Source organism: Lolium perenne, chromosome 5 (assembly GCF_019359855.2).
Source record: "Lolium perenne isolate Kyuss_39 chromosome 5, Kyuss_2.0, whole genome shotgun sequence".
NCBI lineage: Eukaryota > Viridiplantae > Streptophyta > Magnoliopsida > Poales > Poaceae > Lolium > Lolium perenne.
The window spans coordinates 247,474,076-247,546,164 of record NC_067248.2 but is presented as its reverse complement, the minus strand read 5'-3'; the positions used below and the strand labels follow the sequence as shown (position 1 = coordinate 247,546,164).

The window sequence follows — 72,089 nt, the reverse complement described above, 5'->3', positions numbered from 1 at the left end:
GGCAGGGGCAACAATGCCATGAGGCAAGGCGTGTCACCGTGGTTTGCAACGCCCCAACTACAAGCGCGACACAAAAGGGTTATTTCGTGAAATAGTTCCGGCAAGAGTTCATTTCTTGATTTTCTTTCGTGTAAGGGTTATTTTTGTCAAATTTGCCTCTATTTTAAACCCTGATGCCGCATAGATCGTTGACGTTGGGCGAAATTAATCATAAATATTAAGATCCCAGTTCGTTTGTACTTTGAACTTGAAAAAACTCAAAAAAGAAATTTCAAAATGATGGGAATGAAGTTGATTTTTTTATATTTTAGACAACGAACTCATAGAGATCGTTCAACGAGATGTCCAGGCCCCTCCATCGGATCTAGGTGCGGTACCGTCGTTCCTCACGGCGCATGAGCCAACAAGCGGGAAACTCATGTTACATTTAAAAATTATTCTTGAATTATAGTGTTTATTTTATGATATTCATTGCTAAATGCATGATATATAATGTTTTTAACATTATTTACATTGATTTCAATGATTTTCAACAAAATCCTCATTCATATGGCATTTAACAATGCATGATAAAAAAAGACCGTTTTCTATATTTTGGGACATAAAGGACTATGCTCGAAGGTTAGAAGAAACTTGCGAGGGGAAGGCCTAGAACTCCTCCATGGTGCGGCCTAGATGCCCAGATCTAAAGCCTCAGACCTTGTTTTGCGTCAAACTTCATGGCATCACCATTTTTTCACCTATAACCAACTATAAATAGTCAATGGTAGTTTCGCAGCCGGCCGTGGGGAAGATGATGCCAGGCCATCATCCAAAGCTCCTTCGGTTGTTTCCTCCGACGTCGAGGGTCGGTGTTGTGTAACTATTGTGTACAATTCCATAGGATATCTAACAAGAGGTTAGATCTCTCTGAAAATTTCCTATGTGTTAGTGACAACTAGCACATACACTCAATCTCTACCGAAATTTCCCGCGTTTTTTCGTGTGGTGCAAACAAACGATTCCTGCAACCGACTTATGCATATTTTTTTTCATTCCTGTATGATTTCACGTGGCATATCATATCATACGTTTTTCCTATTTCTATAGTACTTTCAAAATTGTTTGAATCAAATTGGTCTTTAGGGTTTACAGAAGACTTTTTTGCCATTGATTATTGCATTGACTAGAGCGAAGACATGCATGGGAGGGATGGGGGGCAGCTGGATTCCGGAGCACGCGAGTGATACGGCGCGCGGCGCGAACAGGCAGGCAAACATTTACTTGTAGTACATTCCATCGATTCCGGCCATGCAACACCGGGGCCGGCCGGCCGGCTGTGTTCTGTGCTGCGCCATGCTTATTCTATTGCGCCACTGTACCTCCCTGCCCTTTTCCCTCGCAACATCAGCCGCCCCGCCGCGTTGCCGTGTTGGTGCCTTGCCTACTTCCTCACTCACTACTCGCGAGATCGAGAGTGTGTGTGTGAAGGTGGAGCAGGCAGCGCAATAAATGGCAGTTTAGGTGCGTGCAGGCACCATGGCGGCGTAGCAGGCCCTCTCTGTCGCCTCACCCTCTTAACTCTCACGCGAAACCCCACCTCGCCCAGCCCCGCCACGCGCTCCCCGACCTGCTTTACTCCTCTCTCCTCATCTTCTTCTCCACCTCAACCTCAACCTCAACCTCAACCTACTGCTTCTCCCGACCTCCATCGCCAGATACTACATAGATGGCCAGGGCGCCGAGTAGCTAGGCGTCTGTACAGATCGATCCAGCGATATCATAGGGATCGGCACCGTGGCCTATGGATTTGGGCGCATGGCGGGGTTCCCTCTAGGCGGTGGCGGTGGAAGCGGCCGCGACAGCCCGCCATCCCCTCCCGGCGTGCACCCCTCCGACTTCCTCTACGCCACCCGCGCCGGCGGCTTCCAGCTATGGGGCCAGCCGCAGGACCAGCACCAGCACCAGCACCAGCAGCTCACCCACCCCTTCTACGCCTCCAACCTCATCCGCTTCGCCCCCGATGACCTCCCCACCGCGGCCGCCGCGCACTCGCTCGCCGGCGGCGCCTCCTCCTCCTCCTCCCGCGGCGCGCGCGCCGCCGCCGCTGCCGGCCTCATCGCCGGCGGCGCCAGCTGCCAGGACTGCGGCAACCAGGCCAAGAAGGACTGCACGCACCAGCGCTGCCGCACCTGCTGCAAGTCCCGGGGCTTCGCCTGCGCGACGCATGTTAAGTCCACCTGGGTGCCCGCCTCCAAGCGCCGCGAGCGCCAGCAGCAGCTCTCCGCGCTCGCCTCCGCCGTCGCCACTGCCGGCGGTGCTGGCCCCTCGCGCGATCTCACCAAGCGACCTCGCGCGCGCATCGCCAACACCACCACCTCCTCCGGTACGTACCAGTTGCCACTATATACAGCCGGCCTACGTGCTGCACCTTCTCCATACAGACTCCATGCTCTAGGATCTGCTGCTAAAAAACTGTTCTTTTTTTTTTACTTTGCGCAGGGGATCAGCAGATGGTGACGGTGGCGGAGAGGTTCCCGCGGGAGGTGAGCTCGGAGGCAGTCTTCCGGTGCGTGCGCCTGGGCCCGATGGACCAGGCCGAGGCGGAGCTCGCGTACCAGACCACCGTCAGCATCGGCGGCCACGTCTTCAAGGGCATCCTCCACGACGTCGGCCCCAGCAACGCCCAGCTTCAAGCAGCCGCCGCCGCTGCCGCCGCTGGAGGAGGCAGCAGCGGCGACTACCAGTTCAGGCTCACTGGCGACGCGTCGCCCCCGAGCACCGGCGGCGATGCAGGCGGCGGCAGCGGCGGAGGCAACAACGTCGTCGTGTCATCGGCTGTGGTCATGGACCCGTACCCGACGCCCGGGATGTACGGATCCTTCGTCCCCGCCACCACGCCCTTCTTCCACGGACACCCCTACACCAGACAGTGACGACGGACGGCAACGACCTCGATCTAGCTCCTGCAACACCGTGCGTCCATTCACCCCTCGCACTCTACGATCTGTCAATTGATGCATAAATTGATGCTTCTTCCTCCCTTCCTTCCTCCTTTCTTCCTTCTCTAGAGCCTAGTTAGCTTAGCTTAATTAGGCGGCTTAATTTAGACCTGTCTAGCTCTTCTCGGGAGCAAGCATCTGAGGTGATCAGTCTGTGACATACCCGGCCTGTCAGACCAAATGATTAGAAATCTGACAGTTAGGATCAATCTTGGGAACTAAGCATCATTTCTTGCATTCCTCTACCTTGTTTTTTCTTCCCGGATCTTCAGTTGACACTTGACAGTGTTCTTAACGACCTTTGATTTTCTTGGTACTGCTTAGTATTTTTTTTGTCAAGACGATGGTAGTGATAATATATAATGCCAATGTTTTCTTTCCTTACTTTTACCACGTAGCTTCTACTACTGTGCCTTTGCGCAAGGGGCGACCACTTGGCTTTACTACTGGTTTTACTCCACCTTTGTTGCTCTTCAAAAGCTGCGCCCTAGAAACCTAGTTACCTTTACCTGCCTTGGATCCCAGATATACATTCTCGCGTCGTTGCCGTATGTAATTGGTGCCTTGATGTTTGTTTATGCCTAACATCGACGATATTAGGCGTGATTCATCGTATGCTAATGGGAGAGAGGAATACAAAAACTTTGGGACCAAATGATCAGGTGATTGGGAGCTGCGACCGATCGAGCCATGCGCCGATCCCTTGCTTGATTTGGGAGTTTGTTTTATGTTTCCGAGTAAGGAGGTGATGATGGATTGGTCACACATTATCGTGTTTCTTAGTCTCTGTCTTGCCGATCCCAGCCTAGAATCTGTTTGCGATATGTTTAATTTTATGCATCTAACAACTTTTTTTTTATTGTTCTAACACTAATCACCCTGCCCAGCCATAATTTATGTGTCTATTTTTAAGTAGAACTGAACTAGCTATAAGTTTTTAATCAGAAGAAGTCAACTAGCTATTTTTTTACGAATACCCCACATGAAATAATTGTCATTTTTCTTAAAGTTTCAACATGCATAGTGTGGTAGCTGGTGTGTTGGACTACTAGTAAGTTTATTTCCATTTAGATTTTAATGTATTAGGGTTTAGGGTTTAGGAATGACAAAATGCATGAAGTCAATTAACTTCAGGACTCAATTACTCTTTATTTCTGAGGATTCCTAGTTTTTTATTCGGAGTAGTGTTATCATGATAACTGAAGTTAATTCATATTTTCTTTTTAACTTGGTCCATCTTAGTGGGTGAAGCATGTATAATCTCCTTCAGGTGCATTCCTTTGTCAGAAAACTACTAATATTAGTACTTACACATATGTGTGTTCCCAATGAGGTTTATATCTGCAAATGACTTGACCTGCCATGTATGATACAAGTTCAATAATGCAAATGCTAACATAGTAATGCCATTGTGACCACAATAATTAACCACTTACTAGTTAGTATTGTCGATGTGTGCTTGAGTGATGTCTTTGTGATTATGGTTTGTCGTAATTTCATCAAATTTTGGGGACATTGACTAGAACTTTCAAACTCTTCTTGCCAAGCGTGATATGCTGATATAACTTGGTTATTAAATGATGAACCTGTAAGCTACTCCATATTTGTGCTTAATAAATATACACGTCAAATCATGTATCTGTAAAAATCTTTTTGCAGAGACATCAGCTTCCAATATAATCGTTAACTCAGCAAATATGTCATTGCACTGTGGTTACATTTCAGACATATGTTCACTCCTTTTCTGGTTATCGTTTTTTAACCTCTACTAACTGATTTCTAACCTTGATAGTTATTTTCTACATCTAATTAATCAGTACCCAAGTATTCTGGACCCCACAGAAATGAGGTTTATATGTTTCTTATTTATCTTCCCTGTTGGTTATAAATAAATGTCATTCTACAAAGGTGTGACCAATTTTTGCCATCATAATCTTAGACACCTTAGGTAAGCAGACTAGATATTGGTGTCATTTTCTTTGGCTGTTAAGGTATTTTTACATCTCATCCCTTGGACTGAACATCAAATTTCTGTGCATTATTTTAGGTAAAATTGCATGTTATGTTTGTCTTTTTTTTATTTGATTGCTGCTCTTATTCTAGTCAATGGAATGTGGCTCGTTAATTTTTGACTAGACCAGCTTGTCAATCTGTAACTGTTAATGTTTTTCCTATTCAACCCTAAACAAAAGATGGTTATATATAGTCATCCGTAACAAGAAATGTCACAACCGGATAATTTTAATTATTTCCTTATTTGAGCACTGCATGGGAATGTGGATGGGACAATCAAGCAATTTCTTAGATGCTTGCCTATCGAATCACTAGTATTTCTTTACTACCTACTTCAGTGATCTCATGATCCTTGTGGAACGTGTAAGCTATGTAGTAGTGGCATTGAGCGTCCCATATATACTCCGTGCGTAATCCATATCTCGCTTTAAGCAAATCTCCCAGTTAATTAACTAACTGCAGGATCTCCCTTCCTCCTATGGGCATCCTCCTCGTCATTCCTCTGTCTCTTTCGAACATTTGTTTTGGGAATCCGGCTTTGTTTGTTATTCGAATTGCCCGGTGAGGATTTACATCAGGAGGAGTAGATAGCCGGACTTCCTCTAGATCATGACCATGGACCACTAGTGTTAGCCAACACAATAGCTTGTGAGGAGATGTCTTGCTGAAGGGTGCCCATTTGTTGAGTGTTTGCACTAGCACTGGACTTTTTTTTTCTTGATAAAGGGCGCATAGACTTAGTATGGTTTATTATTAGGGAACCCTTATTACTAACCATTACTTTCAATTTTTAAGCTGGTCTTTCCAGTCATTTGTTGGCTTTTACGGTACAAATTACTTGTCCCGTGGGGGAGTAGTATTTGGCCCAGGGGTAGTTTAGGTTTAAAAAAATTATGAAAGGGCGGTATTTATGGGGCACGGCCGATTCCTCGCACGAGCCTCCCAAAAGAAAGGAGCCGCCACCCTGCTTGCCCCTCGCACGAGCCAGGGAGAGAACCGCCGCAAGCCCCTGACGCCCCAGCTCCCTACGCCGCCACCGCTGCTCCGCCCTCAACCACGGAGCCCTGTTCTCCTCCCCATCTTCCTCCCCTTGTCTGCTTGAACGCAACCCCGTTCCCCTCCCTCATCTCCATCCTCTCTGGCCCTGAGGTTGAACGGATAACGTGTCGTCTCCGTAGATTCCCAGGTGGTACGTGCCTGCGCTGGGTTACTGTGGTTGAAGTTGAATGCAATCAGTTTACTACTAGTTTCAGAGTTTGAATGATGAGATTGCTGTTTTTTTAGGCAGGAGGTGTGTCCGGCTGCTTCTCCTCGCTAGAGCGGCTCTCGTGGACTCGCGGCGGCAAATGCATTGCCATGCGGCCCTCGGAGTCGCAAAGTTGGGGTTGTCGCCGGCTCTAACCCTCTGTTCCCCAAGCGACCCCGGTGCCGTGTCCACCTTCCCCTGCTTCTGCAGGTCTGGTTGCCGCGGCCGCCGCACTAATACAAGGGCGTCGCCAAGACCCAAGAGTGGAGTGGGTGCCAACGCAGACGCAGTGGCGTGGGATTGCGGTCGGGTTGGATTGTGGTAGAATGGGATCGGGGATTGGGGCTGAACCATAGCCGGTTCCACAAATTTTGGCATCCTGAAAATACCCTTTATTGGGCAGGAATATAACTATTTTGCACTTCGTTGGAAAAATACTTATCCTCTGCCCAACAAGTATTGGCCAATCAGAGCGGTTGGATCTGGGCTATTGAACGGTTGGTAGTCATTTGTCCCTACCGTAAAAGACCCCTTTTATGGATGTGTGTGCTTCTCGAGTTTGCATAGTCTTGGAGGAATGTAGCTTTCCAATGAAAAAAATATTCTTAGCCTCTACAATTTAAATTAAAATGTTTAACCCCATGTATACGTGTTGTATGCTAGAGTGATTCAGTATACACCGACACTCAACCTAGAAGATAAGGCTTTTGCTTCAATGTCCTCTCCCTCTCTAAACTTTGGCCTTTGTGGATGGCCAGGATTTTCTGATACTCCTTCATGGGCTAACTTATCTCTTCAACTTTCATGGTAAAACTGAATGTCTTATGTTTAGGAATTTTGGACTGAAATAGTATTTCATCCATAATTAGTCTTCAAACGAGGCAAAAAAAAAATTTTGATGATGATTGCTGGCAATGGCCGCAGGCACTTCTTAGGGGCCTGAAAGTGAGCTCTGGGACAAAGTGAGCAGTGTGAGTGAGAAGACAAAAGGGCAGGGTTCTACCTGTCTGCTGGCATGCACTTTTTATTTGGTCTAGTCTCTCAAGGAAAAGTATGAAATTCTTGCAAATGATTACACCCATTGTTTGATACTGCAGGGCCATATGGAAAACATGAGAGACACGACAGATTCTAAAGCAGCCTTGTACTGCCTCTCGCACCTTCTTCAATTCCCTTGGCCATAGCAGGAGTACTATGGTAGCAACTAGTAATGGTTTCTCGTTTTGTTTCTTTCTCCACAACCATTACATGGTGGTGAAGAACAGCTAGCTACTTCAGTTTGGTAACACCAGAGAGCTACCACATTCCTCCAAGATGGAAACTCATTGTCAACACATGGAAGGATAGCACATGAAAAAGCAGTGTACCATGTCCCCTTTTCTGCCCTAAGCCATAGTGTTCACCACTGTTCTCTCTCTCTCCCTCACTCTCTTGATGTTCTTGCTCTCATGATAGGTGAGGAAAAAGGAAAACCAAAAGGAGAGAGGAAAAACTTGTCATGGATGGTGGGTGCACTCTAAGGACGAGTAGGGCTCTTCATGGGGAATCCTTAGGGCGCTGTTTAGAGTGGGGGAGACGAGAGGGGGAGGGGTATATGGTCCCATGGAGTACGTGCATTGAGGGTTGTTGCTGAGAGGCCGGCCGGGGCTCACGTGCCCCTCGCACAGACACGCCCTGCAAAGCGCCAATTTATACAGAAACCGTTAGGCTCCAGTTAAACACATGCAATTTGCAGAGGTGTGATCAGCTCTGTGCCTAGAGCCTCAGAGACCCTGGGTGTGCAGTGTGGTGCAGTACCTCAATTTATGTATCCTAGTTAAACTATGCACTTTTTTTGCTTAGATGTTTATTAACAGCAACAAAGGTCAGAGATCGGCTCGAGACATTCAGCAGAAAAACCCTGAGATTAGTTGCAAGAGAATGCCCGTAATCTTTTGTGGAAGGTTGATAAATCATATGGATTTGTATACACATAGGTTCTAGATCATCTGTTAAAACCAGATAATAACATTTGATTCATGAATCTCAACTCACACCCCTTCATAAATTGATGATTTTATGCCATTTCAGGAAATTTGGGAGATAATTTGAAATATTTGTCAAGATTCAGAATTTTACTTCTAGAAATTTGTTTAGAAAATAACAACCATTGTTATGAGGTACGTGGTTCGAACTCCAGAGTGAACCTAGATAACTAACTAGGTCATGCCAACAAAAAAACCGCTCAGAGCATCGTTCTTTATATAAGATTCATTAATTTCACGAATTTGGCACTGATTATCAACAAAGTTTTCCCCATGTATAGTTTTTTTTTATTAATGTTAATCTTTCGTTGATCCTATCTTCAGGAGCTGCAACTTCTTTGAGTTGCACCCGAGAATGATGGAGCACTCGTTTTTTGAGAAATCAGCACATGCTCCGCTTTTTCATTAACGATTAGCGAGAAATATGGCTGCTAAGATAGTTAGAGAAAATTGGACGAAAACGAGTAGGGATCGATCTATCTTAGTACTGTTATTCACAAAAATCTGTAATTAAACCTTTATTCTACATGATAGTAATCCTGTCAGGTTTAGGGCTTGTTTGATTCAAATGATTCTCAAAGGAATTATGTAGGATTGTTACACATATGATTTTCTTTTCTATAGAGGCCATTTGATTCAAAGAATTGAACCCTCCAAATTTCCTATGAATTGCTTGTCTATACTACAATCTCATAGGATTTCAAGCAAGATGTTAGATCTCTTGGGAAAATCTCTATGTGTGTATGACAACTATGGCATGTACTCAAGTCAGTACAAAAGTATTTCCCATGTACTAAATCTCTATAGAAATTTCTGCATTTTTCCTGATCCAAATGATTTATGCAACGAATTCATGTGTTTTTTATTCATGTAAGATCTCACATGTTATGGCATATACTATTCCTACGTTTTCCTATTCATGTGCTTCTGAATTCCCTTGAATCAAATAGTCACTTATATTGCCTTTTGCAAACAGTAAAATGTTTGTTCTTTATCGGAAAAAGTAAAATGTTTGGTGAGTTCGCAATTCCACATGGCTAACACCATCTAGCTTGCCCTAGCCAGCTAACTAAGCATAGCATAGGAGGGGCATGCATGCATGCATGAAAATAAATAAATTCGGACACCATGGTCCAGGCGCATGCAGGAAGTTGCATAGATGCATCTACAATTATTGGCACTTGTCTCTGCATGCCATACCCCAGACGTCACATTTAAACAACTCAACCCAGCTTGGCTCCACTACAGATCTAGTGAGTAATCAGTCCCTTTGCCTTGAAGGAAAAAAAGAACAAGGAATGATCAGATGAACTCATGATCGTCTTGGCAGATCAGAATGGCATGCAGGGCCCATGCATCCCGGCAGCAGGTAGAATGTCGGATCATGTCAATATCTAGTTAATTCTACATTGCACACATTAGTGCCCCGCTTCTCTCATGATGGACAGAGGAATGGGTCTGGATAGTGTCTCTTTCATTAACTTACAAATCATCAAAACATTCTTCTCATGCATATACTTCCTCCATATCGGTATCCTAGGTTCTCAATTTGACAAACGTAATATGAGATATATATTACAAAACAATATATCACGGACAAGGCATTTCTGAACCCAGGTGTAGATGCTCTTGATTTAATAAAAAATTCGAAATAAATAGCAAAAAAAATTTAAAAACTCTGAATTTTTTGGAAAATGAACATGAACACTTGTTCTAACTTTACACCAAAAATCTCCAGAAAAAGACTTACGTAGTGATCTGTGCAAAAAAGACAAATTGAAGTGATGTAAGAAACAAATCTAGACGTTCTAAACAGCACCGTATTTTAGCTTTTTTGCACAAACAACGATAGATGTCTTTTCTCGGAAATTTTTGGTGTGAAGTTAGAACACTTGTTCATGTTCATTGTCCAAAAATATTAGATTTTTTAAAATTATTTTACTATTTGTTTTGATTTTTTTATTAAACCAGGAGCATCTACACCCCAGTTCAGATTTGGTTTTTCGATATATCACTACAAACTTAAGATGCTATATTTTCTAATGATTTGTTTTTTGTGTTATAGTTTGTATTATATAAGATAAATTGGTGACCTAGATACCCACGCAAGACCTTGACATTAAACTGATATGGAGGGAGTATATGTTTATATTGTTGTAAGACCAATGATAAAACTCAACGCATCGGGCACAAAGACTCAAGAGGACATGTTGGTACCACTGGGTGCAATGGCTTGTACCTCTGGGATTCCCGCCCGGTTCTTCAAATTATGTGCTTAGTTTCTAATTGCTACGGTTGGAGGCTAAGGCGAGGGATACTTTTTTCCTACATGGATGGCAGCATAGTCTACGGATTGTAGCACCACCCTCATCTTAGGCGTTATATGATTCATCGCTTCGATATGTATTTCGCCTAGTTTTATATACTTTGAATTCAGACACTTGAACGGCTGTGTGCATCCTGGTTATGCAGAGACTGGATGTAATTGCTTTCCAAAAGTAATAAAGCATCCTTTATCGAAAAAAAAGTTTCTAATTGCTGTTGTAAATCTCTGGAGCTTTCGGGCGGGATATTCTTTTTCCGTAGCATACGAATTTCTTCCTTGATTATAAATACCCCCAGCCATTCCATGACGAAGTGAGGGTAAAAGAGAGAGAGAGAGAGAGAGAGAGAGAGAGAGAGAGAGAGAGAGAGAGAGAGAGAGAGAGAGAGATCCTTGATAGAGGTGAGAGCCTTACTTCCAATGTTTGCATATACTCTCCATACTCCACTCAAGGCCTTGTAAGTTATTTGGCGCTTTGAGAAGTTACTTTGGGAGCTCAAGATCAAAGTGCTAGCCATGTTGTTTTGTTTGGAGAATGCACACATCCTTGCTTGATCGGTGTCACTTGGCAGCCTTTGTGGTTGGTCTGAATGAACCAAGAAATTTGTGAAGGTCAGAGATCGCCCAGTTCGTGTGAAGATTAAACCCTAGTGATTGATCATGGACTTGGTGTCCTTTCTCAAACATGCACAAGTGGTTCTTGGTGAACGGAGCTTTGTACCTTTAGAACTTTGTGTCTGATCCTCCTCCAACAAGGACGTACGGTGTCACTAACTATCTAAACCTCTACTATTTGTGTTTGTGGCCCCTCCTCTTTAGGTTCATGCAATCTACTATTTCGTGAATTTGTCTACATAATATGAATTCTTAAGGTGATGTATCCATCACTTAGAAAATAATTTGCTAAAAGCAACCAACTTTAAGTTTAATTTTGCAATACCCTATCACCTCCTCTGGTTGACTTTAATGATCTTTGAAGTTGTATCATATCAAGTTCTCCTTGTTTGGGCTTTACCTCATAAGGTGAAAACATGTATATTACTTAGTGTATCGTCTAAAAGATTCCAACTTCGGTGGTTCTAATTATGCTAGTTGGAAACATAGGATGGGAATGGAGTTGCTAGATTTTAATCGCCGTATTTAGAATGTTCTTGCAAGGGGATACCAAGTAAATGATGAGGTAGTACCTGCCGCCGAGCTCAAGGACATACACCTTATGTGCCAAATAATTCAACCTAATTAATCAACAAACTAGAGAACACTGCCATTGTCATTTTTGATATGTTTAAAGAAGTTCACGAGGGAAGCTCTTCCATCAAGGAGTCAAAGCTTGATATCCCTTTTTTTATCAAACTTGACAAGTTTAAGAAGTCAGATGGAGAGGAAGTCACCGAGAAATTCTCAAACTTTCTCAATAGTGGGGCCATTGACTTTTAAGCACAAAAGTGAATGCCCATTTAATGGATATATGTTACTTAAGATTCTCACTCGTAAGTATGGTAGTGTGTGCATGCTCCTTCAAATTATGTCAAATTCCATCGAGGTCAAGCCAAAAGAGGTTGTGGGAAGTATAGTTGCTCATGAGTTCATGGCCATTCCTCTCACTAAAATAGGGAATGTCCTATTGAAGGGGCGTTCAAGCACCCTTGGAGTATCTAGGTGAAGAATACGGTCTTGTTGAAGGCTAGAGTGTTGCAAGGTTGGAACTACTCAATGTGTTTGATAGGGCGGTTTAGTCCATTCAAGAATCTGGCCCTGTTTTACTCCCCAGAGCCATCCATATTGGTTCTAATCATCGTGTATCCACCTCCTTGTACGACTCTTCCATGCTCTGGGTTTCTTTAGGGATGGCACCCATTGGTAAAAATGGGTACCCACTGGTAAAAGTTCCCGTGTTTACAACACATCAAATTGACCAAAAATAATCATAAATAACGACAAGTAACCATAATTTATAAACAAAAACACATTATAAACATCAATACTTCATTATAAACAAGAGAATATAATAAACAACAATACATTCTCATTAAAAAGTACTTGCCCATAAACAACAATACATCGGGACGTGATCACATAAAGATGGTGATGTGGGCATTACCCTTCAGGTACCCAACATTAGTCTACCTTCTCCAGCCCAATAGGGGCCCATGAAGATTGCCCAATAGCCAAGGTGGGCCTATACGTCGGTTCCAGCAAAGGAGACCTACTCGAAGATGGATTCCTGACGAACAAGGCAAGGAGACGCCGTACAAGGAAAGACTAGAATAGATCTTATTGTAACCTAGTCGAGTCCATACAAGACTCTCGAGACCTGGCCTGCTATATAAAGGCCAGGAGAGGGCTTGTCGAAAGGGCAACTTCAATACTTAGAACCACCGCAAGTTAGAGCTAGAAACCTAGAATCCTTGCCTCTCGGCAAGACAACCTACATAGCCTATCGGCTACCCCATTGTAACCCGACATATTCGATAATCAAGATAAGACAAGCAGAAAGTAAGGATTTTACCTCATCGAGGGCCCCGAACCTGGGTAAATCTCTCTCCCCGTTTGTTTGGTATCCGATGTCTCGTGGTAGCCTGCAGGATTCCGTCAACCCTAAGCCCCTCATGGTGGGCATTGCGGGGGAGCACCCTCGATAATTGGCGCCATCTGTGGGAAACCTGCTGGTCCAAGGAACTTCATCGGCTGCTCCGATCGTATCGACCACGACTCCACCAGCATCGGCGACACCATCGTCGACTCCTTCATCGCCAAGCTTGGGGAACTCGATTCGTTTCGGGTGCTTCAAGTTTACTCCGCACACCGGCTCATCGCGTTCTGTTTTCTCAGGCTTACATGGCGGGTTAGATATGATGTTCTTGAGCGTTCACTACTGCGTCGACGCTGAGGACATCCTTCGGATGCCTGACCCATTCGCCCCTAGCACGTCGAGAACCGTGGCTTCATCGACTGCTGCATCGACTGCTTCATCCCCAATCACAGTCGATCTATCGGCTATGTTGCCAGCATCGATCCAACATCTTCGCCAGCGACATATTCACACCATTCCACGTCATCTACGTTCGTTGGATCTGACGATTCTACATCATCAGATCTGAGTCGTACTATTATCTCAACTGCGACACTAGGCACGGGCTAGGCTCGGATGACACGCCTTTCGTCTGCAGCGCCAAGTACTCCTCCGATGAAGAAAGTATCGACAACATCACCAGAGCAGCCACCTGGAGAGTGGCGCATCACCAAATTTATGCTATCCTCAACTCTATTAACGGAAGCGAACCCTTCGAAGGTGAATGTACCCCACGCATCAATCATGGTGGATGCCGCAACGTCGAAACCAACGCCAGCAATGATGATAGCGCTTATACCATCAGTGAGGAAGAGTGGGAGATTGCTCGCAATGCTGTAGCAAATGGCACTCGAGATCCCTCTGGAGTTTCGGCAGGAACCCTCAACGCGTATCACAATATTTTGGGGAGGAATCGGGTTCGATTAGCAAATGAACAAGCCGACCTCTATCGACACCGGCATGCAGCCGATCAATCAAGCGAACAACGAAGGGTGTTGCCCTCGCATGGAAGAGCATCTCGCAGCAACCAAGGCCCAGGGAGGTTTTGGCCATGAATTCCTCGTCTTTCAGAAGCCGACACAAGGGAGATCACTTCGAATCTCTCCAACTCTTTTATGACTATGGACACCGCGAACATGGTTAGGCCAAAAACAGTCGAAGGAGCAACAACTAATCTCACAGGGTATTTCATCAACCACCAGCCAACACCCAACGATCCAATGGCGCAAGCTCATCCGGGCGCTTTGGAAAGCCTCGCGATCCTTGGAGATAAACTCACCCCTAGGAAGGAGAAAACTACGCATCAAGGCAGTGGATCTAAGCATCGCTCGAAAGATGTCCGCGATGATATTACACCAAGTAAGATCGACAAAGCTCGCCATCGGCGTGCTACAAGGGAAGGCTATGATAGCAACAATTCCAAAGAAACTTGGGAGTACGATGGTGAACTTCGAGGTGCTGATTGTCTAAGCCATAGGATTCGGGAGGCGATGCCACCGAAAAGATTCAAGCCTACTCCCACTGATGCTGCCAAGTACGATGGTTAGCAGGAGCCGAGGTCCTGGATAGACGATTATCTGCAAACCGTGATCTTACACAAGGGAAACCAAGTAGCGGCAATGCAATGCCTGCAACTCTACCTAAAAGATTCGGCACGAGCATGGTTGAGAGGTCTGCCGAAGGGATCCATTAGGTCCTGGGAAGATCTGGTCGATGCTCTCATCAAGAATTTCTAGGCCACATACAAGAGGCCCGTTGGAATCGAAGAATTGCGCCATTGCCAGCAGAAGCCGAAGGAATCAATGCGCTCATACATTGGACATTTTACTAAGCTTTTAAATGTTGCCAAAGATGTTTCCATCGATAGGGCGATCGATGCATTCAGTGATGGCATCCCACGAGAATCCTACATTGAAGAACTTGGCCAGAAGAAGCCGAAGACTATTACCAAGATTATGGAGATTGCCAATACTTGGGTTGATGGAGAAGACCACGTGCGGAAGCCACGCCCGCGCAATGACGATGAAGATGATGACCATAAACATGACTCAGGTCATCGGCGTGATCTCCGCAAAAAGAGAAGAGACTGTGGGTACGAAACCTTCAGCGAAACCAACATTGTAGCTGCCGGATACTCTGATCGACGTGATGATCGGTATGATGATCAGTGCGGTGACAGACGCGGCGATCGTTGGGATGGCAACCGCAGCGGTTCTAGAGGAAATCGAGGAAACTACAGGGAACGACCGCCACGGTTCCCAGAGTTACCGTTCGTCGAGCAGTTAAGCGCTCCCTATTACATACACGCGTACATCGATCCAAAGGATAACACCAAAAATTCAAGTCATCTGCTCAGGAATTGTCGATAGTTTCTTGATCTTCAGAAGTTTTATGAGTCGAATAAAGGGCAGACGCAGCTCCCAAACCCACCACCGCCACCTCAGCATCAAGTTCAAACTCGTGCCTCCAATGAAGCTTTTCCTCCACCTCGAGGGTAGATGAGCATGATTCATAAAACTGGCGTCTCTAGAAGAGAGATGAAAAATCTTACACAAGAAATTAATCTTGCGGAGGGCACCATGGCTAACGTCCCAGAATTCATCGAATGGTCCACGCAGAGCATCTTGTTCAGCAGAGCCGACCACCCGATGTCTATTCCAAGGCCAGGTCATGCGGCTTTGGTAGTCGAAATAGAGATTGGAGGATTCAGTATGAACAAAGTATTCATGGACGGTCGAAGCTGATTGAATATGATATTCGCAAGAACAGTCAAGATTTATGGGCATTTCAGCTGGTATGTTGCAGGAGTCTGATATATGTTTCCATGGCATTGTTCCAACCTTGCCAGCATACCCTCTCGGCAGGATTTCCTTGAATGTAGTCTTCGGGAAACCCGACAATTTCAGGAAAGAAAGGATCGAGTTCGAGGTAGTGAATTGGGAATCACAGTACCATGCTATCCTTGGAAGGCCAGCTTATGCCAAGTTCATGGTCGTACGCACTACGCGTACCTAAAGCTTAAGATGCCAGGCAACAACAGGACCAATATTACGGTTCAAGAAAGCCTTTCTCGTTTTGACAATTGTGATCGAGAATTCGAGAAGATTGCCACAAATTTGGGATAAAGCAAGAAGTTAAAACCATAAACTTCCCTCCCAAGAAGTTAGCTCTTCAAGGAAAATATTCTAATCTTAAGGAGGTAGACGGCGGCAAGAAGACGAAGAAGCAACCGGACGATTCTGCAACGACAGTACCAACTGTTAAAGCTTCGATAGCAGATGTTAGAGCCTCAGAAGAAGGCACTAACTCTTTGGCAGTAATTGCCAATGCCTCTACTGAAACTATCAGCACTACCCCAGAAGCCATCGGCACTTCAGCATACGTCGACCAAGAGAAGAAGGACACTCCTCTTACTTAAGAAGACGAGTGGTGGCATAGATCTTGATTTTTCGTACAAATTTATTTTCCATAAGGCTTTCTTAAGCCATAGCAATTTAGCTTATCTTATCGTCATAGACTTATTAATAAAAGTTCAAGTTTCGTTTATACGAGCATTCGATTGATTCGGGACACCCGACAATTTTTTTCAAGATTCTTCGCATAATACCGCGAGCGTTGACTTCAGAATATATGAATACAGTAAGCGAACTCGATAAAAAAGATCGAGAGTCGCCTATGCTGGTTAGGCTCAAAGTTTATCATCTAAGCCCTCAGGGAACATGTGAGTGTTGTAATGGATGATAATCAAAGGGTCCTCGAAAAATACGCTGTGCTCCGGAAAAGCCTTAGGGAACATGCGAGCACTGCAAGTGGAAATGATAATATAAGTCAAGAAAGGCCAATGCCGGTACATCGAAAAAAGAGTACTAAGAGCAACGGAGTCGATAGCGAGCATAGTTTCCTTGATTTACTCGGGGGCTGCTGGCAAACAAAATATACACTTTCGGTTATAGCAAAGTTGCGATTACTACGGGTTCCCTGAACCCGCAACATGAGCTGATCACTCAAAGATTTTGCTGCCAATACTTTTTTCAGAGCATCACAATACCGATGCCAGAAAGAATAGCGCATCAAAACTTGCAGCTTAGTCGATGAATACATCAAAATATCGCCACCGATGTTTGAAGCTAATCTTGTGAAGTAACGATACTTTGCCAAAAGTGGCAAATGTGTCGTATTTAGCAATTTACTCATCTTTACAAAAGTTTTTAAAGATTGATACAAAGTAAAAGACCTAGGATTGGGTAGGTAAGTTATATCGTACATGCGAATAAACTTACACCCAAAGTATCAAAATATTCGCGTATAAAGAGTTATCGGAAAGATTTGCAGTGATTATATCGATTACAACATAATTATAATAGCATCAAAGCTACTCATGGGGAATTCCGGTTACATCATCTGCTTCTGAGCTAGCCTCCAATCTAGCAACTACAATGGAGGCAGGGTTCCTAACAGCAGGAAAATACTGGCTTATGTTGCCGTCAGCCTTCCCAATTGCTTCCAAATCTAATGAGGGATGTTGAGATAGCACAAAAGCAAAGGCTGATTCGACTCCGGCAAGAAGTTGGTTGCGAACCAACGTGCGGACACTTTCGGCATTTCTGAAATTCGACATTAGAGCCAGTAGTGTTGGAGGAGCTCGATTGAGAGGGAACATGGCGTTCCATATCATCCTCAAGCCTGCATGGCATTTATCGAATAATCGGTGTACATGTTGCATCCGATCCTGGAATTTTGCAACGGTAGCAGCTTTTGACTTATCTGACCAGAAGACTTCACTGAATTGTGAAATATTTGTCAAAGCATCGACCCGTTCATGCACCCGCTTGTTTTCTTCGGACAAGTTCAGAGCTATGACTGACAAAGACAATGATGCAAAAAATCATAAACTAAGGAGAATTACCCTAACAATCAAGGGAAATAAAGGAGCATTGAGTACTCACAGTTCAAACTTTCTGTGGCTTTCTACAGTTCGTTTAGCGCATACTGCTCTGCTTCAACGGCCAGTTCGCCTTTCTTCTTTATCACAGCTGCCATGGCGTGGATGCCCCGCAGATCTTTCTCCATCTGAAAGATTCGAGTTCTCATCCGTTGAAGAAGACCGGTTTCGGACCCAGCAGCCAAAGAATCTTCGACAAAAAGAGGCACAGGGTCACCTGCAAAATACACCATCGAGTGTACGTTAAAAAACATGCGCGGTGTCAATGGATTTTACTCCCATCGGGAGCGCGAGTCAAAAATAAAAGACATCACAGTTTCAAAGGATGAACTGGCAACATTACCAGCTCTGAATTCATTACAAATAAGGCTTTAGAAAAGTAATTGTTCAAAGCAAAGTGTCAAAGTTACAATTCAGCAAGAAAAACTTAAGGAGCTTGGGTTTGCATTGACAAGCTTGGGGCAGCTCCTCTCGGCAATTGACTTGTTAACCTCCACCAAATCAAGAAGCTATCGCGCGCATTTGCGCGCCGGCACGCTAAAAGGGCTAAGATCGATAGCTAGCCCATCTTGATCCTTGGGCAGCTCCATCGTCGACAACTCCATATCAGCTTTGAAGCCGTACCTCATCAGAAGTTGGAAGGCAAGGATAGCACCGTAGGTACCCGAGGTACGTTTGAATACCTCGATGATGCCCTCGGTGTTGATGGAGAAAGCATCCAACAGCTCCCTAGAGTCTTCTTCCAATCTGCCTTCGGGAAGATCATAGCGTGGAATCTCGACAAGAATGCCTTGTTCTTCTGGAGAAGAGCTCAGACAAGATCGCCAAATTCGATCGCCATAGAAATGGCGTCAATAGTAGAATCGGCTGGGAGCTTGCCTACAAAATCAAGAGGAATATCGGCAGCTCCTGCAAAAGGTAGGAGCAGAAGTAAGGAACCAATGACGTTAAACAAAAAAGAATTCAAAGACGGGACAAGTAAAATTACCCAGCAGGACCGTGGTGGACTTGTGCAAAAGATCCTCCCTCTCCTTCTTCTAGGCTTGGGCCACTGCCTTCTCCTTCTGCGCCTCCTTTAGCTTCTTCTTCAGCTGACCAACTCTTTCCTCAAAGAGTCCGCCTCTTGACGGGCAGTGGAAGCTATTTTCACTGCTTGGTCAAGCTGCGAGGATTTCGACAGAGCATCCTCTTGGAGCCGAGCATTATCATCTTGGAGCAAAGAGAATTGGGAGGCGAAGCACTTTATAATTGTTACGACAGTTTGGATACCCTATGAGAAAACACAAGCCAAACATCATTATGCTTACATTAAAAAACGTTTCGAGTCCATACTCGATTGCAATCAGTCGAACGTAGACTCCGGGGCTGGAAGAGAGAGAACCATTACCAAGGAAAAGAAAACTTGAAATACTCACGAGCTCCCCGCGAGGTGATGGAGAAGCGACAGCTGCCGAAGGAACTTCTTTTCCCTTTGAGAGAGAAGAAGGAGCTGGAGCAACCTTTGGTGGAGCAGGAGTTTCGGATGCTGCAGGAGTTGGCTTGTTGGGGCTAGCCTTCGCCTTCTTCGAAGGAGGCTCAATAAAACCCTCCTCGCTGCAAGCAAACATATCACTATGTCAAAATGGAATACAAATCAACTTCAAGAGAAGCAGAAAGAACTTACAAATCAAGAAGCAAATCATCCTCATCGGCGAAGCCGCCGGAGGGTCTCTTTGGCGGTTGGGCGCTGGGCTTCTCCGGTGCTGCATGAACAAAGGGAGCACGATCAACATCATTGTCATGATTCGACTCCGCTGTATCGGTTAATTCATCGTCAAGGTTTAAATGATCGACATAAGAAGCTTCAAGGATGCTAGGGTTATTGTCTTCTTCCTTGGAAGCTTCACTTTCCTCAGCTACTTCTGCACATGATCCTACATTGGCGGTAGAATCCCCTTCTTCGGGATTTTCTTCACCTTTGAATACAATTGGAAAGTATTCGGCAGTTGGAGGAATCTACCAAAACAAACAAGGACTCGATAATATGAAACAAAATATGTCGGATGCAAGCATTAGCATGGACAGGAAAAAGCTAAAAGGTTACCTCAGATGGTTGGTGAGCAAGGAATACGGCTCATGGAGGGCTAGCAGGGGAATTGAATCTTCTTGGCTAAAATAGGTCAAGCGTATGACCTCATCGAGCAGTTCCTTGTCTGACAGTTCTGCAACGTAGATTCGAGTCTCGTCCTTGGGACCTGAGTACAACCACATTTGATAAGCTCTAGACATAACCAGTTGGATGCGACGCTTCAAGAATACAACGAAAACATCAGTACCGATCATCGTTTGACTATCGAATTCCTTTATCTCCAATACTCTTTAAAATAACTTGTCGACTACTATTTTTCTTCGGTTGTCAGTATATTCTTCCACGATTTCTTCGGCACAGCTTCAAGGACGTCAGCAAACTTCAGCAGGCATGTGTTATGACCAGCTATCGATGGATCTCTAAGATAAAAACACTTCAACCTCCATCCCTGGACTGATTCTCTCATTGGAAAGTTGAAGTAGTTCACTTTTTTCGGACAACAAAACCAACCCTACCGGTGATGAAGGATCCATTGCTACTACTATAATGCTTAACAAAGAAAATCTTCTTCCATAAGCCCCAATGAGGATCGATGCCAAGGAAAGCCTCACAGAAAGTGATAATGATTGCAAGGTGAAGAATAGAGTTTGGGGTTAATTGCCAAAGTTGAATCCCATACGAAAGCAGAAGACGCCAAAGAAACTCATGTGCTGGCAAGGATAACCCATGTACAAGAACGCGTCAAACATTACAATAAAACATGCGGGAGGATTGGGGCGCGAATCTGAACCTGGTAGGATGATATCTCCCTCCTTGTCAAGGATCAAGCCGATGTTGCGCACATTCTTTTCATCACGCTTCGACATTGTCGAAGCAGGCCAATCACCGGGGGCGTCCTTGATAGTAGTAGCGGAAGCCTCCGGCGCAATCTTCTTCATTGCAGCCGCGGTGATCTTTGGTCCAGTGGTGCTCGTGGCAACACTGGCTGTGGCGGTGGTGCCCTTCTTCTTCACCATCTTGAAATTTCTTCGGAGATAGCAGTGGTTAAAGCACGACGGTGGTGGCGGTGCAGCGGTTAGGAGTTGCAAGAGTAGAGGGAGAAGAAAGCAATAGGAGGAAGAAAAAGAGTAAAATATGTGTTTCTCTTTATAAAGGGGAAAGTTACCAAGGATTTTGGTCCGGTGGATCTGTGCCGTAAACATTGGACGCAGATCTAGGTCACCACGTGTCACAGTGGCAATCACACCAAAGGACAACTACCTCCACTATGCACGGAAATCAAGGAGACGCCTTGGATGAAGCGCAATGATCGGTCATTTCCCAAACAGACTGCTTAGAGCAGGGGTGAGTCTGTCAGGTCATGTCCCGTCAAACCCGCAGCTGCAGTTCTGATGTCACTGATGATGTCATCAAAATTATCGGCTCCTCATTTGTAAGGCATACGAAGGAATCTACAACGTTGGACTACTCGACTTGAGTCTACGCACGGTTGCAAGCATCCATCCTTAGACTCGGGGGGCCACTCCCATCGGGAGCGTTAGACGTGCACCCGATAAAAACTACTAAACAAGAAGAAAAACGAACCCGAAGGTTTCAGAAGATCCAGGATCGAGCCCGGGGAGTTGATCCTGAGTAGAATAACCTTGTTTTGCAATCGACAGTTAACTAGCATCGATTTATCGAGTAAGACTGGGCTCGTTACTTTTGTCCCTTACGTACGTACTATCATACTAAATGACTTCACTCGAAGCTTTTGAAGACCCAATATATAAAAAGATCTCGGATCATGAAGGCAATTCAGAAAGCATCGACATCAGAATCTTCGAGTAGTACAACTTGAGTCTACGCACGGTTGCAAGCATCCTTCCCTAGGGGGCTACTCCCATCGGGAGAGCTGGACGCACACCCGATATCAAGCAATTTCGACTTCATAATGCTGAAGAAGGACCAAATCTTTTCAACAGTTATGGACATTAAGATGAAGACAATTATAGTCCCTGCCCAAAGCTTTACTTCGGCCAGTCACTCGGATCTACTGATGTGGGCATTACCCATTGGATACCCGACATTAGTCTACCTCCTCCGGCCCAGCTAGGGGCCCATGAAGATTGCCCAACAGCAAAGGTGGGCATATACGTCAGTTCCAGCAAAGGAGACCTACTCGAAGATGGATTCTTGACGAACAAGGCAAGGAGACGCCGTACAAGGAAATACTAGAATAGATCTCATTGTAACCTAGTCGAGTCCAAAAAAGACTCTCGAAACCTGGCCTGCTATATAAAGGCTAGGAGAGGGCCTGTCGAAAGGACAATTTCAATACGTAGAACCCCCGCAAGTTAGAGCAAGAAACCTAGAATCCTTGCCTCTCGGCGAGACAACCAACATAGCCTATTGGTTACCCCATTGTAACCTGACATATTAAATAATCAAGATCAGGCAAGCAGGAAGTAAAGATTTTACCTCATCGAGGACCCCGAACATAGGTAAATCTCTCTCCCCGTTTGTTTGGTATCCGATGTCTCGTACTAGCCTATAGGATTCCGTCAACCCTAAGCCACTCTTGGTGGGCATTGCCGGGGAGCACCCTCGTGATATGGTGTTAGGGGAAAATCAATTAATTATGTTAAATATTACAGTGATCCACTTATCAAAATTTTGAGGGGTAAATAGGTACATGGGGATGATATTTTCGCCTTTACATACACATGTGTAATTTGTTTTTATCCCATACATGTACACCTAAAAGGGTTTTACCCAACAGGTACATTGGTCATACACATGGATGGACTCAACATCCCTCTAGCTTGGACGCGTGCCCGGGCTTCGCTTGCGCTGGCCCTCTGCACGAGACTAAAAATTAGCCTAAAATCCCAATCTAGCTAGGGGCACAATCTGTGACCTGGGCACGTCTATGGTGGCAGATTATGTGTGGTTGGCCTTCAGGCAATGGGCTCGGACGCTTGGGCTCGCATCACAGTTAGTCACTCTCTCCCATCCTAGAAAAAAGACCCCATGGAGGTAGCTACCACCTAACACACACGATCTGCCACCACATACGCGCCCAGGTCAATGATTGTGTCCCTGGCTAGGTTGGGTTTTTACGCTAATTTATGTCTCGTGTAGGGGCCAGCGCAAGCAAAGACTGGGCATGCTCCCAGGCTACGGGGATGTTGTGTCCGCCCGTGATGTCACTTGATAACTTGGACATATTGAATTTGATCTTGCCAAACTTTTATTCTTTTTCAGTCGTGGATAAATTCTTGATTCAGTTTCTTCTTTATGTTGGCGGTGTCGTTGCTAATCACTTGCGTAGTATTTTTCATCGTCATTATCCGGATATTTTTAATTATACATATCTCATATTGCTTGTTGGTGAGGGTGTTCACACATGTCTTCTTCTCGTCATTCAGAATGCCCTTGTTCCTCTACGCATGGCGAGGCATCATTTCTTATGTGCATCCATCATCGCGTCTTGAGCACGGAAATTTTTGTAGATCCTTGCCGAGGTTAGATATGGTGGCTTGGAGTTCTCTAAATTGACCATCAATTCGTCGTTCAAATATTATGAACCAATCACGCATGGTGAATTTGAAGGAGTTATTCCATAGACACAATAATATATTGTGATTTTTTATTGACAAATTAGTTTTCATTGTTAATGTTTACCGCTTTATGATATAACTGCTATGTTTCTCGAATATGAGATTCACATAAAGGCCATGAGCATGTTGTAACAACCCAAAAATTTCAAAACAAACAAAATGAATTTCCCTAGTTCCAAATTTTGGAACCAACAAAAACTTTTATTAAAATAAGATTGATACATAAAGATCTTGTTTAAATCTTGTGTTTTGCCATGATGAGTGCTATTATGCTTATGTGCTAAACCCTAAAACCCTAAAGTGATCAAGTAAAGGTCACCAACCCAATAAAATAAAAGAGAAAGAAATCAAATAAGAAAAACCTTAAACCCTAATCTTCTCCAGAAATCATTTTGGGTCTATTTTGAGAAACCCAAAATAAAACAAAAGACATATGGGGGCATATAGCCCTAATAGGTAAATCTTGAACCCTACCTTTATTATTTATGCTAAATGGGGGTGAACCATTGTGAACCCCACTAAACCCTAAACCTCTCCCCTTTTCTCACCACCCTAGTTAATTTAAAATAAAAGGAAATTAAATAAGAAAGAGGCATATGTGCCTATGGCTATATTTATAAAACTTTACCCTAAGCCTTTCTACTTTGCATAGAGGTTTGGAAAACCTTCATACACTTTACCTAGTACTTATCAAACCAAATCCAAGTGGTTTCCAAAGAAAATAAAAAGAAACTAAAAGTGCCATAGAGGCATATGAGAGTAAAATAGCAAATTTGTGAATTCGAGAGGATTGACCCTAGGACTTGTTGTGAATGGTTGGATCACTTCCATATACCATTTCAACACTCAACAACATCAAATGGGCCAAGAACACTCAAATCAAAAATCAAATGCCACATATGCATAGAGGCATATGTGACACTTAGCCACTTTACCAAACTTGACCTAAACACCTCTACCTTGCCCAAGGGGTTTGAAAACTTTACCACACCCAATATAACATCAAATAAACCCTAAACCATGACCTTTGATCCTAAATAAAGAAAAGGAATAAAAGTATGAAATGCACATATGTGCATATGGCCAAAAATACAAATTTGAGTAAAAGACCACCAAACTTGTTTCCATTGCTTGGATTGTTTTCTTATATCATATTAAACCTCAACTACATCAATGAGATCAAGAAAAACCAAATCAAATTGGAAATAAGAAGATTTTCCAAATACACATATGTGGCTATGGCCAATTTTGCAAATCTTTAACCTAGACCCATTTGGCTTGCACCATTAGTTGTAAATGGTTACTAAACACTTTTAAACAACTTTGAACTCAAAGAAACTCAAATCAAATGAAAATACAATTCAAATCCCAAGTTACATGCAATATGGTCATATGTCACATTTATAATTTCTTCCCCACTTTGCACCCCCCTATCTTTTGTTTCTGCAACCAAACTTGGCCAACTCTCTCCATGTCATCCAAGACTATGTCAAGGTGAACAACTTTCATGTTGACCACCATACCTAATGTTGACCAGGTTGACCAGTATAGTGTTGACAAGAGGGGACCTTGAAACAAAGAGAAGATGATCCACTTTTTGAAAACTTGCAAAACAACACCAAATTGACCACCACCACCACCATTCCATCTCTATGAATATATGAATGAGATCCACCAAAGGAATTTCCAAATTTTGAAAATAATTTTCTTGCGGCCATTTCTACAAACACTTTGCGAGCGAGAACCCAATTTGATGCCCATGCTGAGTTTTTGGTTGGACTTGGTCCAACCCTGACCCTCCCCTGCTGCTCTGTAACACCACCACCTCTCTGGACACCAGTCCAAGCCACTGCCAGCCCTGAACCTTGCTCACCTTGACCAAAACCTGACCATGCCGAGGCATGGCATGACATCCACATGCTCACCTCCTCTCCTCTCCCATCCAAGCCACTCCACCCTGTCCTGCAGATCACCCTGACGTTGCTGAGCAAGCTAGACATCACCGTGAGTCAGAGAGGACACGACAGCACCCTGGACAGCACGTGGTCACCGCCCTCGGCCTCGCCAGCGCGTGCACCAGCATGGCCACGGGCACACCAGTGCGCCCGCTCGCCCTCGTCACCCCGACCATCTCCTGCCCTCTCCTCTCACCTACAGCCTCTCCTCGACGTCAGCAAGCGCCTAGACATCACCATTGGACCGCGCTCGCCCTGTAGACGACGCCCTCGCCACTGTCCTCCGCCGCAGTACTGCAGGGTCGCGAGGACGCTGACGACCTCCACACACCCTCATTTTCTGCGCCATCGCGTCTCCCGTACCCGCAACGACGTCGCCTACTCACCCACGTCATCACCAGGACCTCTCCGCCACTGTACCACCGTCGTCGACCACGACCTGCCCCGCTCCGCCTCGGCCACTCCCAACCCTATAAAAAGGGGCATCCCCTGGACGCTTTCCGCACACCAACAAGTTCCCCTCTCCCTCCTGAACCTCCTCGACTCCTTCCCCTCTCCAATTAAGCCCTAGGCCGCCGGAATTTCCCCGGAGTCCGCCGCGACAGCAACCAGACGGTGGCGACGACTCCGACCCCCTCAGCACCTCCCACGACCCTCGTTCGCCTCGCCGTCGTCTTCCACGCCGAACGCCCGCCTCGCCGAGCCTCGCCGGAGCCCCAGGTATCCCCTAGCAACCCCTCTGGCCACCGGCTAGGGTTTGAGCTCGCCGGAGCTCGTCTCCGACGAGGACGACACCACCACCGTCCGATCTCCTTTTGATCCAACGGCTTATATCGCGTAACCCTTCGGTGTGGTTAAATAGATACTGATGGGCGGGTCCCGCTGTCAGGCCACTCACGCCCGCGTGGCAGCTCAGCTGGGCCGGCCCATTTAACCTCTCCCTGGCCCAATCTCGTTTCCCGCCCCCGTTTTGAATTCAAAAAGTGTTTATTTCTTTTTCATTTAATTTGCAATCTGATGCTAGTTTTAAAATTTAATAAATCCAAATCTACTGAGCCAAATTCGACAAACTTTATATTTTTGAAAAGCTTAGAGTTTTCTCTATCAAATGCCACTGGATTCAAACCTAGATCTGGTGTAGAATAAATGTGACAAAATAAACAAGGCAAGGACTTTTCTGCCTTATAAAAATTATTAAAAATCAACCCTTTTGAATTTTGAGGTGATTCCACCTCTCATAATTCACATTTCACAAACTCTAATTGTTTATGTAAAAATATGATATAGGTTCTGTGTATGATCATGGCCTAGTTTAAAGATTGGTCCTATGGCTAGTTCTAGATCATTTAAATTAGACAAGATAATTTATGAAAATGTATGAGAGCCTCCCTCTCATTTAAATCTTGTCTCAACTAATTCAACATGAGGTAGATACCATGGTTAGTTAAATCTCATATTGAATTAGTTGATGATATTAAATCATTACTATGTGTTAGTAAAATGCATGAGGTGCACCACCTCATTTAAATTATGTTCAAAATTAGGATTTAAATCTATGAGGTGTAGCACCCCATTTAAATCTTTCTCACAAGTGATATGAAGTAATGTGTTGACCCTTAAATGCTTAGGTTCATGCTTGCTCACTTGTAGATTTTAAATCAACATAGTATTTAAATTGCATTAGTTATTTAAATCACATGAGATGATGAATCTCAATTAAATCACTTTGCTCAAATAATAAATGTGAAGTGTTGACCTTGGTCAACATGGTATCATTCCTGTTAATTGAGAATATTAAATCAACTCAATAGTAGTTTCTATTAAATTAGTTACAACTATGTGTTAAATCACATGAGAGGTAATCCTCTCATTTAAACCTTGTTCTTAAGTAATTTAACATGAGATAATAACTATTCTATATAATCTCATGTTGAGTTATTTAGTGACATTAAATCACTACCCTGTTAGTATTAAATTGCATGAGGTATGGAACCTCATTTAAATCATTTTTCTCAAATAATAAGTATGAAGAGGTTGACTTTGGTCAACCTAGGTCATATATTGTTCATGAGAGAATTTAAATCTTAATAAGACAATGAGAGGAAATTATTTCTCTAAGTAATTAAAAGAAACACCTTATTTAGTATGAGAGGAAATTATTTTTTCCTAAATAAGAAAACAACACATTTACCCACTTAACAGTAATGTGTGATGCTAATTTAACTTGTGTAAATTATATGAGGTGTTTCACTTCATTTAAATCTTGTCCCAAGTATTTTCATATGAAGTTTGAACCTCTAGTCAAATACTCTCACATGAAATACTTGGAGATTTTAAATCATAATAGGCATTATTAAAGGGTATGAGGTATCTCTACCTCATTTAAGTCATTTTCTCAAATGATGATGATGAATGGTTGACTTAGGTCAACATAAATTCATGTGCGATTGTTTGAGAAATTAAATCTTAAGAAGATTCAATGAGAGGAAATTATTCCTCAAGAATTTAAAAGGAAACTATCATTTACATATATAACGAGAGGAAATTATTTTCTTAAAAATAAAACCATATCAACCCACATGATGACATTGTGATAATGCTAGAATAGTTGGTGTGATTTCTGTGTGTGCTTTTTATAGCTCTTGAACTTGTGTGGTGATTGTATACCCCGTATTCGTATTTATAGACGCTAGTGCCGAAGGCTACGAAGGAGACGACGAGAACATCTACGGAGAAGAAGGAGGAACATTTTGATCAATACACCAACCAAGGCAAGCTAATATTCTTGCAAGATAATACTCTTGCAAAGTGCAAAGCTCACCATGAGCAAGGCATTACCCCATTTTACTTTATGCTTATGATCCTATTTCCCAGTTTTACCTTACAAGTTTTATTTACTTTTGTTTTATCAAAGTACCTTTGATTTATGTTTTACTAGGTTATTACGGAGTTAGTACAAGAGTATCAAACTTAGCCTAGAAGCAAAGCAAATACTTAGCACCCCTCACACATAGTGGCAGGTGCTAAATTTAATTGACTACTCTAGATGGGAACATGTGTTGATGAAATGACTTTGAAAACCTTGGAATGATTAGTCATTCTATTGAAAGATTTTGAAGGTGAATATGACTTGTGAATGACTTGGTGAATTTTACGAAAACTGATGGTTGGGTTCGGATGCGATACCTTTCCAATTTACAAGTACCCCCACAATACCTGATTATGGGTAGGGCTTAACTGGAAGTTTACGTGTCTTAGTATGGGTTCCCTCTAAACAAGCGTCATCGGGGTTATGCCGAAAGCTGCCTCCACAACAAAAGAAACGACGTTAAAGATGAGGTGAAGGTCCGGCCCAAGCCCTGTGCAGTTCCCAGGTTGACAGTTGGTCTTCACTGGGAGGCCAAGCTCATGGGGAGAGATGCCTATACTAGGATATGTAAGTGAAAGGTTATGGTTGATGATCCGCGTACTGAGTTACGATTATTCAGGGTTACCCCTGACGGATGTAATCAAAAGTTGTGGCACAAGCGTACAACCTCTGCAGAGTGTAAACCTATTCGAATAGCCGCGTCCACGGTTAAGGACGGTTGGAAAGGCCATACTGTTCCGTCATCAGACTTTTTTTCAAAAGGTGACATATGACTTGTGATTTTACTTTTGAAAGGTGGATGGTGAATTTGACTTGTATTACAACAAATGTTGTGGGAATGACACTAATGTTCCCACTTGAGTTAGTTAGCATATGAAAGGTCTTGATTTCAAATACTTGTGAACTAAAATTGGCTTTATGCAAAAGAAACTAGAGCTTAGTACCCCCCTACCCGAAATGTTCGTACTTATACTAGTATTAGTTTGCGAGTACTTTAAAGTACTCACGGCTTTGTCCCTGGCTATTCAAATGGCCAGACTATGAAGAGGAGCAGCAGTATGAAGAGGATGGACAGCAGGACGTCTACGACAACTAGGACTACTCCTGACGTCAAGCGTTGGCCTGTGGACTATAGAGTCCCCTTCTATCTACGTTCCCGCTATGTATTTGTGATGTGTGTTGAAACAATAGTTCAACTATTATTGTAATATTGGATCATGTGATCTATTTGTAAGACGACTATGATATGTAATGAATGATGACTTATGATATTCAACTGTTATGTCTCGCAACAACAATATTCCTGGGATTGCGATGTATGGCATAACAGGCATCTGGACTTAAAAATCCGGGTGTTGACAAGTTGGTATCAGAGCCATTGTTTGACCTTAGGAGACCCTAGTTAGAATGGACGTCTGAAAAACTTAGTTTCAAAAACCAATGAAGTGCATATTTGTGAAAACTTGTTCTTACCCTTATCCTAGAGATCCTTTTTCAAAAAGATGAGAAATCTATACACTACTTTCTTTGCAAGCCTACATAAAATTTTGCACACCGGACTACTTCTCTAATTTACTCCTCCTCTTGGTTCACAGATGACGTACCAATGGAAGTCCTATCAGCTTGGTTCCGGAGGCGACCTAAGGTTCGAAAAGGAGTTGAAGCAACTAGTGGACTATCTAGGACACCCGTATCCCGAGTTCTTCGGAATACCCCTCAAAGCTCAGTTAGGAGAACCACCTCAGTGGGACGTTTCTACTGATCTACGAAGGAAGCTTGATGCCCCGGTATGGGAAACCATATGGTTTTCTGTAACGGGAAACACTTGGAAAGAAGGACTAGACAAAGCTATGCAAGAAGCAATTTCCCGTCTGTGTGGACAAAATGAGGACAAGATCAAGAACACTCGCTTCATCTACTACCCAAGACATGACTCCATGGGAAGACCGATGATCATACCCCCACCCCCGGAGATGAACCCCTATGTAGCACATCAGGACTTCAGGCTGTACAAAACCCGCAGGGATTTGGACAACGCCCTCACCTCTCGCCAAGCACCTCACCCGTGAAGAAGAAGAATCCACCCTGAAGAGTAGTATCACCCCAGCACTTAAGTAGGTGTGAGTTGTATCAGGATCCCCCCTTGTATCGTAGAGCGATGAATGGTTCTTCAAACCAACGGGGTGTTAGATTTGTAATGTGTGATGCTTGGTATGAATGAAAAAGTGTTGTTGGTTGTACCCCCTCAACACTACTCAAGTTTGGAACTTTTCAAATTTTATCTCAACCAAACCATAGAAATTCCCCCTTTATCTTATGATCTACCCCATTGCTCAGATGGCCCCTCCTACCCGCAACAACCCCCGTGCCCAAGCCAACCAGATGCACATTAAGCACGCCAGGATGACTGACACCATCAACATCCTTGCAATGGAGCGCAAGGCACTTCGTCATCAGCACGCCAAGAAGGACTACCTCATTGCTCGTCTCCGCGTGAGGATAGCAACCCTGGAGCAGCTCATCCCATTACCCAACCATGCCCCCAGAGACAGGTCCACTGTGACTTGCTATGCATGTGGTGTTACTGGTCATTACTCTAAAAAGTGCCCGATGAAAGCCGCCAACAATGCCCCAATGACTGGAAGCAATGCTGTACCCATTACCCAAACGGACAAGTCAACGGTAACCTGCTATGAATGTGGAGTTGTGGGTCACTTCTCCAATGAGTGCCCCAAAAAGCTTGCCAGGATTGCCGCCAATACCGCTGCACCTGCCCAGCAGCAGCGCTGTGTCACAACTGGAAGAAAGTTGGCCCCAAACTACCCAAACAACCGCAACGGTCGTTACTACCGTTTGAATACCACCGAAGCACAGGAAGCACCCCAGGCCATGCCAAGTATGTTCCCCTGTTAATCTCACTGCTCAATCTTTCTTAGGAACCTAACTTCTCTTAAAATCTCGGGACGAGATTTGTTTAAGGGGGAAGGGTTTGTAACAACCCAAAAATTTCAAAACAAACAAAATGAATTTCCCTAGTTCCAAATTTTGGAACCAACAAAAACTTTTATTAAAATAAGATTGATACATAAAGATCTTGTTTAAATCTTGTGTTTTGCCATGATGAGTGCTATTATGCTTATGTGCTAAACCCTAAAACCCTAAAGTGATCAAGTAAAGGTCACCAACCCAATAAAATAAAAGAGAAAGAAATCAAATAAGAAAAACCTTAAACCCTAATCTTCTCCAGAAATCATTTTGGGTCTATTTTGAGAAACCCAAAATAAAACAAAAGACATATGGGGGCATATAGCCCTAATAGGTAAATCTTGAACCCTACCTTTATTATTTATGCTAAATGGGGGTGAACCATTGTGAACCCCACTAAACCCTAAACCTCTCCCCTTTTCTCACCACCCTAGTTAATTTAAAATAAAAGGAAATTAAATAAGAAAGAGGCATATGTGCCTATGGCTATATTTATAAAACTTTACCCTAAGCCTTTCTACTTTGCATAGAGGTTTGGAAAACCTTCATACACTTTACCTAGTACTTATCAAACCAAATCCAAGTGGTTTCCAAAGAAAATAAAAAGAAACTAAAAGTGCCATAGAGGCATATGAGAGTAAAATAGCAAATTTGTGAATTCGAGAGGATTGACCCTAGGACTTGTTGTGAATGGTTGGATCACTTCCATATACCATTTCAACACTCAACAACATCAAATGGGCCAAGAACACTCAAATCAAAAATCAAATGCCACATATGCATAGAGGCATATGTGACACTTAGCCACTTTACCAAACTTGACCTAAACACCTCTACCTTGCCCAAGGGGTTTGAAAACTTTACCACACCCAATATAACATCAAATAAACCCTAAACCATGACCTTTGATCCTAAATAAAGAAAAGGAATAAAAGTATGAAATGCACATATGTGCATATGGCCAAAAATACAAATTTGAGTAAAAGACCACCAAACTTGTTTCCATTGCTTGGATTGTTTTCTTATATCATATTAAACCTCAACTACATCAATGAGATCAAGAAAAACCAAATCAAATTGGAAATAAGAAGATTTTCCAAATACACATATGTGGCTATGGCCAATTTTGCAAATCTTTAACCTAGACCCATTTGGCTTGCACCATTAGTTGTAAATGGTTACTAAACACTTTTAAACAACTTTGAACTCAAAGAAACTCAAATCAAATGAAAATACAATTCAAATCCCAAGTTACATGCAATATGGTCATATGTCACATTTATAATTTCTTCCCCACTTTGCACCCCCCTATCTTTTGTTTCTGCAACCAAACTTGGCCAACTCTCTCCATGTCATCCAAGACTATGTCAAGGTGAACAACTTTCATGTTGACCACCATACCTAATGTTGACCAGGTTGACCAGTATAGTGTTGACAAGAGGGGACCTTGAAACAAAGAGAAGATGATCCACTTTTTGAAAACTTGCAAAACAACACCAAATTGACCACCACCACCACCATTCCATCTCTATGAATATATGAATGAGATCCACCAAAGGAATTTCCAAATTTTGAAAATAATTTTCTTGCGGCCATTTCTACAAACACTTTGCAGGCAGAACCCAATTTGATGCCCATGCTGAGTTTTTGGTTGGACTTGGTCCAACCCTGACCCTCCCCTGCTGCTCTGTAACACCACCACCTCTCTGGACACCAGTCCAAGCCACTGCCAGCCCTGAACCTTGCTCACCTTGACCAAAACCTGACCATGCCGAGGCATGGCATGACATCCACATGCTCACCTCCTCTCCTCTCCCATCCAAGCCACTCCACCATGTCCTGCAGATCACCCTGACGTTGCTGAGCAAGCTAGACATCACCGTGAGTCAGAGAGGACACGACAGCACCCTGGACAGCACGTGGTCACCGCCCTCGGCCTCGCCAGCGCGTGCACCAGCATGGCCACGGGCACGCCAGTGCGCCCGCTCGCCCTCGTCACCCCGACCATCTCCTGCCCTCTCCTCTCACCTACAGCCTCTCCTCGACGTCAGCAAGCGCCTAGACATCGCCATTGGACCGCGCTCGCCCTGTAGACGACGCCCTCGCCACTGTCCTCCGCCGCAGTACTGCAGGGTCGCGAGGACGCTGACGACCTCCACACACCCTCATTTTCTGCGCCATCGCGTCTCCCGTACCCGCAACGACGTCGCCTACTCACCCGCGTCATCACCAGGACCTCTCCGCCACTGTACCACCGTCGTCGACCACGACCTGCCCCGCTCCGCCTCGGCCACTCCCAACCCTATAAAAAGGGGCATCCCCTGGACGCTTTCCGCACACCAACAAGTTCCCCTCTCCCTCCTGAACCTCCTCGACTCCTTCCCCTCTCCAATTAAGCCCTAGGCCGCCGGAATTTCCCCGGAGTCCGCCGCGACAGCAACCAGACGGTGGCGACGACTCCGACCCCCTCAGCACCTCCCACGACCCTCGTTCGCCTCGCCGTCGTCTTCCACGCCGAACGCCCGCCTCGCCGAGCCTCGCCGGAGCCCCAGGTATCCCCTAGCAACCCCTCTGGCCACCGGCTAGGGTTTGAGCTCGCCGGAGCTCGTCTCCGACGAGGACGACACCACCACCGTCCGATCTCCTTTTGATCCAACGGCTTATATCGCGTAACCCTTCGGTGTGGTTAAATAGATACTGATGGGCGGGTCCCGCTGTCAGGCCACTCACGCCCGCATGGCAGCTCAGCTGGGCCGGCCCATTTAACCTCTCCCTGGCCCAATCTCGTTTCCCGCCCCCGTTTTGAATTCAAAAAGTGTTTATTTCTTTTTCATTTAATTTGCAATCTGATGCTAGTTTTAAAATTTAATAAATCCAAATCTACTGAGCCAAATTCGACAAACTTTATATTTTTGAAAAGCTTAGAGTTTTCTCTATCAAATGCCACTGGATTCAAACCTAGATCTATTGTAGAATAAATGTGACAAAATAAACAAGGCAAGGACTTTTCTGCCTTATAAAAATTATTAAAAATCAACCCTTTTGAATTTTGAGGTGATTCCACCTCTCATAATTCACATTTCACAAACTCTAATTGTTTATGTAAAAATATGATATAGGTTCTGTGTATGATCATGGCCTAGTTTAAAGATTGGTCCTATGGCTAGTTCTAGATCATTTAAATTAGACAAGATAATTTATGAAAATGTATGAGAGCCTCCCTCTCATTTAAATCTTGTCTCAACTAATTCAACATGAGGTAGATACCATGGTTAGTTAAATCTCATATTGAATTAGTTGATGATATTAAATCATTACTATGTGTTAGTAAAATGCATGAGGTGCACCACCTCATTTAAATTATGTTCAAAATAAGGATTTAAATCTATGAGGTGTAGCACCCCATTTAAATCTTTCTCACAAGTGATATGAAGTAATGTGTTGACCCTTAAATGCTTAGGTTCATGCTTGCTCACTTGTAGATTTTAAATCAACATAGTATTTAAATTGCATTAGTTATTTAAATCACATGAGATGATGAATCTCAATTAAATCACTTTGCTCAAATAATAAATGTGAAGTGTTGACCTTGGTCAACATGGTATCATTCCTGTTAATTGAGAATATTAAATCAACTCAATAGTAGTTTCTATTAAATTAGTTACAACTATGTGTTAAATCACATGAGAGGTAATCCTCTCATTTAAACCTTGTTCTTAAGTAATTTAACATGAGATAATAACTATTCTATATAATCTCATGTTGAGTTATTTAGTGACATTAAATCACTACCCTGTTAGTATTAAATTGCATGAGGTATGGAACCTCATTTAAATCATTTTTCTCAAATAATAAGTATGAAGAGGTTGACTTTGGTCAACCTATGTCATATATTGTTCATGAGAGAATTTAAATCTTAATAAGACAATGAGAGGAAATTATTTCTCTAAGTAATTAAAAGAAACACCTTATTTAGTATGAGAGGAAATTATTTTTTCCTAAATAAGAAAACAACACATTTACCCACTTAACAGTAATGTGTGATGCTAATTTAACTTGTGTAAATTATATGAGGTGTTTCACTTCATTTAAATCTTGTCCCAAGTATTTTCATATGAAGTTTGAACCTCTAGTCAAATACTCTCACATGAAATACTTGGAGATTTTAAATCATAATAGGCATTATTAAAGGGTATGAGGTATCTCTACCTCATTTAAGTCATTTTCTCAAATGATGATGATGAATGGTTGACTTAGGTCAACATAAATTCATGTGCGATTGTTTGAGAAATTAAATCTTAAGAAGATTCAATGAGAGGAAATTATTCCTCAAGAATTTAAAAGGAAACTATCATTTACATATATAACGAGAGGAAATTATTTTCTTAAAAATAAAACCATATCAACCCACATGAAGACATTGTGATAATGCTAGAATAGTTGGTGTGATTTCTGTGTGTGCTTTTTATAGCTCTTGAACTTGTGTGGTGATTGTATACCCCGTATTCGTATTTATAGACGCTAGTGCCGAAGGCTACGAAGGAGACGACGAGAACATCTACGGAGAAGAAGGAGGAACATTTTGATCAATACACCAACCAAGGCAAGCTAATATTCTTGCAAGATAATACTCTTGCAAAGTGCAAAGCTCACCATGAGCAAGGCATTACCCCATTTTACTTTATGCTTATGATCCTATTTCCCAGTTTTACCTTACAAGTTTTATTTACTTTTATTTTATCAAAGTACCTTTGATTTATGTTTTACTAGGTTATTACGGAGTTAGTACAAGAGTATCAAACTTAGCCTAGAAGCAAAGCAAATACTTAGCACCCCTCACACATAGTGGCAGGTGCTAAATTTAATTGACTACTCTAGATGGGAACATGTGTTGATGAAATGACTTTGAAAACCTTGGAATGATTAGTCATTCTATTGAAAGATTTTGAAGGTGAATATGACTTGTGAATGACTTGGTGAATTTTACGAAAACTGATGGTTGGGTTCGGATGCGATACCTTTCCAATTTACAAGTACCCCCACAATACCTGATTATGGGTAGGGCTTAACTGGAAGTTTACGTGTCTTAGTATGGGTTCCCTCTAAACAAGCGTCATCGGGGTTATGCCGAAAGCTGCCTCCACAACAAAAGAAACGACGTTAAAGATGAGGTGAAGGTCCGGCCCAAGCCCTGTGCAGTTCCCAGGTTGACAGTTGGTCTTCACTGGGAGGCCAAGCTCATGGGGAGAGATGCCTATACTAGGATATGTAAGTGAAAGGTTATGGTTGATGATCCGCGTAGTGAGTTACGATTTTTCAGGGTTACCCACGACGGATGTAATCAAAAGTTGTGGCACAAGCGTACAACCTCTGCAGAGTGTAAACCTATTCGAATAGCCGCGTCCACGGTTAAGGACGGTTGGAAAGGCCATACTGTTCCGTCATCAGACTTTTTTTCAAAAAGGTGACATATGACTTGTGATTTTACTTTTGAAAGGTGGATGGTGAATTTGACTTGTATTACAACAAATGTTGTGGGAATGACACTAATGTTCCCACTTGAGTTAGTTAGCATATGAAAGGTCTTGATTTCAAATACTTGTGAACTAAAATTGGCTTTATGCAAAAGAAACTAGAGCTTAGTACCCCCCTACCCGAAATGTTCGTACTTATACTAGTATTAGTTTGCGAGTACTTTAAAGTACTCACGGCTTTGTCCCTGGCTATTCAAATGGCCAGACTATGAAGAGGAGCAGCAGTATGAAGAGGATGGACAGCAGGACGTCTACGACAACTAGGACTACTCCTGACGTCAAGCGTTGGCCTGTGGACTATAGAGTCCCCTTCTATCTACGTTCCCGCTATGTATTTGTGATGTGTGTTGAAACAATAGTTCAACTATTATTGTAATATTGGATCATGTGATCTATTTGTACGACGACTATGATATGTAATGAATGATGACTTATGATATTCAACTGTTATGTCTCGCAACAACAATATTCCTGGGATTGCGATGTATGGCATAACAGGCATCTGGACTTAAAAATCCGGGTGTTGACACATGTGTAGAGAGTTTAGCAGATCAATTTGTTCCTAGTCCCGCATCTAGGACTAGCTCATGTGTTGTTTGATTATCACACTGTTCTGATCATGGGCATAGTTAATGTGCTTAAGATGCCAACATAAGTGAGAGTACATTGTTAAGAACGAGGGTACTAAACATTTCCAATTCTATGATATACTATGAGGTATTTTGTCACACCCTATCAGTATAATCATCAAGGTTATATATTATGTATAAGTCCTTAGACCATGATTTTATCACATTACCTCATACAAGAAAGTATATTTAAGTTCCTAAAATGTTACACCATAACTAGAGTAATCATAAAGGTGTTCTTTGAATATAATGGATGATAGGCCATGGATCAAGATAGTTCAAGACTTGGATATTGCTGCTCCTGACTAAGGAGAGATACACGCTAGGATCTTCCGGTATTGTGATGTAAAGTAATCATCTGCAGAAACACATCCTGATGGTGATTACGAGGACATCATAATACGTGAATGAGTAAAGAGAACGAAACCAACACGAGGATAAGGATATATAGTAAACAAGAATCGATTCATGAGGATACCTAAATCCGACCTCAGGTTTCCATTATGAATCCAGATGCAATAAGCAATAACATATGTTTTAACATTGGGTTTGCTCGAACTTATTTGTGAATGTGTGGGAGCCATTGCAGACATCAAGTATCGCAATTGGTTATTGATCTGAAAGGAGTTTCATTGTCATGCACATGTCTTACCGGACCTGATGGGTCACACGTTTAAGGTATTTCAGTCTATTGTGGGAGTTGTATTTATGGTATATGTGGTTGAGAGAGAATGTTTAGAATAGTTCTAGCAGCATAAAAATAATATATGTGCAGTAGTGGAGTCATTCTAGTGTTATCATAATAGTTTCAGTGGTATAGTAGGATTTATCCTTGACTTATGATGAGAGAAAAGCAATACCAGAAAATTTCCTGAGTACTTAATATGGGTTTTAGATTTACCGGAATTGTTCCGCTGAAGTTATATTGCAGGAATTAGGGCTTTGGTGTTTTTTAGAAGTTCTAGAAGTCCCTGGAATCACCCAGAGGGGTGTCAGAAAGGGCACACAATTTATGGGGTGGCCGCATGGGGCTCTGGGGTCCCACATGATGGACACACCAATGCCCTAGGTATCCCCTCAAAGTGGGCCAGCCGATTTGGTAGCGAAAGCGTTGGCCAATCCCATACCTTCCCCTTCCGTCTATGGGGATGGAGATAGGATTTTGGGATAGGCCAGGCCAAACGTTCCATAAGGAGGGTGAGGCCGGCAACCCTTCCTTATTGCGGTGGTGGGGTCTCCTCTCCCAAGCCCCACTAGTAGGAAAAGGCTCTTCTGTGCCGCACGACGTGCGCCATAGAATTCACGCCACAAAAATTTGAATTCTATGGCGCATGGACCCATGCGCCACAGAAAAGTGACATTTCTCTGGCGCACCAGGCAGCCATAAGACACCGAAAACATTCTATGGTGCATCTAGTGGTGGTGCGCCACAATTTTTAAATTTAAAAAATGATGGCCAACTATGGATCCGGGCCGCCGGGTATTTGTTTTGAAATTTTCCGAAGGTCGCAGGAGGTGGTGGGTGCGTGGGTGGAGGAGGAGGAAGAGGAAGCCGGCCGGAGGTTATTGGTGGGTGGGTGGTGGAGGAGGAGAAGGAGGAGGCCAACCTGAGGTAGGGGAGGGGGTCACCGGAGGAGGAGGAGGTGGTGGTCGCCGGAGGTGGAGGTGGTGGTGGTTGCCGGAGGAGGAAGAGGAGGAGGTGGTGGTGCCAGAGGAGGAGAAGGAAGTCGCCGGAGGAGGAGAAGGTGGTCGCCAGAGGAGGAGGAGGTGGTGGTCGTCGGCTATGGAAGATTAGGAGGAGGAGGAGGAGGGGAAGTGGAGAGAAGGAGGAGAAGGGAGGAGAAGGGGAAGTGGAAGTAGAGGAGAGGAGGGAGGAGTTGAAGGAGGAGAAAATAGAGAGGGAGATGGGCGCCTCCGAAATTCAAAATTCAGACTAAACATTCTGTGGTGCATGGGCATATGGTGCGCCACAGAAAAAAAAATTGAATTTTGTATGTTTAAAGGAAAAGTCTTGATTTTGCCATAACTTTTTACTCTTTTGGAATTTCCCGATTCTGTAAATTTCAGAATGGCCACAGGCCGTCGAATTTGGATGTATTATTTTCTACCGGTCATTTTGATATATTATGCTTTTTAAAGTTCGTATGCAATCAGAAATCCAGTTTGAAGATTTCATGACTTTTTTTTGCAAAATACATCGAAATCCATGTTTTCCAGTTTTCCCTACAAGTATACCACTTAGTATAAGTACAGTTCAAAGGAAATTTTTTGAAGCTTTATAGTTTTTTGTGATTTTTTGAACACTGAAAAGGCGATCCAGGGGGGTGCGTGGAAGGTTGAAAAATCTTCTATTGCACATGGAGCTCCATGGGCCACAGAAATGCTACTTTCTCTGGCGTATTTGGCCACATGCGCCACAGAAAGGCGACATTTATGTGGCGCATCTAGCTCCATGCGCCACGGAAATACTCAGAATTGGTCAACACAATAATTGGCTGCGGGCCCCACCAAATTTTTATGGCGCATGGAGAGTTGGTGCGCCACAGAAATGCCCTTATTTAGTGGCGTACATGCCTGGGTGCGCCACCGAATTTTGTTTAGTGGCGCATGGTTATTTGGTGCGCCACAAAAAGGCATTCCAGCTAGTTTCCTACTAGTGCCCCCTACCCATTGGCCTCTTATATAAACCCATGAGCCCCTCTTTCATAAACAACAGTGTGTCTCTAGTAAGCCTCTACTAGATTAGTCCGTTGATTAATGGTGCTTAAGGTTTCATAATCATGGACATTTGTTGTTGATTAATAATGAGGCCATGTCATTATAAGAATGACCTGGATAGACCTAGCTAAGCAAAGCAATTAGATCGTGTCACTATGTTTAAATCGCCGCAACTTTCCAAAGTCAAGTATCCCTATCCTTAGACCATGAGATCATGTTACTCCCTAGTACCGTAAGAATAATTTGGGAGCAACCATCAATTCATAAATGGGTGATCATAAAGGTATATTTCATGTATCTCAGAAACTGCGTGTAGGGTAGCATGTATCAAGACTTGGATTTGTCCACGTCCCATTATTTATTATTGATCGGAGAGGTATCTCGATCATGTACACATATTCTCGAACCCGTAGGATCACACACTTCATGCTCAATGATGCTAGGGTAGAAATGATATATTCATGATAGTTAGACAGAAGTTACCACTTGGGGATGGTCAGATGGGACCGAGGACATCACGAGGAGCTTCGGAATGGTCCGAAGATAAATAATCATATATGAGAAAATCTTTTTAGTGTTTCGGAAATGTTCAGGATTTTTTCGGTATCGTGTCGGGAGATTCTAGATGGTTCTGAGGGGTTCCACTGTGCGGACCACCTGTCCTGGAGGGCCCACATGTGACCAAAGGTGGGCCACTGGCCCATGTGGCCAACCCTCCATAGTCCATGTGGTTAATCAATGGGCAACCCTTAAAAAGGGGTTACCACTTTTGAATGAAGGTGGTTACCACTTTTTTTAAAGAGAGGAGGTTACTCAGTTACCACTTGGGGATGAAGTGGATGGCTGCCCCAACCCCAATATTTAAAGACAGGGAGAGTGCTGAACATGGCTAATGTGTTTTTGAGCCCCTTCCATACCTTCCCTTTCCCTTTTTACTCCTCTCGCAAAATCTTAGCGAAGCTCTACCAAAATTATTCACCATATCCACCGCCACACCGCCGTGCTTCTGGATTTGATCTCATCTACTACTCCCTCTCTCTTGCTGGATCAAGGAGAAGGAGTCTTCATCAAGCTGTACGTGTGCACATCTCGGACGCGCCACTCGTTGTGGCGTTGATCGGTTTGGATCGCGATGAGAACGACTACATCACCGGGTTGTAAAACGCTTCCGCTAGTGTTCTTCAAGGGTATGAAAAAATATTCTCTAACTCGTTGCTAGAATCTTCTAGTTTGGTTCTTAGTTTTATTCGCATCGAGTAGATTTTTTTCTATGCTATGTATCCTATCAAGTTTGCCTCAAGGCTCTCCTCTCTCTCTCTCTCTCTCTCTCACACACACACTCTCTCTCCTCCTGTGTGCTGGGTTCTTCTGCACAGTACCACATCGCCGAAATGTTGAGTTACTCTCACCGACATAGCTACATCTTGGACGACAGAGCCTGTCGGATTTCTGCACCGGACTTGTGGATACTAGCGGAGATATCGTTCAATCGATCTAAGAAGCAAGGAGGAGATATCCTTGTGGTTGGGAGGATTCAGCAACCTCTCGGTGAGTTAACCTAGTCCATCTTGTACATGCAATCTTCATGGATGGATCTTGGCGGTACGAGTAGGTGTGACATTTTTTTCCCATGCTCTGTAACCCAACATCATTGGAGAGCAAGATGGTGATGCATAGTTACAACGTTGAAACTCAACTCAACGAACATGAAGACTAACAAGATTTGTGCCTTGTTACGGCCTTTTTCTATTTTTTGTTCCTTTCATTATGAAAAATCGCAACAGAAAGGAACACTTTTTGCGGCACGAGAGTCAACCATGCTACCGCACGATCATGAACTCCAGGTCATCGAGGAGCGTCCACAACCAAGTTTAAATGTGACATGCATGTGTGGGCAAGCCTCATTGTGTAGGCATGTAACTACATGCGCATCGACAAACAGATCATGAGGTCAATGCAATTATCAGCAAGTAAAAAAGCTACTCCCTCTGTTATATAATTCTTGTCATGGTATTATTTCTAATTGAATTAAAACCACGATAAGAATTATGAAGGTGGATGGAGTAGCAAACTAGGCTAACGTGCATGGGGTTTAACTGACATAATGTGTGACACTGAAGCAACGATGTTTAGGCACTGTACTCTTTGTATATCTGAGCTTAGAGCATCCACTTTCTGGGTGCTTTAATTTGATCTTTTTTCTATCTGTGAAAGGACGAAAGGAAAGGCTGGGCTCTACTTTAATTTGTTCTTGCCTGTGACACATGCACCTTGGTTATATTAGCTCTCACCAACGCAACTTTTCTTCCCATATATATACGACCTGGACTGAGGTCGCTAGCTCGACCACCCGTATCTTTAAGGCTTTGGTACGTGCTCCATTGCTCACTCACTTCGTTCAGGAGAAAAGCTTTGGTCTCCCTTTATGCTTGGCCTTTGTTTTGACACAAAGGAACAAAGTTGATATGATCTGATGTAGTACCCCTACACTGCAATATGAAACCCTTGTACGACTACGAGCAAAGCATGCAAGTACTCGATCATACAAGCGAGCTTTACCCATGCAAGCTTCCGGACACATTTGCCATTTTTAAGTCCACGTCGCACACCTTTGCTTTTCTCTCTGGACGCAGATTTACCTTCTAATGGCCAGAAAAAAAGGTAACCCGTTCTTTGTTTTTCTTTCTTTTTAATCTCCATCTAGACGAATTAACTAATACAAGTTTTACAGTGATTGGCATTTTTAATAACCGTTCATCCACCTCCATCCAATGGTAGTAAATAGACGGAACCAAACTAACGGAACTAAAGATGTGGGACCGGAACCAAAATCATGTGGGACTGGAACCTCTAATATATTCTATGAAAATTATAAAAAACAAACATCCTTTTAAACGGTCAAAGCATCTGATAAGACTGCACGGATCTTAAAGTCACGGGAAGAATAGTAGTCGGATATCATCGTCCTGGAGGAGTTGCGGCAGTTGATGCTGGCCGCCGGACAAGACGAACGGCCCTAACAGCGCCGCCCTTTGATGTGCAACCTTGGCTGTCCCTGTACAAAATCTCGGTGCACCGGAGCGGCAGCGCGGCTAGCTCCTGCGCCTCTTCCAGCGGCCACTCGCATCCGGTCGCGTACGTCCAGCATGTCCGTGAAGTCGTTGCCGCTGTCTTCCAGCGCAGCCTCGACGGCGTGAGCGAGGCGGCGAGCCCCAGCGGCGACGTCCTCCCCGTGAGCATCTGCAGCATCACGACGCTCAGCGGATACACGTCGGACTTGACCATCGTGGCATGACGCCGTGTGCTTGACCAATCGTGGACGACGACAGGTGCTGGACTGCTGGCCTCCGTGGCTCAGGTTGGTGGCCGGGAGGAGCAGCGCCGTCGAGAGGCCCACGTCACCGACCTTGCTGGCGAGGTTCTGATCGAGCAGGATGTTGGCTGGCTTGATGTCACGATGGATGATGGGGTCCGGCCTGCAGTCGGCCTGGCACTGGAGAAACGCGACAGCGGTGGCCATCTCCCAGGCGATGCGGATGGGGTCGTACCAGACTAAAAGCGGCGTGCTGTTCCGGCCGTGGTGAAGCATGTCCTAGGCTGCCGTTCTCCATGTGCTCGTAGTTGTAGACCACACAGCCGTGCTCCGGGCAGGCGCCAAGCAGCAGTAGCAGCACAAAAGTTCGCGGGCTGCCACGAGTAGCAGGCACTATCCAGCGTCGTGCGCACGGAGCTACTTCAGCGACGAGAATCCCCACGCCTGCTCCATCATGTGGCCGATCATCGGGTCAATTCATCGATCGGCGTCTGCAGCATGTATAACTGTACATGTGTCTCTTGAGCAGCCTATGTTTGGAAGATGGGATTTTGTACAATCTTAATAGTTCTCTAAACTTTCTGGGTGTTTGCTCGTTCCCCGCTAGAACCAAATCTCGATAGAAACAGTTTGTTTTCGGGTAAACAAAATAGTTTATTTTCAAAATAAACAATATAATACATTAGATCCAAGAAAATGAAACACACATAAACAATTAAGATCCTCATATAAAATTTGGATTACATCTTGGACTTTTGATGCTGTCATATTTAGCTCTACTTTTTGTATTTTTGCAACTGAGTCATGAAACAAACGGACTCAGAAGTCAGAAGCATCACATACATACATCACAACAGTGAGAAAGATACACAAACTGAACTTTGGGAGCAGACTCAGATATAACATTTAGAGCGGACTACAATGTGACCAGTTACCGGGCGACTCCATAAGGACAGCCAAATCATTGACAGTCTCATCATGATGTCCTGGTCGCTGCAGGATCACCTGGTTCCATAGAACATTCATGCCCTGTAAATCTCGTTAACATTTTACTGTGTCCAAAGCCACTGGGGAGTATGTATGTACATCAGCAACACACGATAGATGATTCGTCCTTTCTCTGGCCGCAGCATTATCGTTCTGGGCTTCTCTTGGTCTTAATGAAGGAGCCCCTGGGATGTGCACCCTCTCTACAATCTGCTTTCAGCACATCATGGAGCCTTCCATACAACATCTGCTTCACCTGCTCAAATGCCCTGTCCAATATGTCCATCTGCACATAATATTTTGGAAATTCAGCATAGCATAGTGTTTTATACATATTCTATTGATGAATAGTATCATGGTTCAAGTTTCTCAGTAGTCATCATTGGACAATGTGGTTTAAAGATTGATTCTGCAACTTTAACTAATTCGTAATACATAACTTCAGAAAAGGAGTGTTTCGTATGAGTGTACTTGCCTTGTTCTGTAGCATTCACAGTATACATGAAGAGCGCATAGTAGAGATCAAAACTGTCGATAACTTGTTATTCGTCTGCAACGAGTTGCGTCAAAATGGCGGCAAATATAGCTTGTTAACAAGCTCCCCAAAAATGAAAAAAAAATGCACATTTTTTCTTGTATTTCACTCAGCACAGCTTACAAATTGCAGGAGGGTCTCGTAACCCTTGGTGTTGATTGGTGTGGACTTCAGGTCTAGCTGCGCCAAGACCCCTGCACTAATCACAGAACGGTTAACATTTCGACTTTAACAGATGTAGTATATTTGCCTATTGTGCAAGCAAGCACATGGTGACTACAACTTGTTGGAAAAACTATCGACCTCCCAATGGTGTGTGTGATGAACTAGCTTCCCGCAGCATGGCGATCATGCTCTGCACATGACATCTCTTCCATCCAACATCCCTACAAGCAATAGCTAGCACACGATTCAGTAGCTCCACCTTAGTTGCTTTTCCCGAGTCCTGAATGAAGTAGTCCCAGTCTACAAGCAGTTTCAGGGAGATCATCTAGGAGACAGAAGTTGAAAGAAATTCCCCCAGTGCTTCTTCAGACAAAGGAAGATGAAAGAGATCAGACCAGTCATCTGGAGATAAAACATGTGGACGAGGAGGCAGAGACGCGTCCCCTATGATCTCCCGGGCAGCGCTCGTCAGGTAGGGGGGTAGGGGTTGGATGCTCACGGCGATCCCAGCGACACTTCGGCCGGTCCAGCGACGGAGGGGACGGGTCCGTAACTCTGCCGGCATCCCCCCCTGACGGAGGGGAGGTGGCTGCGACAAAGAGGTCGACGGGGCCGTGACTCTCCAGCGACCCCCGCGACAGAGGGAGGGGCGGCGGCGGCGGCTGGCGGCTGTGGTGGAGAAGATGGGGCCGTGGCCTCCAGTGATCCCCGCGACCTGGGGAGGGGCGGCGGCGGGTGCTGGTGTGAAGAAGGCCAGGACAAGTCAAGTACTGAATTTCTGATTGATTTCGTGAACAAGGCCACAACGTGATTGATTTTGTTGATTCTGATTAAGATGTCCGTTTAGAACTGTTGTAGTATTATAGAAGTTACACAAAATTTATCACCGATTTAATCAACGGTTACGAAAAATCAAATTAGACGGAATCCATATTTAATTAGACGGAACCTAAGTTCCGTGCCAATCACGGTAAAAAAGCTCATTAACTAAACACACTTCGAACGTGAAGTAAATTTCGTATGTCTCAATCACTAGGCAGAAGGCTGAAATTACATTAACATCCATCCCTAATTTTTCTTTTCATTATTCAGAGTAAAAGAGGACATCAGAGTATCAGACAGACATGACGTGCCATGATTTACAGTGTCTCGTTTTTGCCGGTCTTCCTAATTTAACCACGCGATCCATTTTTTTGGGATCTGGTTTCCCTTATTAATTGGATCACTCTTTGGAGTTCCCTGGCCATTGACGAGGTTCGTGTAAAAAAAAAGAGAACATCATGATTAGAGCAATTTCACTAGTGTAGCCAGCTGCTAGCTATAAGAGCAAGTACAATAAGATCTAATCAGCTGATTACAAGGATTAAAATAATATATTTGTGTCTAGTTGGAGGAGAGAGAAGAGGAGAGAGAATGTGAGTGGGCTCTTATGCAAGAGCTAGCTCTAGCACGTGCTCCTAGCTAGGAAAGGTGTGTGAATGAAAGGTGGGTTATCCATTGAAAAAGTAGTACATTGTAATAGCCAACTATTGTACTTGTTGGCTACATGTTAGCTATAAATGACATGACATCTTGCTTATAGCCAACAACCGGCTATACTATTGGATTTGCTCTAAGCCAAGTACCATGTCATCTATAACCAACTTAGAGCTCTGTGTAGCTCATTGTTTAAAATAAAAATTTGGAAACTATGTTTGAGATTTTTAGAAAAATCTGGATGTTGTTAGAGAATAGAGATGTATCCTTCACGTATGCAAATTTTCAATATGAAATGTCTTACAGTTTGCGGTACATGAAAATGACAAAAGTGTGGATCTTAGTAGATTGAACAGTACACGGTTTCAGAACTTGACATTTTTTGTGTAGCTCATAGTACTCCCTCAGACTAGATTTAGGTGTCGGACACGTAGTTGAACCGTTTTTTTACATTTTGGTCCTCCCGCTTTCAAAGTCGAAGCGATCGAGTCCCGATCAATCGATCTGATCGTCCCGATCGAGCGCTGGCGCCGGCGGGCCGGTGGGCTCCCGTGAAGCTCGCCTAGCGCCGCCGGCCTCCATCGAACTTGACTGTCGCCGCCGGCCTACGTAGAGCTCGCGCTGCCGCCAGCCTCCCTGGAGATCGCCTCTCGCCATGGTTCCGCCGGAGATCACGCCGCCAGCCTCCCTGGAGATCGCGCCGCGCATGGTTCCGCCGGAGATCGTGCCGCCGGAGTTCGCGTCGCGCATGGTTCCGCCTCAAGGAGGGCGGCGCCGCTGGGCCAGTATCTCATCCCTCCTTGACGGCCACGCCTGTAGCCTTCTCCTGCAGGCCACTCCACCAAGCTCGCCTCTCGCCGGCGGTCGCTGCTCACCTTCTGCGTCCATGGGTCCGTCTCGAGGAGGGCGGCGCCGCCGGGCTAGCTCATCCCTCCCCGGCGGCCGCGCCTGCAGCCTTCTGCCGCAGGCCACTCCGCCGAGCTCGCTTCTCTCCGCCGGTCGCCGCTCACCTCCTGCGCCCATGCGTCCGCCTCGAGGAGGCCGGCACCGCCGGGCAAGCTTCTCCTCCCACCCTGTAGCCGTCCCTCCGGCCTGCACCCTGCAACCTTCTCCCGCCGTCTTTCTTCTCGATGAGAAGGCATGGACGCAAGGTCGATCGCTCTCGCCTCACCTGCCGGAGCCGTCCCTCGCCATTGTCCGCGTTGATGAAGCAGAGCAGCAGCTGGAGCATCCTGGATTCTGTAACACATTGCAATGTCTCCATTTGGTAGGTCCTCCAATCTGCATCACATGTTGATTTGGAGAGTACATGAGTATAATGTAAACAGGAATAGCATTTCAGTGAGTATAATGTAAACAGGAGTAGTTGTGCAGATCATGTAGACTGAATATGAATCACTAGTTCAGTGAATGAATCAGAACTGTGAGTCTCCATAAGCAAACAAAATTTCAATGTCTTCCATTTTGTATAAGCAAACGACATTCTTTCATTTTGAGCAGGCTCCTTAAGTAATCACTAGTTCAGAGATCAGTAGAAGATATAGGATAACGTTGCATAGAAAACAAAAAATTTCCTACCGCGAACACGCAATCCAAGCCAAGATGCAATATAGAAGACGGTAGCAACGAGGGGGTATCGAGTCTCACCCTTGAAGAGATTCCAAAGCCTACAAGATGAGGCTCTTGTTGCTGCGGTAGACGATCACTTGCCGCTTGCAAAAGCGCGTAGAAGATCTTGATCACGATCGGTTCCGGCGCCACGAACGGGCAGCACCTCCGTACTCGGTCACACGTTCGGTTGTTGATGAAGACGACGTCCACCTCCCCGTTCCAGCGGGCAGCGGAAGTAGTAGCTCCTCTTGAATCCGACAGCACGACGGCGTGGTGTCGGTGGCGGTGAAGAAGTCCGGCGGAGCTTCGCTAAGCTACGCGGGCAATATGGAGGAGAGGGGGGCGGCTAGGGTTTGGGAGGGGTGGCCGGCCACTCTATGGGGGGCGGCCAGCTTGTGGTCTTGGGGTGGCCGGCCCCCTCCCTTGGCCCCTCATTATATAGGTGGATCCCAAGTGTTGGTGTCCAAGTCTTCGAATAAGACCCGAAACCAAAACCTTCCATAAGAGGGGGAAACCTAGCCCAACTAGGACTCCCACCCAAAAGTGGGATTTCCACCTCCCATGTGGGGGGTGGTCGGCCCCCTATGGTGGAGTCCACTTGGGACTCCACCCCATCTAGGGCTGGCCGGCCATGGAGGTGGAGTCCCATGTGGACTCCACCTTCCTTGGTGGTTTCTTCCGGACTTTTCTAGAACCTTCTAGAACCTTCCATAGAACCTTCCGCGACATTTTATTTCACATAAAATGACATCCTATATATGAATCTTATTCTCCGGACCATTCCGGAACTCCTCGTGATGTCCGGGATCTCATCCGGGACTCCGAACAAATATTCGAACTCCATTCCATATTCAAGTACTACCATTTCAACATCCAACTTTAAGTGTGTCACCCTACGGTTCGTGAACTATGCGGACATGGTTGAGTACTCACTCCGACCAATAACCAATAGCGGGATCTGGAGATCCATAATGGCTCCCACATATTCAACGATGACTTTAGTGATCGAATGAACCATTCACATATATTACCAATTCCCTTTGTCTCGCGATATTTTACTTGTCCGAGGTTTGATCTTCGGTATCACTCTATACCTTGTTCAACCTCGTCTCCTGACAAGTACTCTTTACTCGTACCGTGGTATGTGGTCTCTTATGAACTCATTCATATGCTTGCAAGACATTTAGACGACATTCCACCGAGAGGGCCCGGAGTATATCTATACGTCATCGGGATGGACAAATCCCACTTTGTTGATCCATATGCCTCAACTCATACTTTCCGGATACTTAATCCCACCTTTATAGCCACCCATTTACGCGGTGGTGTTTGGTGTAATCAAAGTACCTTTCCGGTATAAGTGATTTACATGATCTCATGGTCATAAGGACTAGGTAACTATGTATCAAAAGCTTATAGCAAATAACTTAATGACGAGATCTTATGCTACGCTTAATTGGGTGTGTCCATTACATCATTCACACAATGACATAACCTTGTTATTAATAACATCCAATGTTCATGATTATGAAACTAATCATCCATTAATCAACAAGCTAGTTTAAGAGGCATACTAGGGACTTCTTGTTTGTCTACATATCACACATGTACTAATGTTTCGGTTAATACAATTCTAGCATGATATATAAACATTTATCATAAACATTAAGATATAAATAATAACCACTTTATTATTGCCTCTAGGGCATATCTCCTTGATCTCCCACTTGCACTAGAGTCAATAATCTAGATTGCATTGTAATATACCTAACACCCATGGCATTCTGGTGTTGGTCATGCTTTGCCCTAGGGAGAGCTTTAGTCAACGGATCTGCTACATTCGGATCGGTGTGTACTTTGCAAATCTTTACTTCTCCATCTTCGATGTACTCGCGAATCGAGTGGTAACGCAGCTTGATATGCTTCAGCCTCTTGTGTGACCTTGGCTCTTGTGCATTGGCGATGGCACCCATGTTATCACGGTAAAGGATTAATGGGTACATTGCACTAGGAACCACACCGAGATCTACAATGAACCTCTTCATCCATACCGCTTCGATGAAGCCTCTGAAGCCGCTATGTACTCGATTACGTTGAAGACTTCGCCACCGTGCACTTTGCTTCGAGCTTGCCCAGCTGCTGCAGCACCATTCAATATAAACACGTACCCAGATTGTGACTTAGAGTCATCGGGATCGGTGTTCCAACTTGCATCGGTGTAACCGTTTACAACGAGCTCTTGGTCACCTCCATAACAAAGAAACATATCCTTAGTTCTTTTCAAGTACTTCGGGATATTCTTGACCGCTGTCCGATGTTCCATTCCTGGATCACTTTGATATCTGCTAGTCAAACTAACGACATGTGCTATATCCGGTCTAGTACATAGCATGGCATACATGATAGATCCTCTGCCGAGGCATAGGGGATGTTACTCATCCTTTCTCTTTTCTTCTGCCGTAGCCGGTCCTTGAGTCTTACTCAATACCTTGCACAGTAACATAGGTAAGAACCCTTTCTTACTTTCGTCCATTCTAAACTTATTTAGAATCTTGTCCAGAAATGTACTCTGTGATAGCCCTATTAGGCGTCTTGATCTATCTCTATAAATCTTGTTGGGTATTATATATGATGCTTCACCAAGTGGTTTCTTTGAAAAAGTATTATTCAAATAACCCTTAACAACTTTGCTTAATAGTTCTATATCATTCCCGATCAATAATATGTCATCTACATATAATATCGGGAATGCTACGAGAGCTCCCACTCACTTTCTTGTAAATACAGGCCTCTCCAGGACACTGTATAAACCCGAAGTCTTTGATCACCTTATCAAATCGTCGTTTCCAACTTCTTGATGCTTGCTTCAGTCCATAGATTGAACGCTGAAGTTTGCATACTTTGTCAGCATTTTTAGGATCGACAAAACCTTTGGGTTGTACCATATACAACTCTTCCTCAATGTCTCCATTAAGAAACGCCGTTTTGACATCCATACGCCAAATCTCATAATCGAAAAATGCAGCTATTGCTAACAAAATCCTCACAGATTTTAGCTTCGCTACAGTGAGAAAGTCTCATCGTAGTCAACTCCTTGAATTTGTCGGAAACCCTTTGCGACAAGTCGAGCTTTATAGACGATAATATTACCATCGGCATCTGTTTTTCTCTTGAAGATCCATTTATTCTCGACAGCCTTTCGGCTATCGGGTAAGTCTACCAAAGTCCATACTTTGTTATCATACATGGATCCCATTTCGGATTTCATGGCTTCTTGCCATTTGTTGGAATCGGGCTCATCATCGCTTCTTCATACGTCGCAGATCCTCATCATTGTTATCCACAATCATGACATTTAGACAAGGATCATACCAATCAGGAGTGGCACGTTCCCTTGTCGATCTGCGAGGTTCGGTAGTTTCCTCGTTCGAAGTTTCATGATCATTATCATTAGCTTCCTCTGTTGCCGGTGTAGGCGGTACAGTACAACTTCCGATCTTGCGCTACTCGATCAACGAGTATAGATTCATCAATCTCATCGAGTTCTACTTTTCTTCCAGTCACTTCTTTAGTGAGAAATTCTTTCTCAAGAAAGGTTCCGTTCTTAGCAACAAAGATTTTGCCTTCGGATCTGTGATAGAAAGTGTACCCTATAGTTTCCTTAGGGTATCCTATGAAGACGCATTTCTCCGCTTTGGGTTCTAGCTTGTCCGGTTGTAACTTCTTTACTTAGGCTTCGCAACCCCAAACTTTCGAGAACGACGACTTAGGTTTCTTATTAAACCATAATTCATACGGTGTCGTTTCTACGGATTTTGATGGTGCTCTATTTAAAGTGAATGCGGCTGTCTCTAATGCATAACCCCAAAATGATAACGGCAAATCGAGTAGAGACATCATAGAATGAACCATATCTAAGAGAGTTCGATTACGACGTTCGGACACAGTTACGTTGAGGTGTTCCCGGCGGTGTCAATTGTGAAAGTATTCCGCATTTCTTTAAATGCATGCCAAACTCATAACTCAGATATTCACCTCCACGATCAGATCGTAGAAATTTAATCTTCTTGTTACGTTGATTTTCTACTTCACTTTGAAATTCCTTAAACTTCTCAAAAGTTTCGGATTTATGTTTCATGAAATAGATATACCCATATCTACTCAGATCATCTGTGAAGGTTAGAACATAACGATAACCACCGCGCGATGCTACGCTCATTGGTCCACATACATCGGTATGTATGATTTCCAATAAGTCAGTAGCTCGCTCCATTATACCAGAAAATGGAGTCTTTGTCATTTTTCCCATTAGACATGCTTCGCATCTATCAAGTGACTCAAAGTCAAGTGATTAAAGTAATCCATCAGTATGGAGTTTCTTCATGCGTTTCACTCCAATATGACCAAGGCAGCGAGTGCCACATATAAGTAGAATTATCATTAAGTTTAATTCGCTTAGCATCAATGTTATGTATATGCGTATCACTACTATCGAGATCTAACGAGAAATAAGCCATTCTTTTGTGGTGCTCGACCATAAAAGATATTATTCATAAAAATAGAACAACCATTATTCTCGGACTTGAATGAATAACCGTCTTGCATTAAACAAGATCCGGATATAATGTTCATGCTCAACGCAGGTACATAATAGCAATTATTTAGGCTTAAAACTAATCCCGAAGGTAGATGTAGAGGAAGTGTGCCGACTGCGATCACATTGACCTTGGATCCGTTTCCAACGCGCATCGTCACTTCATCTTTCAGCAGTTGTCGTTTATTCTTTAGTTCTGTTTCGAGTTACAAATATGAGCAACCGAACCGGTATCAAATACCAGTACTAGAATGAGAACCGATGAAATGAACATCTATAACATGTATATCAGATATACCTTCTTTCTTCTTCTTGACAAGGCCGCTCTTCGGATCAGCCGGATACTTGGAGCAATTACGCTTCCGGTGTCCCTTCTCCTTGCGATAATAGCACTCGACATCGGGCTTAGGGCCGTTCTTAGGTTTCATAGGAGGCGTGGCAGCTTTCTTGCCACCCTTCTTGAATTTTCCCTTAGACTTGCCCTGTTTCTTGAAACTGGTGGTCTTGTTGACCATCAACACTTGGTGCTCTTTCTTGATCTCAATCTCAGCAGCTTTTAGCATGCCAAAAAGTTCAGGTAACTCCTTGTTCATGTTACGCATATTGTAGTTCATCACAAAGTTCTTGTAACTTGGTGGCGGTGATTGAAGGACACGATTAATCCCCAGTCTGTTAGGAATCACTATTCCCAAGTCAACGAGTTTCTTCGCATGCCCGGTCATGGCGAGCATGTGCTCACTAACGGAGCTGCCTTCTTCCATCATGCAACTGAAGAATTGTTTCGATGCTTCATAGCATTCCACAGCCGCATGAGTCTCAAAAATAGCTTTCAGCTCTTTCATCAACTCATGAGGATCGTGGTGCTCAAAACGTTTTTGAAGATCGGATTCCAGTGCATAGGATGGCACACCGAACTTGAGAGTACCTAATTTTCCGAGTCTCGTAAACAGCTTTTACTTCATCGGTTTCGGTTTCTGCGGGAGGATCACCTAGCGGTGCATCAAGCACATATTGCAGATTTCCGCGAGAGAGGAAGATCCTCACATGACAGAATCCGGTCGGTGAAGTTGCTACCGTTGCTCTTAAGTTTCTCTTTCTCTAGGAACTGATTAAAATTGATTGGGGACGCCATCTCTACAACATATATTTGCAATAGTTTAGACTAAGTTTATGACAAATTGAGTTCAAATTTTAATTCAACATAATTAAAAACCTAAGTGAACTCCCACTCAAAACAATATCCCTCGCATTGTCTTAGTGATCACACGAACCAAATCCACCGCACCTAAACCCGATCATCACGAGAAAAGGTGTGATTTCAATGGCGAACACTCAAAATGTTCATCATATCAACCATATGATTCATGCTCTACCTTTCGGTATCTCGTGTTCCGAGACCATGTACGTACATGCTAGGCTCGTCAAGGCCACCTTAGTATCCGCATGTGCAAAGCTGTCTTGCACCCGTCATATGTACTTATTGAATCTATCACACCCGATCATCACGAGGTGCTTCGAAACGACAAGACTTGGTAACGGTGCTACTAAGGTTGAACACTTTATTATCTTGAGATTTTAGTGAGGGATCATCTTATAATGCTACCGTCGCGATCTAAGCAAAATAAGATGCATAAAAAGGATTAACATCACATGCGGTTCATATGTGATATGATATGGCCCTTTTGTTCTTGCGCCTTTGATCTTCATCTCCAAAGCACGGACATGATCTCCATCATCTTCGGGCATGATCTCCATCATCGTCGGCGTAGCGTCAAGGTCAATGGCGCCGTCTTCATGATTGTCCTCCATGTAGCAACTATTACAACTACTTTGAAATACTACTCAACATGAAATTTAAAGACAACCATAAGGCTCCTGCCGGTTGCCACAATACAATAATGATCATCTCATACATATTCATCATCACATTATGGCCATATCACATCACCAAACCCTGCAAAAACAAGTTAGACGTCTCTAATTTGGTTTGCATATTTTACGTGGTTTAGGGTTTTCGTAGAGATCTAATCTACCTACGAACATGAACCACAACGTTGATACTAATGTTTTCAATAGAAGAGTAAATTGAATCTTCACTATAGTAGGAGAGACAGACACCCGCAAAGCCTCTTATGCAATACATGTTGCATGTCGAACGAGGAACAAGTCTCATGAACGCGGTCATGTAAAGTTAGTCCGAGCCGCTTCATCCCACTATGCCACAAAGATGCAAAGTACTCAAACTAAAGATAACAAGAGCATCAACGCCCACAAACCATTGTGTTCTACTCGTGCAACCATCTATGCATAGACACGGCTCTGATACCAATGTAGGATAACGTTGCATAGAAAACAAAAAATTTCCTACCGCGAACACGCAATCCAAGCCAAGATGCAATCTAGAAGACGGTAGCAACGAGGGGGTATCGAGTCTCACCCTTGAAGAGATTCCAAAGCCTACAAGATGAGGCTCTTGTTGCTGCGGTAGACGATCACTTGCCGCTTGCAAAAGCGCGTAGAAGATCTTGATCACGATCGGTTCCGGCGCCACGAACGGGCAGCACCTCCGTACTCGGTCACACGTTCGGTTGTTGATGAAGACGACGTCCACCTCCCCGTTCCAGCGGGCAGCGGAAGTAGTAGCTCCTCTTGAATCCGACAGCACGACGGCGTGGTGTCGGTGGCGGTGAAGAAGTCCGGCGGAGCTTCGCTAAGCTACGCGGGCAATATGGAGGAGAGGGGGGCGGCTAGGGTTTGGGAGGGGTGGCCGGCCACTCTATGGGGGGCGGCCAGCTTGTGGTCTTGGGGTGGCCGGCCCCCTCCCTTGGCCCCTCATTATATAGGTGGATCCCAAGTGTTGGTGTCCAAGTCTTCGAATAAGACCCGAAACCAAAACCTTCCATAAGAGGGGAAACCTAGCCCAACTAGGACTCCCACCCAAAAGTGGGATTTCCACCTCCCATGTGGGGGGTGGCCGGCCCCCTATGGTGGAGTCCACTTGGGACTCCACCCCATCTAGGGCTGGCCGGCCATGGAGGTGGAGTCCCATGTGGACTCCACCTTCCTTGGTGGTTTCTTCCGGACTTTTCTAGAACCTTCTAGAACCTTCCATAGAACCTTCCGCGACATTTTATTTCACATAAAATGACATCCTATATATGAATCTTATTCTCCGGACCATTCCGAACTCCTCGTGATGTCCGGGATCTCATCCTGACTCCGAACAAATATTCGAACTCCATTCCATATTCAAGTACTACCATTTCAACATCCAACTTTAAGTGTGTCACCCTACGGTTCGTGAACTATGCGGACATGGTTGAGTACTCACTCCGACCAATAACCAATAGCGGGATCTGGAGATCCATAATGGCTCCCACATATTCAACGATGACTTTAGTGATCGAATGAACCATTCACATATATTACCAATTCCCTTTGTCTCGCGATATTTTACTTGTCCGAGGTTTGATCTTCGGTATCACTCTATACCTTGTTCAACCTCGTCTCCTGACAAGTACTCTTTACTCGTACCGTGGTATGTGGTCTCTTATGAACTCATTCATATGCTTGCAAGACATTTAGACGACATTCCACCGAGAGGGCCCAGAGTATATCTATCCGTCATCGGGATGGACAAATCCCACTGTTGATCCATATGCCTCAACTCATACTTTCCGGATACTTAATCCCACCTTTATAGCCACCCATTTACGCAGTGGTGTTTGGTGTAATCAAAGTACCTTTCCGGTATAAGTGATTTACATGATCTCATGGTCATAAGGACTAGGTAACTATGTATCAAAAGCTTATAGCAAATAACTTAATGACGAGATCTTATGCTACGCTTAATTGGGTGTGTCCATTACATCATTCACACAATGACATAACCTTGTTATTAATAACATCCAATGTTCATGATTATGAAACTAATCATCCATTAATCAACAAGCTAGTTTAAGAGGCATACTAGGGACTTCTTGTTTGTCTACATATCACACATGTACTAATGTTTCGGTTAATACAATTCTAGCATGATATATAAACATTTATCATAAACATTAAGATATAAATAATAACCACTTTATTATTGCCTCTAGGGCATATCTCCTTCAGAAGAGGCAAAAGAGATTTCTGAAACCTTGACTGTTTGATGTTTATTTCGAGGATTAGATGCTGATTGTTTGAAACTGAAACATGGTGGCGCTGGTTTATTGCTTCTGAAGTGCTGAAGGGTATTGTGGAAGTAAATAACTGCAAAGGAAAATTAAGTTTGCACTGCATATAAATTCAGACAGTGCTGTCACTTGCATATAAATTCAAGTTTCAGAACTTTGAATGATTTGGAGTACTGCAATGGAGTACTGCTTGAAAGCACATTTTCTCATTCATATTATCACAGCAATATGCAGTAAGGACAAGGTTTGAGTACCTTTTCACAAAAAATCATGATCATTCCAGTTTTAGAAATACTCCAGTAAGAAAACTGTAAAGTAGGTTGCTCCAGTAAACTGTATAGCTCAGCTTTTTCAAATATTCATCACAGTATTCATCCAGTAAACCATAACGGTCATTGGAGTAGCTTTAATGGGATATACCTTTTCCGCTTCTTCTTGGACGACTGTCATGACCTGAAGCTGCAGTTCTCTGATCATGCATTACCCGATGCATTTGATCATTCTCTGAAACAATGGTTCAGTAACTAGAATCATGCAGTACCTGCAGAGAGAATTCACAACATTATTCGTACACTTTGTTATAATTCTATGGATTATAGCATGATCATTTTTGTAGGCTATGGACAAGAGAACAAGAGGAGTACAATATAACAAGAGAAAGAGAATAAACAAGAAGATGAGATTCCAATATGAGGATCCGATAATCCTCTACAATGAGTAAGTTTCAGTTCATACCTATTTTTTCTCCAATGAGGATCCAGGGAGTAAATTAAATATTCTCTTCACAGCTATATGCAGGAACAAATTATTGGCGAGACACTATATAAGCTTATTTCTAAGAGGAAGAAAGTGCCCCTTAGTGCAAAAGATGTGTGGAGGTATAATAGAATGCGCCAGGAGGACATCTTCTCCAAACCCTTGATCCATATGAGACAGAGATTCCCTCAGACAAGAGCAATTGATAAGACTAATGAAGCTCAAGATGGTGTCATTGATCTCAATTTGAGCCCACCACATCAGATGCAGGAGCAACGGAGATGCTTGGATCGTGTCATTAATCTCAATTTGAGCCCACCACATCAGATGCAGGAGCAACGGAGATGCTTGGATCGTGTCATTAATCTCAATTTGAGCCCACCACATCAGATGCAGGAGCGGGAGAGATACTTGGATGGTGTCATTGATCTCAATTCGAGCCCACAACATCAGATGCAGGAGCATGAGAGAGGCAAGGATGATGTCCCAGATGCAGCTGATGAGATGAGGCCAGAGCATGAGAGAGGCAAGGATGATGTCCCAGATGCAGCTGATGAGATGAGGCCAGAGCATGAGAGAGGCAAGGATGATGTCCCAGATGCACCTGATGAGATGAGGCCAGAGCATGAGAGAGGCAAGGATGATGTCCCAGATGCACCTGATGGGATGAGGCCAGAGCATGAGAGAGGCAAGGAACTGAGAAATGAGGAGAGATTTGCTGCTTATTTTGCCTTGGAAGTAATCAGAAGAAGAGATGGAGGGTTCCAAACAGGAGATAAGCAACTCATTGCAGACATGCTAAATACAAGCATACGAACAATCGAAAGGGTGTGGAATATAGCCCAGGAGCAGATTACAAAAGGTCAACGAGTTGATGTGTCTAACAAAAAGAAAGGTCGTGTTGGTCGTAAGAGAATAGATTTGGGCCTTTCGAGGGTACCAACAATCCCACTGAACAAAAGGAGGACGATCCGATCTTTAGCAAAGGCCCTGGGTGTTAACCGCTCAACTTTATACTGCAGATTTCAGTGGGGTGAGTTGAATCGCCACACTAACACCCTGAAGCCGGCAATGACAGAAGCAAACAAGATACAACGAATGCAATTCTGCGTCGATATGCTCAGTGAGAATTCTTTGCTATCTCCCGAGCCAGCATTCAAAGTTATGGACGACAGGGTCCACATTGATGAGAAATGGTTCATTCTCACTAGGGAGAGAAACACGTACTACTTACACCCCAAAGAACCCAAACCCTTGCGCACAGTGAAGAACAAGAACCAAATCGGCAAAGTGATGTTCTTAACCGTGGTTGCCAGGCCACGGTATGGTGCAGGCGGGGTAGTCACGTTTGATGGCAAGATCGGAACTTGGGCATTTGTAAAGGAAACTCCGGCTGCAAAAAGGAGTAAGAACAGAGAAAAGGGGACACTAGAGGTAAAAGCAGTGAAAGTTACCCGAGATGTCATGAGGGACTACCTCTGCCAGCTAGTGGTTCCTGCCATCCAAGACAAGTGGCCTGATGAGGATGTAGGAAGAACAATCTACATCCAGCAGGACAATGCGAAACCTCACGTCCTCCCAAATGATGAGGGTTTTCGACAGGCCGTAGCACAGACTGATTTGGACATCAGGTTGATGCAGCAACCTCCAAATAGTCCAGACCTAAATGTTCTAGATCTATGCTTCTTCAGGTCTCTGTAGTCTCTCACCGATACATTATCACCAAGCAACATCCGGGAGTTGATAGAGGGCGTGGAGGAAGAATATAATAAGTACGAGGCTGACAAACTCTCACGAAGCTTCTTGACACTCCAGTCATGTATGATTGGGGTAATGGAAAAAGGAGGAGGGATAGGCTACGAAATCCCCCACTTGTATAAGGACCGCCTCCAGGCAGAACGTCGTCTAGGAATCTCTCTAACTATCAAGGCGGACCTTCTTGTAAAAACTAGAGATCTTATAAGAGCCGCTGAGGTAAGGAGCCATAGAATTTAACTTGTTTCATATTGCTCATAGAATTTGAATTTGAAATTTTAAAATTTATGCAAAAGTACTAAGCAACACTCACTGCCCATTCCAAAAATAAAGCAACAGAGCTCCAATGAAAAGGAAAATAAGAAGCGAAGCGCCCATTCGAGAGAACCTCATTTAGTGGTATGTACTCCTCGTGTCATATGTTGGTGCCATATGTTGGAGTAAAATATTAAATGCGAAACACATGCAGGGAGCTGGTCTTCAGAATATGGGAAACACATGATTTCTAAATGCAACTCTCCAGTGCATCACTCACACTGTCCCACTTTTCCAGAAGCTCCGTTGCACCGACCACTACACTCCATGCTCATGTATGTGTGTAGTGTTCTATGGGAGCTTTTTGTTGTGTTAAATGTCCATTTTCTCACTTTGCTTTCCATGATTTGTTACCACATAGATGATGAAGATGGGTTTTGTTCTTTCTGCGCCCTTAAAGAACATATAGAGGAGTCAATTCAAAGGTCTGGGTCGGTTTTAATGCCAACAAGGTTTAAAGATAATTTAAGCAGTATCCTTTGAGTGGAGTTTATGTTTTCTCTTAACTTTGGATGATGCACATGACAAATGTTAAAAAAGATTGATAAATAAAGTCTGTCTATTCCTTGACAAGATTTGCCAGAATTAAATCCAGGTTTTATACTAGGTCAACAACAGGATGCACATGAGTTCCTTCGTTGCTTGCTAGAAAGTTTGCATAAGTGTACCCTTGACAATACTTGCGATGAGGAAAGTATTGTCAAGCAGGTGTTTGGAGGTCGATTAAAAAGCCAGGTATGTATACTTTGTCATTGCTAATTTTTTCTTTGCACTTGTATTCAAACTAACGCAATTATCTTCGTACAGTTGACATGCCATGATTGTGGCCACTGCTCAGAGATATCGGAGCCCTTCCTTGATCTAAGCTTGGAGATTGATCAGGTTGATAACCTTGTTTCCGCCCTGGAATCTTTTACCAAGGTGGAGCGAATAGGTGGTGTAGAGAACAAGCTAACCTGTGATAGTTGTAATGCTCAAGTTTGTAAGTACAAGCGGTTTGTGATTGATGAAGCACCTGATGTCATTGCATTTCAAATAAAGCGCTTCACCACACTTGATGGTTCCATTGAGAAGATTGCCAAACATGTGGCATATCCATCAGAACTTGACTTGAAGCCATTCCACAGTGATCCAGACATGGAGGTGAGTTTTTGTGCTCTTTACTTCTTTTAGGTTTATCATTAAGCATATTTTGATGTTTTCCTTGTATTTTCGCATTCACCAGGACCTAAAATATGATCTTTATGGCCTTGTTGAGCATTCTGGCTCACCAAACTTTGGCCATTATGTGTGCACCATTCGTTCTTCACCAAGCAGTTGACACTTGATGAATGACTCGCTTGTAAGTGTCAGTAGTCATTTGCTCTTTCTTTTCATGACAAATATTTTCATCTTCTAAAAGTCATGTGTGTTGCAGGTTGATTCCATTACTGAGACAAGAGCACTACATCAGGAAGCATATATGCTCTTCTATGTTAGACAGGGATTATTTCCTTGGTTCTCAAGCTTGCTAGAGCATACTGTGTTGATGCCTGTGACTGAACACCAAACAAAGGTGAAGAAAACAAAGACTGCATCTGCGACTAAATCTTTCAAAAGCGTTTCCCTGGGTCAGAATGCACCGCAGTTAATGAAGGGCGAGACATCTGCACGAAGAAATTGCCTTCTGAAGAGCCTAGACTCACACAATGTGATGATTTGTTGAATTTTTTTTCATAATCTAGTAGACAGACTATTACTCCTGCTCTTCTCAGTTATTAGTAGACTGACAAGATGCCATTCATGATAGAAACTCGCAGCTTCTGTGTTATCGATATGTTTATTGATGGAGTAAGAAACTCACAGGTGGCTACTTAGGATAGCTTTGGCAGTAGTAGCATACTGAAATAATTGACAGCAATATTCACTGTAAATATACTCCAGTAAGCAATATTCTCTGATTGGTTTCCAGTAAGCTTACTCCACTAAGCAATATTCACTAAGCATACTGGAGCAGAAGTGTAGGCCCTCTTTCTACTGTGATAGTTCAACAGGAGTACTCCTTGTTAATGATATGCCACTTTGGTCAATGATATGTCAGACAATAACTACACATCTCCTTTTTATTTGATTGTGTATTGGTGAAGGTGCAATTGAATAAGTGAAATATACTGTACTAACCATGCGTGAGTAGGATTGTATTGTAACTAGCTAGCTAGCAGATGGAGTAGTAACTGAACTTTCCATGGAGAACTAAAAAGACGAGATTTAAGAAGCGTGGAAGGGGAGACGAAGATAAATCGGAGTTAACCTGACGCAGGCATGTCCCTTGACCTTGACGTTGATGTGGTCCGCCGCCGCTCGCCGTCGTGCCCGGCATCTCCGACTGCTCCCGGTGGAAGAGATGTGCCACCATTCGAGCGCAGATTCGGAGCAAAATGCTCATTTTTAGCTCCATCCCGGGCGGATCCAGCACCACCACCGGATTGGCACTCCACCGTGCCGCCACCAGCAGCAGCATCGCGATTGGATATCCGTCAGCAACAACGGCGACTAGAGCTCCGCCGTGCCGCCAATACCGCCACCGCAAGAGATCAAAGTCGCAATTTTTAGCACAGCCTTTCCGGGCATGAGAGGATGATGGCGACCATGACTCGAGAGAAGGAGAGAGCGTCCGTGACGCCAGAGAAGAAGAGGGCGGCGACGTCGCCCGTAAGATTTAGGGCGTGGGGTGGAGGGGGAGCGGCGTCGGGAGGCGGGCGCCGTCGACGACGGCGAGGACTCGAGCGAGGAAGAGAAAGGGAAGAGAAGGGGGCGGTGCGCGTGGACCATCAGCTGGTCGGGAAAAGGTGAGGGGGATTTTCGCAAAAAGGACACTCGGACACCTAAATCTAGTCGGAGGGAGTATATGATATTTAGAATTGAGATTTTACAAGATTGTAGAACACACATCCTTATGTACATTTAGGTTTTCTTTCAGGATTTTTCAAACGTCTAAATGCTGTTTTTTATTTTTTCGGAAAAAAACGAGCTACTACATGAATCTCCAGCTCCAAAGAGAGTTCTGCTTTTGTTTGACTCTTTATATGACTATCTATATCAATGTATGGGCAATGAGCAGGGAGATGCAGTGACATAAGAGTTGACCTACCCCTACCTGAAATCAGGATTGGGTAGCCATTGTCAAGTCCGAGGTGTTTGCTGTTGGGACCCATGCTGGTTTTGGAAACTTTTGGCTCCTTTTCCCGGGCTAGCCAACTCGTGTACAAGGAGGAACATATTCCATGCATCCATCCGGCCTTTGTCCTGTTCATCTAGCAGAGAATCCTCCCTTTATCGATCTCCATGCAGCTACCCACTCCCTCCATCTTCTACGTAACACGTCTTCGATCCTTCCTCCCAGGTCAGAGCTCAGAGGTATGTAGTACCTTTATGTGTTCAGGACTTCAGGCTCTTACTAAGTAGGGACTTCAGTTCTTGCTAAGTATAGACCATCGAAAGGTAGGCAGATAGCAAATCCATGGCCATCGCACTCTTTTTGGAATGTTAGTATGAAAGCTGCTAAACCGATTGATCAGTAAGAAAATGATACAGAGACCCACCCTGCTCCTGGGACTTGAGGTTGCCTGTCATGGCCATCTCTCGAGGGAATCAATCATGGATCCATGTTCTGGTCGATGGCCGTGCCATTTCGTTTGTGCAGCGTGACAATCACGAATCATGTAGATGCATGCACGATGTGGAGGGAGCAGATATGCCTCTCGCAGGTAAGTGCCAAACAGCCTTGGTACAAAAGCTTGGAGGTAAAGGAAAGAGCAAATATACTCGCCACTCATTGTGTCGCCTGCCTTATCATGCCAGCCTTCTTTTACTCTTGCGCGCGCGAGCGCATTGCTTCTTGTGCAGTTGTATCATTGTATCATCTGGCCGACCTAGCTAACAACGCTAGCTCCATCACTCCATCTACGCTCTAGGTTTCTTTTCCATTGCATGCTGTGTGAGAAAGTGTTGTGCTCCGAACCATGTAGAGCAATCGATCAAGGAGCCCGACGTTGTTGTGATACTCTTGTCACTGCAGTGAAACTGCATGCTGGTAGTTAATGAAGCTGCAGGCATTCAAAGATACAATTATGATCATGTTTCTTTCAAAAATTGCAGTTACTTCCATGTTGTCAGTCGAAGAGCTGATAAGATATCAAAGTGTCAATGTGACCGTACATATATCGAAACACGCAATTCAATTTTACTTATGATTTTGAGAGTGAAATCTGACCACTCACAAGGGGCCTGATGATGTTCTGACACTCCTGTAACTATGGTGAAACTGCATGCAAGTAGAGCAGCTAATGAAAGCTTCAGGCAGTTGAAGTTAGCACAATATCCCCACAATTTTGACCATATTTCTTTCAGAGATTACAGTTAGTACTTCCATGTTCAGTCCAAGAGCTGATAATAAGATATCAAAGTGCGATACCTTGGGTGAGCGTACAGAGATCGAAACATGTCATTTAGCTTTACTTATGATATTGAGAGTGAAATGTGAGCACTCGGAAGGCATGAATAGTAATGGACAGGAGAAGAAGAAATAATAGGATTCTCTACGCTGTCTCTCGGTTTAAAAAAGAAAGGTAGGAGTATACAGTTTTTTTTTTTTTGAAACATAGGAGTATACAGTTTTTTGTCTTGAAGGAATTTAAAAGGGAGCATAGCTCTACGCGTCTACCTTATGGTATACAGAAGGCCAAAGGACGTTGGGCTGGGCTAACTTATAGTTTTTTTTAGACAATTTGAAAGGGAGAGATAGCTCTAGCTTATGGTTTACAGAAGGCCCGAGGAGGCTGATGTATATATACTCTAGGGCTGGCCTGACTTGGCACTACGGCGTATCTGTATGTATGGGCCTGATTATCTCGGCCTTGGCATTGACTGGGACTATTCTTGGCAAGCCTAGCAGTCTCAATAATATAATAGTGGGCCTTTGCTTCACTAACATAGATAGACACAAAATTTGGCGGCCCTTTTAGATATGATCCGGACTGCTCATTTTCGAGGTCCTGATGTCACACGCGGTATGGGCCGGCCTAATAAGATGCTAGCGTTGTTTTTTCTGTTTTTTTTAAATCATGTTTTTTCTATTTTACATTTTTAAATATTGGTAAAAATAAAATGTTCAATTTTAAAAAGTTCAAATTTGGAAAAAATTGAATTTTTAAAATGTAATTTTAAAATTGTTCAGATTAAACAAATGTTGTTTAAAATGTTCATTTTTTTATTTTTTTGAAAATAATCAGATTTTGAAAAAAAAAGCAGAAAAAGAAAAAATATACAACCTAATCTGTTGGGCCGTGGCCCAACTAACCGCCTTGAGGCACGCACAGGTGTGCGACAGGACATAAGTGTCGACTAGGCCGACACATAGAAGTATTGTGATGCCAGGTGAGTGATTTTGGAGCTTTGGATTGCCAAAGGCTTACCAACTCTTCTTTTACCCATTAACAGGTGTAATTTACCCACCTAAATATTTTATTATATCTTAAAGAGCAGATTATAGGTAATGCGTCTAGTTATGAAATATTACCCACGGGTCCAACTCCAACCTACATTGGGTGTAGGGCGACAAGATACCCTCATATGTATCAGGAGAGGGGAGAATTAACATTTGGTTAGATGCTTTGGAGGGCAGTAACACCTCCAACTCACCAATAGTTTAGATGTATATTATTTCTACCGATAAGCACGTAGGCTCTTCTACATCTAATAATCTCTTTGATTTTGTATCATGCCATCATAGCATTATGTATTTGATTTCCACTTCTGCAGGCATGTATATATAGGTGTTGTTAAAATACATAGGTGGAAGTTTACTTCAATTAAGACCGCAATTGATTTGACTGTTGGATTGAACAATTATAGTAGTTGAAAACATGTTGAAAAATATAAATTCGTGTATGACAGGAGAAAGGGTGGACATATGGCAACTAAAATTTTGATGTTTATACGAGTCTGATAAAAATACAATGATAAATTGTTAACAAGACTTAGTTAAGTACTTAAGTATCTCATGTAGTTGTCTTCTTCTATCTAAGATGACCTCACAAATTATATGGTCGAAACTAATCTCTGTAAAGACATCTCCACACAACATAGTTTACCAGTACCACTACAAGCCTCTTAGAGCGCTCGATATAGCTCCACCAGCGCCTCTTAGAGCGCTCGATATAGCTCCACGGGCGCGGGGTCAACTTCCTAGTATTTTATTATGACTCTTGAGAGTTAAATCCTCACATATTTTAGAAAATTGAGTATTTATAAGTGCCTATGAAATTTACTTTGTATTTTCTTCCACTTAATCTAGGCACAAATACGTACATCAAGATATTTACAAGAATCATGAAATCTAGATCCCCCACACCTTAAGATATTTGGATGTAAGGTGATAAACAAATGACATGATGTACAAATTAAGGAGAGATATATTAGTCCATACACAAACATAACTTCACTTTTACCTTGCTTATATTTAGAACAATAATTTTCAAGTGTTTTTCATAATCCCAGGGCCAAAATATTGAAATATAATTAATAATATAAGATAGTTTCATTTAGCAAAACTATGTTGAAACAAGACATTATAAACATCCGACAAAAGAAAACCAAAATGAGATTGGACAAATTAAGATTAAGATTCCCATAGTTCATGATCTTCTTGAAACAAATTGATCTATGCGATAGTTAATATACTGAGTAATCTTTATTACATTTTACTTAAGGAAGATTAATCAGATTTTTTAAAAAAAACCTCAAACTAATATAATTGCAAAACCATGCAATTTAGGATATGAGATAATCTAAATATAGAAAAATATGTTAGAACAATGATGATTGTAACAGCTGAAAAGTAAACATTATCTTATTTTTCTACTCACATACCGTAACGGGGAATTGTTTTGTTATATGCAATGACCAATCTGTTTGAAATTCGGTACCTCTATGTATGTCATTCTAAGTTGAAGTGTCTATGTCATTCTAAGGCGAAGTATGTGGCTTCTTCACAAAATTTAATGGGATAAGTCCTAACACGATTTCCAATAAAACGACACAATCAAATATATTAACAAAACATGTCACCAAAAATCTCCATTGAAGTAACTATAAGGTCAATATTACTTTCACATAGTAACCGTGAAGTGACAACATAACTCCTCTACTCAATTAGCTCGACTAGGTCCAAAATTGGAGCTCCTATAACTAGTGCAACTCTTCTCTAAGCAAATTGAGTAGTAATTTATTTGGCCACTTTGAACCGGAATAAGAACATCCCGTATTGTTGGAATGGCATGCATGATTTGACAATTTAATATGCGCAACAACCTGATATGCATAACAGCATCTCTAACAAAGACTGAACTCACCGAAACTAAAAGCGGTGAGTTCAATCTTCCGAAAACCACGATTCGGTCGATTTTGACACTGCGCAGAATAGAATCCGGAATATGAACCCAAAAAAACAAAATTTAAATTTTGCGAGAGAATTCGGTGATGAAATTGTGAAACGAGGATAGTTCGTTGTTGCAATTGAGCATCATACGTACGTAATTTTTACATAAAAGGTAAAATTAACTAATACTCCTCCACCGTGTGACCTAATTTCAACAAAATTAGGCCCCGGGGGGGCTCTACACGCGGCGGATAATGGGGAGGCGGAGGAACGCGAGGCGGCGGCCAGCGGGACGCGGCGGCGCGCGGCCCTCGCCCCCATTTGCATAGCGCGAGCTTCCCCGGGGGCGTGAGCACCCAGTTCGTCTTGCGCACGCCCTCGGACATGTTTCCACTTCCGGTGCTCCTCCACTGAGCGGAAAATGGGGGATGCGGCGGCGAGTCTCCGCCGCCCATCCGACCGCCTCCCTGACACGCGTACAACACACGACCATTGGGAACCCCAAGTGGAAGGTGTGATGCGTACAGCAGTAAGTTTCCCTCAGTAAGAAACCAAGGTTTAGAAGCACGTTGAAGGTTGATGGCGGCGGAGTGTAGTGCGGCGCAACACCAGGGATTCCGGCGCCAACGTTGAACCTGCACAACACAACCAAATTACTATGCCCCAACATGACAGTGAGGTTGTCAATCTCACCGGCTTGCTGTAACAAAGGATTAGATGTATAGTGTGGATGATGATTATTTGCAGAAAACAGTAGAACGAGTATTGCAGTAGATTGTATTCGATGTAAAAGAATGGATCGGGGTCCACAGTTCACTAGTGGTGTCTCTCCCATAAGATAAATAGCATGTTGGGTGAACAAATTATAGTTGGGCAATTGACAAATAAAGAGGGCATGACCATGCACATACATGTTATGATGAGTAGTGTGAGATTTAATTGGGCATTACGACAAAGTACATAGACCACTGTCCAACATGCATCTATGCCTAAAAAGTCCACCTTTAGGTTATCATCTGAACCCCCTCCAGTATTAAGTTGCAAACAACAGACAATTGCATTAAGTATGGTGCGTAATGTAATCAACAAATACATCCTTAGACATAGCATTGATGTTTTATCCCTAGTGGCAACAGCACATCCACAACCTTAGAACTTTCTGTCAATGTCCCAGATTTAATGGAGGCATGAACCCACTATCGAGCATAAATACTCCCTCTTGGAGTTACAAGTAACGACTTGGCCAGAGCCTCTACTAATAACGGAGAGCATGCAAGATCATAAACAACACATAGATAGATTGATAATCAACATAGCATAGTATTCCATATTCATCGGATCCCAACAAACGCAACATGTAGCATTACATATAGATGATCTTGATCATGTTAGGCAGCTCACAAGATCCAACAATGATAGCACAATTAGGAGAAGACGACCATCTAGCTACTGCTATGGACCCATAGTCCAGGGGTGAACTACTCACACATCACTCCGGAGGCGACCATGGCGGTGAAGAGTCCTCCGGGAGATGATTCCCCTCTCCGGCAGGGTGCCGGAGGCGATCTCCTGAATCTCTCGAGATGGGATTGGCGGCGGCGGCGTCTCTGGAAGGTTTTCCGTATCATGGCTCTCGGTACTGGGGTATTCGCGACGAAGACTTTAAGTAGGCGGAAGGGCGGAGTCGGAGGGCTGACGAGGGGGGCACACACTAGGGCCGTGCCGGCCCCCCTTGGGCCGCGCCGCCCTAGTGTGTCGGTGCCTCGTCGCCCCACTTCGGTTCCCTTTCGGTGTTCTGGAAGCTTCGTGGAAAAATAGGCCCCTAGGCGTTGATTTCGTCCAATTCCGAGAATATTTCCTTACTAGGATTTCTGAAACCAAAAACAGAAAACAAAGAATCGGCTCTTCGGGATCTCGTTAATAGGTTAGTGCCGGAAAATGCATAAATATGACATAAAGTATGTATAAAACATGTGTGTATAATCATAAAACAAGCATGGAACATAAGAAATTAGCGATACGTTGGAGACGTATCAGCATCCCCAAGCTTAGTTCCTACTCGTCCCGAGTAGGTAAACGATAACAAAGATAATTTCTGAAGTGACATGCTATCATAATCTTGATCAATACTATTGTAAGCACATGTAATGAATGCAGCGATTCGAAGCAATGGTAAATACAATGAGTAAACAATTGAATCATATAGCAAAGACTTATCATGAATAGTACTTTCGAGACAAGCATCAGTAAGTCTTGCATAAGAGTTAACTCATAAAGCAATAAATTCAAAGTAAAGGTATTGAAGCAACACAAAGGAAAATTAAGTTTCAGCGGTTGCTTTCAACTTGTAACATGTATATCTCATGGATAGTTGTCAATGCAAAGTAATATAATAAGTGCAATATGCAAGTATGTAAGAATCAATGCACAGTTAACACAAGTGTTTGCTTCTAAGACAGAAGGAAATAGGTAAACTGACTCAACATAAAAGTAGAAGAAAGACCCTTCGCAGAGGGAAGCATTGATTGCTATATTTGTTCTAGAGCTTTTATTTTGAAAACAAGAAACAATTTTGTCAACGTTAGTAATAAAGCATATGTATTATGTAAATTATATCCTACAAGTTGCAAGCCTCATGCATAGTATACCAATAGTGCCCGCACCTTGTCCTAATTAGCTCGGATTACCTGGATTATCATTGCAATACATATCTTTTAACCAAGTATCGCAAAGGGGTACCTCTATGCCGCCTGTACAAAGGTCTAAGGAGAAAGCTCGCATTGGATTTCTCGCTTTTGATTATTCTCAACTTAGACATCCATACCGGGACAACATAGACAACAGATAATGGACTCCTCTTGAATGCATAAGCATTCAACAACAAATAATATTCTCATAAGAGATTGAGGATTGTTGTCCAAAACTGAAACTTCCACCATGGATCATGGCTTTAGTTAGCGGCCCAATGTTCTTCTCTAACAATATGCATGCTCTAACCATTCAACTCATGGTAAATCGCCCTTACTTCAGACAAGACGAACATGCATAGCAACTCACATGATATTCAACAAAATGTTGATGGCGTCCCCAGGAACATGGTTATCGCTCCACAAGCAACTTATAAGAGATAAGATACATAAGTACATATTCAATACCACAATAGTTTTTAGGCTATTTGTCCCATGAGCTATATATTGCAAAGACAAAGAATGGAAATTTAAAGGTAGCACTCAAGCAATTTACTTTGGAATGGCGGAGAAATACCATGTAGTAGGTAGGTATGGTGGACACAAGTGGCATAGTATTTGGCTCAAGGATTTGGATGCACGAGAAGTATTCCCTCTCAATACAAGGCTTAGGCTAGCAAGGCTATTTGAAACAAACACAAGTATGAACCGGTACAGCAAAACTCACATAAAAGACATATTGCAAGCATTATAAGACTCTACACCGTCTTCCTTGTTGTTCGACCCTTACTAGAAAATATCTAGACCTTAGAGAGACCAATCATGCAAACTAAATTTTAGCAAGCTCTATGTATTTCTTCACTAATAGGTGCAAAGTATATGATGCAAGAGATTAAACATGAGCACAACAATTGCCAAGTATCACATTATTCAAGATATTATACCATTTACCACATGTAGCATTTCCCGTTTTCAACCATATAACAATTAACGAAGCAGTTTCAACCTTCGCCATGAACATTATGAGTAAAGCTAAGGACATATTTGTCCATATGCAACAGCGGAGCGTGTCTCTCCCCCACACAATGAATGCTAGGATCCATTTTATTCAAACAAAACAAAAATAAAAACATACAGACGCTCCAAGTAAAGCACATAAGATGTGATGGAATAAAAATATAGTTTCACTAGAGGAACCTGATAATGTTGTCGATGAAGAAGGGGATGCCTTGGGCATCCCCAAGCTTAGATGCTTGAGTCTTCTTGAAATATGCAGGGATGAACCACCGGGGCATCCCCAAGCTTAGAGCTTTCACTCTCCTTGATCATATTGTATCATCCTCCTCTCTTGATCCTTGAAAACTTCCTCCACAGCAAACTCAAAACAACTCATTAGAGGGTTAGTGCATAATCAAAATTCACATGTTAAGAGGTTGACATAATCATTCTTAACACTTCTGGACATTGCACAAAGCTACTGAAAGTTAATGGAATAAAGAAATCCATCAAACATAGCAAAACAGGCAATGCGAAATAAAAGGCAGAATCTGTCAAAACAGAACAGTCCGAAAAGACGAATTTTTTAGGTGCACCAGACTTGCTCAAATGAAAATGCTCAAATTGAATGAAAGTTGCGTACATATCTGAGGATCACTCACGTAAATTGGCAGAATTTTCTGAGTTACCTACAGAGACTACTGCTCAAATTCGTGACAGAAAGAAATATGTTTCTGCGCAGCAATCCAAATCTAGTATGAACCTTACTATCAAAGACTTTACTTGGCACAAAAATGCAAAAAAATAAAGATAAGGAGAGGTTGCTACAGTAGTAACAACTGT

At 43.5% G+C, this 72,089-nt stretch overlaps 2 protein-coding genes, 1 long non-coding RNA gene and 1 pseudogene across 3 annotated transcripts; 2 read left to right on the top strand and 2 right to left on the bottom strand.

Annotated features, from left to right (window-relative positions):
- The first annotated feature begins 1,449 nt into the window (after window positions 1-1,449).
- Window positions 1,450-3,297, top strand: LOC127302577 (protein SHORT INTERNODES 1). Its single transcript, XM_051333061.1, has 2 exons — window positions 1,450-2,365; window positions 2,482-3,297. Exons 1-2 carry the CDS (start codon window positions 1,798-1,800, stop codon window positions 2,913-2,915), a joined length of 1,002 nt encoding a protein of 333 aa, XP_051189021.1. The 5' UTR covers window positions 1,450-1,797; the 3' UTR covers window positions 2,916-3,297.
- A 40,180-nt stretch (window positions 3,298-43,477) lies between these two features.
- LOC127304278 (U-box domain-containing protein 51-like) lies at window positions 43,478-44,050 on the bottom strand. The gene has a single exon (XM_051334968.1). It carries the CDS (start codon window positions 44,048-44,050, stop codon window positions 43,478-43,480), a length of 573 nt encoding a protein of 190 aa, XP_051190928.1.
- A 421-nt stretch (window positions 44,051-44,471) lies between these two features.
- LOC127302576 (uncharacterized) lies at window positions 44,472-46,279 on the bottom strand. The gene is made up of 4 exons (XR_007852946.2): window positions 45,600-46,279; window positions 45,420-45,490; window positions 45,237-45,311; window positions 44,472-45,047 (listed from the first exon to the last, which is right to left on the bottom strand). It is a non-coding gene; the product is annotated as an uncharacterized lncRNA (long non-coding RNA).
- A 13,630-nt stretch (window positions 46,280-59,909) lies between these two features.
- LOC139831796 (ubiquitin carboxyl-terminal hydrolase 21-like) lies at window positions 59,910-61,851 on the top strand (annotated as a pseudogene).
- The last annotated feature ends 10,238 nt before the right edge of the window (window positions 61,852-72,089 follow it).

Excerpts from the sequence above, each read along its gene's own strand:
- LOC127302577 (XM_051333061.1), top strand. The coding sequence starts at position 1,798 with ATGGCGGGGTTCCCTCTAGGCGGTGGCGGTGGAAGCGGCCGCGACAGC. Across the intron at positions 2,366-2,481 it reads CAACACCACCACCTCCTCCG|GGGATCAGCAGATGGTGACG; the intron begins GTACGTACCAGT and ends TACTTTGCGCAG.
- LOC127304278 (XM_051334968.1), bottom strand. The coding sequence starts at position 44,050 with ATGCTTCACCACGGCCGGAACAGCACGCCGCTTTTAGTCTGGTACGAC.